The sequence below is a fragment of the Cupressus sempervirens genome, chromosome 9 (assembly GCF_028749045.1).
Source record: "Cupressus sempervirens isolate cs-2001-9-10 chromosome 9, ASM2874904v1, whole genome shotgun sequence".
Lineage (NCBI taxonomy): Eukaryota > Viridiplantae > Streptophyta > Pinopsida > Cupressales > Cupressaceae > Cupressus > Cupressus sempervirens.
The window spans coordinates 571,269,197-571,341,285 of record NC_143126.1 but is presented as its reverse complement, the minus strand read 5'-3'; the positions used below and the strand labels follow the sequence as shown (position 1 = coordinate 571,341,285).

Genomic DNA, 72,089 nt, shown 5'->3' with positions numbered 1-72,089 from the left:
TTCTGCATTCAAAATCTAGAATAGTTAAAACTCTTTAACAAATATTTTATGGTAGGTAGTGCCTTTTTTGTAGTAGTATTTTGCATAGAGAGACTAGCGACATTGTTTCACTTTTCAGAATTCGGAGAGTTAATTATCATTTTAAAGCAATCTCCGATTCCCATAAAGACCCATATCATCACATCTAGTGTATAATTAACAACTATAATTGTCTTTGATTTTTAATTATATAATATACTATGATGATTTGCCACATAAATTTTGAACTGCTTACTACTTCTAGAAAGCATTTTCTTGTTTAATGTTTAATTTTGCCAAATATTTTTAATTTTGTTATTTCAAATATGAGTTTGAAGGAGGCAAAGCTTGTGCCTGAGTCAATTCTCGAGAAGAGGAAAAGAAATGAAGAATGGGAGAATAAAAAGAAGTGGCAGTTGGATGTTGCAAAAGTAAAAAATACTACAAACCACATACTGATATTTAAGAAGGATGAGGAATATATTCAAAGGAGTATACAGAGTAGGTAATAAATTTTTTGATTTTAGAGTGTATGTATGGTATAGGAGCACCTAGGGGTAAAGAGGAAACATAAAACAATTTTAGTTTGTGAATGGTCTAACCAACCATTGAGGAAATAACACACAAGATTTTTTTAAAAAGTTAAATAACACCATGTTCAACACATACTAATTTGAATAAGTTATGGAAAGTTGACAAAGGATAAAAAGTGAGTTTCAGTTACATTTCATTTAGATGAAGAGTTGTCATTTCAACCATACTGCACGGGGTCAAAACACTCAAGTCAAGGTGTTATAGGAACACGAGTTCGAGTTGACTAAACCCTAGTTGGGTGATGACATCATGTTTTGAGGGTAATTAGGGTTCCTTAGTTCCTTGGGTGAATTAATATGTTCGATTGATTACATAAGGCACATAAGGTTTTGACATGATTCTATATATTCATTTTACAAGTTAAAAATATAGGTGTACTGAACTACATTTATAGGTTGTCCTAGCAATACCTTAACACTTTGTCCCAATTTGTAACTAATAATGTAGAATTTAATCATTACATTTAAATATTCATTATTACATTGATTTCTACATCCATTTACATTACAATAAAAAAAACTATACCACTACCACTTATAAAATGCGACCCTTCAATACATTATAAATCTACCATGCATCTTGATACTATATCTAGAGATTTATTACTCAAGGAAACTTTAATGTTTTCACTAAATCAAATAAATGAGTAAATAAAAACTTCTATTATCAACCTTAATTAAACAATTATCCACTATACATCACTAAATGAATTACTTCAATCCTTAATACAATATAATACTAACCTACCCCCTTTTAAAACACTAATCAATTACCAACTCACTTAGAAACTAATTTCCCTAATAATCCAACTAATTATAATTAATAAAATTCTAAATCTTATTTTAAATTTACTAACTCACTAACTATATTAATATTACTAAACTAAATTAACTACTAATTAAATATTAACTAACTACTAAACAAATCCTAACTAACGACTAACACCTAACACTTCTTTTTAATATAATTAAATATTCAAAATAAAAAAGCAAACATTTTCAAACATACCTATTTACTAACACTAAATTCCATACAAAAAAAATAAAAAAAATAAAAAATCAATTACTAACTACAAACTAACTATTAACTAACTCATAACTAACCCTTACTCAACACCTACTAACCCCTACCCCCTACCCCTTAACTTGGGTGGTCCCCAAGACTTCCCACACTGCCCCAGGTAGCAATATTGTCCCCCCAACTTGCTGAATGCATAGAATGATGGGAGAATAAAGGAATAAATAAATAAAGGTTTAAACAACAAAAGTTCTAAACTTTATTTCCTGCAAATCCAATGCCAAGTCAAACATGCGAAACTACATGGGAAAAAGAGGACATGATGTCATTTGGTCTACCAACACCTCACTTGGGGTTTGAGGAAGGATAGGATGCGAGGGACCTAAGGTGAAGGCCCATTAAATGGCATCCCAACACATGTAAGGGAAAATGAAATGACAAGGTAAGCTGAGGCTAGATTTAAGAGATAAATATGTATTTATTAAAAATTGATTCAATGTTAACTTGCACATTTTTCAAAACTCCCTCTTGCAACATACATTGACATCAACAAGGAAATTCAAACGTAAAGGAGAGGGAGTTGGTGATAAGTTATGGGTAAAGTTTTATAGGTGGGGATTTTTGTGGGGAGGAGAAATTAAAATAGAAGACTTGCATTTATATTTATTTTCATTTTATTATTTCTCTTTTTAAAAAAAATTTAAATTCAATTTTCAAAAGAATTGAAGTGAGTATCTTTTCAAGAATATTCCCTATTTCCTTTTCTTTGGATGGATTAAATTTTGCTCCATGTATTCTCTAGAGAGCATTTTGGCTCTCTTAGATAGGTAAAATTTTAAGATTTCTTTCTCCTTCATAGCACTAGGTTTCCTATTAGAAATTTCTATAGTGACATAATGCATTAATGTTTGATCATTTTATTGAGTGAATGGTGGATATAATATTGATGTTAAATTTTGCATCTAATTAGGAGTGATTTTAGATGGTTTCTACAACATAAGGTAAATTCGTTGAATTAACACAATTTATATGAATTGAGGGTTCAATATGCAAGTAAGATAAATGTATCTAATTTGAACATTGATTTTAACACAAGATTCTAAGGATGAACTATTGCATCCATCAATTAAATAACTCATTTATCCATAATCTATAATAAGAGCTTTTGAATACAATGATTCAAATGAAGATTTCATAATATTCATAACATGAACTTGATTAACACTATTTTAAAATTTAATAATTTCAAAGCACTATGAAGTTTTCAAATGAAACTTATAAAAATTTCAACACAATTAAGGGTAAGATAAAAAAAAATCATGAAAGTTCTATCCATCACATACTTCCTTTAATACAATAATCCATATTTACATTGCTAGATTTAAAATGTTCAACAATTGATCTATTACATAGGAAATCATCAAATTATATACTTTCAAATTTTCAAATTTTACAATGTGTAGGGAGAAGATATAAAAGTGGAGAAGTCTCCATGACAACAAAACTCAAGGACACCAAGAAGACTCTGAATCCATTTTTGCTCCACTACAAGTTATACTCCAAGCAATCTGAAAATAAATAAAGGAAACCATAAAGAGCTCACCTACCAACCAAGGCCTCGATGTGAGGTCACAGCCCAAGCTTAGGAGAATTGATAATTGACCGAGTGACAATAAGAACAATCACAATGACACACTCAACAAGTAAATCCCTTCCAAGGTATGCATAATAGGTTCCATATTGAACCAAGACTAGGTAGAAGGTAGATTTTTCTAGGTAGGAGATGTCAATCATGAACACAAATCATATGCCTCTTCCAAGGCTAACAAAGCACAATGAACTTTCATTCTTTCTCTCCTTATCTTCCCAAAATAAAATTTGTTTGTATTGACAAGTAAGGTCCTATAACACCTTACTTTCTCCCTCTCCTCAACATGATGAGAGACTCTTCATTGACCTGGAGTCCAACTAAAGCCCTCCTTCATACATGGCCACTTCTACCCAATCCAATGGTGAGTAATGCCAACACACCCTTTATAGATTTACCAACAAAATTGAAAGGAAAACATGAAAGGAAAACAAATAGAACACTCACAAATACCCATCCCTCACATGTTACAACACAAATACAAAATACACATATGCAAGAGATTTACATAAGCAAGCAATGAACAATGCATGGAGAACATGGCCATGAAGAATCCTACCTTCATAAAGGTTATGACAATGGATTTTTGAGATGAGCTAAATCTTTATTCCTCCTCAATTTAAAGCTTGAATTTTTCTAAATGTAGAGAATGGGTGAACAACTTTCAACTCTCAAAATGGTCACTGAATAGGCTTCTAAACTTACCCACCCAAAATGACAATAACTCTAGACTTGACTTAAGCCTTCTATGGTCTTACCACTCATTCTTACCATCAAGGTAACCTTTTAAGAGAAGTGTAAACTTGACAAACCTCATGAAGATGTTCCATTTTCGCACAAAGGGAAAATTGAGATATTATAGGGGTTATAAATGCTATTAGAAAGTTCTTGAACGGTGGAAAAGGTCCCCAACCAATACACATACCCCTTAGGCACTTGGATTACATTAAATTTGGTCTTTAGGATCATTTTATGACCTAAATAAGTGACTTGAAGTTTTTAATGTGCAAAAAACCCTAAGGATGAACCTTTTTCACTAAACCCTAATTAGGGTAATTAACTTAGATTACTAACTTAATAAATCTTCAAGTAATGAGTTATATTGCTAGTCCTAATTAACATGCTAATACATATATATATGTATTATGAGTGTCAAGTGACACCATAAGATTGAGTGTTACATAACATTCAACACCTTACAAAATACAGAATGATATACACATTTAGATTATGATACAAATAAAATACTTGACAATGAGGTTTGCATCCTTTATTGGATTCAATCTTAGTCTTACAGTTTGCACATAGGGTCAATTACATATTCTTTGATAAATTCTATGGTTGATTATCTTGCACACTCAATTCAAATATCAATAGTTTGATAACATCACATTCATATATTTAAACCAAATTGCATAATCACATTGATCAAATAATTAAAAATTGATTTATATAACCTTTTTCTCATTTCTGCACACATATTTGATCATTATTAATTGGATAATTAAAGTATTTAACATATTCATAATCCTGAATCATTTACTGAATTACATCATCATAATGCATGTCTACACATAAACATCAAATAACCTATTTAAGCATTTTTAAAGTAAAGCATCACATGTTATAAAATAATATAAATAATGTCCATCAAATAATGTATTATCATATTGAGTCATAATGTGTCAAAATGAAATGTATCAGATGTGCTATGATGGGTCGGGGTGAGGCCTCACATCCTCCCCCACTAAACATACACACCCTCCTAGAGTTCATAAAAAAGGTATGGGTATTGAGATCTCATTAGTGCTGCACCATCCCATGAAGCTGTGACCTCATAAAAATCCCACTAGACCCTAACCTGGTCTAATTCTCGACCTCAAAGAGCTAGGGTCCATTGGAAAATAATATAAATAGGCTCTAGTGCTAGCTGTCTATCTGAATCCACCTACAAGGCATCCCAATCTATAATGTGAGACTCACAACATATATCCTCTAAGTACAAAAACATGGAACACATTGTGGATGCATGACAAGCTAGGTGGCAAAGATAGATAGTAGGCAACTGGTCCTATCCTCTCCAAGATCTCAAATGGTCCAATGATTCGTGGTGCCAACTTAGCACCTTTTCCAAATCAAATCGGACTCTTGTGCGGTCACATTCTCAAGAAGACTCTATCTCCAACCTTATACCCTCGATCAATCCTCTTCACACCAACACAATTCTTATGTCTATCCAGTTCCTCTCTAAGGCATTGTCGAATCAAAGTCACCTTTTTCTCCATCTCTTTGACTATCTAAGGACTAATAGATACTCTATCCTCGATCCTATCCTAACTCAAGGGTGTTCTACAAGGTCTTCCATACAAGGCCTGATAAGGTGGCATACCTATAGAGGAATGGTGCCCATTATTATAGGAAAACTTGACAAGATGCAAGTATTCCTCCCATTTGACCTGATGGTCCATTACGTACATGCACAAAATGTCATCCAAGACTTGATTCACTCTCTTAGTCTAATCGCCAGTCTGAGGATGGTACACTATACTAAAATTGATCCTAGTGCCCAATGCTACCTGTAGCTCTCTCCAAAAGGATAATGTGAATAGTGAGTCTCTATCCAAGATGATCTTATGGGAATGCCATGAAGTCTGATAATGTCTCACAAAAACACTTGAGCTATGTCTTGTGTTGTGTATGTAGTACACATGGGTGAGAAGTGGGAAACCTTGGTCAATGTATCAATTATCACGAAGATGGCATCATGGCAGTGAGAAGACATGGGAAGACCAACAATAAAATCCATAGACATAATATCTCACTTTCACTCTAGAATTTCATGAGGCTGAAGAAGCCCACTAGGATGATAGTGTTCTGCCTTCACCCTCTGACACTTAAGGCATCTCACAAAAATGCTAGTAATCTACACTCTCATGCTTGGTCAATGATATAACTACCTCATATTTTCATGTAGCTTCTTAACATTGGGGTATGCTACATAAGGTGCTCTATGAGCCTCAAGTACAATGAGCTTGCTCAAACCCCCAATGGAAGGTACATAAATATGTCCCCTATGATGCAATAGTCCATCAAAATCCAATGAATATGTTGAGTACTTACCTTCTAAGGGTCTCTTAGAATGCATCAACTAACTTTTGCATATAGCTCATCTTCTGGAAAATGATGTAGGATACGCTCTCTAAAATTGGTGCAAGTAGTCACAAATGAAAGCTCATGGTGCCTTCTACTCAAGGCATCTGAAACCAAATTCTCCTTTCCCTTGATGTAGTAAACATCAAAATCATACTCAAAAAGGAACTCCATCAACCTTCTTTTCCTAGCATTAAGGTTCGACTGTGTAAATATGTATTGCAAGCTCTGATGGTTGGAATGAAGCTTGAATCTATGACCTAGAAGTGAGTGTCGCCACTCACTAAAGCATGAACAACTGCTGCAAGCTCTAGGTCATGAGTAGGGCAACTGAGTTCATTAGTCTTAAACTTCCTAGATTCGTATAAAATAGGTCATCCATCTTGCATAAGGTTTGCCCCTATACCATCCAAATATGCATCTATGCACATGAAAAAATCCACAGAAGGATCTGGTAGTGCAAGGATTGGTGCACTCATGAGGGCTCTCTTGAGCTCTTAGAAATCTTTATCACACTTCTTTGTCTACTCAAACTTCTTCCCTTTTCTTTGGAGATATGTGATTGGGTGTGCCAATCTAGAGAATCTTGCAATGAAGCATCTATAATATCCTGCTAGTCCCATTAAACTCCTCACCTCTATGACACTTGTGGGTGCTGGCCAATTCACGATGGACCTAATCTTTGATGGATCAACTGAGACTCCATCACCTGATATAATATGACCCAAGTAATGTATCTCAGGTCTATAAAATGCACACTTCGACAAGCAACCATACAACTGCTTTTCTCTTAACTTCTACAATAATACTTTTCTCAGGTGCTCCTCATGTTCCTTCTCATCATGAGAATATATCAAAATATAATCCAAGAATATGACCAAAAACTTATCCAAAAAGGTAAAAAATACTCCATTCATGAGGCTCATGAATATAGTTGGAGCATTTGCAAGGCCAAAAGGTACCACTTTGAACTCATAGTGACCATACCTCGTACGAAATGCAATATTATGGATATCACTTTCCATAATCCTCGACTAATGATAACCTAACTTTAGGTCTATCTTTGAGAATACTTGTGCACTTTGTAACTAGTCGAAGAGATCATTAATCCTAGGAAGTTGGTATCATTTCTTAATGGTTACTTTTTTCAATTGCCAATAATTAATGCACAACCTAAGTGATCCATCCTTCTTCACGAAGATCATTGGTACACCCCAAGGTGACACACTAGGTCAAATATGCCCTTTCTCTAAGAGTTCCTCCAATTGAGTCTTTATTTCACCAAGCTCATGAGTAGTCATCCTATAAGGTGCTCTTGATACTAGCTTGACTCCTAGCACAAGATCTATGTGAAAATCTAGTGCTTTAGGTGGCGGCATACTGAGGAGCTCTGTAGGAAAAACATCTACAAACTCCTGAAGGATAGGAAAGTTGTTGAGGGATGGCTCTCCCTTTGAATCATCCTCTTTGTCACTAATGGTGATAGTGAAAAACTAACATCCCTTTTGAATGCACCATCTAAGTTGCATATCAGATATCATACGAAGAGATACTGGTCTCTTCACTTCGAAAATCACTCTAGAAATCCCAATTTCATCCACACACTTTACCCTCTTTTTTTGACAATCCATCTTGGCGCTATGGGGATAAAGACAATCGATGCCAAGAACAAGATCATAAGAAATTGTGGTCATGTCTCCAATTTGAATTTGACAATTCTATACCATGGAACTAACTGACACTCTATCTCTTGAGGCTAACTCTACCTGCCAACTGACATCATGTTTAACTTCCACTAGCTTGCAATGCTCCACTATTAATGGAGATATAAAGGATTCAGTAGCTCCATAATAAAATAAAATAGCAACCATAGTACCTTGTATTATACCTATGGCCTTGATAATTGTGGCCTAATCCTTAGCTTGACAGTTATTAAGCACTACAAACACTCTATGGGATCTACCCATATCACCAACTATAGGCTTTGAGGTAACCCTCTCTGACCATTGACTAACTGTCCTTGCAAACACTCTCTAACTAGGTGACCCATGCCACCACAAGTGTAGCATGGTCCTTAAGAATAAGCCTATACACCCTATGATCTAGACTTCTGTGGACCTCCATACCTGCTAGATCAACTGTATCCACCCCTAGAAGACTGCCAAGTCTTTGCTGACTGTGATTGTGGGGTCTATGCCTTCTGATCCTATTTAGGACCCTGTGACTACCACTACTTGGGCTTAGAGCCTTGATAAATCTATGATGGTTTCTTCCTAGAGACCTGTTGTGGTTTTTGTTGTTGGGACTGTTGGCTTTTAGACAACCTTGCTACATAGTTTTGGTTCCATTACCAAAGAAGTTTCTGTTGTCCTGATTGCTGGGTAGAGTTTTAGATTTGAAACTAATCTTGAGACTCCTGTCTACCCCAAATGTCCTCAGCAACTAGTGCTATCTAAACTACCTGTATGAAATTAGTAGGGAATGCCAAGCGAACTAAAACCTGGAGAGAGAAATTAAGGCCCAAGGTGAAATGGTGGATTTATAGTTTGTTCTCCTTCATGTATTCAATATAAGGTGCTCGAGAAACCAACTCTCATACTAGGCTACGGTGAGGCCCCTCTATCGTAGAGAATGGAACTCCTCTATCTACTTTTGTTTAAAGTGCTAAAAAATATACCTCTCTTGAAATCTAGCCAAAAAGTGTTTCCCATGTGAGGGTGTTAGTCCTCACTCCTATGGACTCTTCCTACTACCACCAGATGGAAGCATTCTCCTATAGTAAGGGGATTTCTAGTCATGCATTTACATTACTCCCATAAGGATGTAATCCAAAACACCATTACCGACTCTATAACCAAGCCTCCTCTGCTACTCCGTCAGTGGAACCTAGAAGCAATGGTGGCTGGAGTCGTATTAACTCCCTAATTTCATCTCCTAAATGTCTAGGAGGTCTATCGGGTGGTGGCCCTAACTGATGCACCAACTTACCCTCGTGATCACCCTATCCTCCAATCTACCTCGGTAGGGAACTCCTACTCCTCTCTCTATCATCTACCCTGCCTCCTCTGGGTACTTATTCTTCCCCTTCAAGAATCTACTACTTGGGTTGTACCATGGGTGGTATCCTTTATTGGACTACTCCAATTAGGGTTTGAAGGGCATCCAAAATATCCTAGTTAGGGTTCTATGGTGGTGGTGGTGGTCCATTATCTTGTTTTGTCCCAACACCTACAATTCTACGAGTTCTGCCTTGTTAGACATTTCGTGTGATGGGAGGTATCCTTAACAAAAATTAAAGTTTAAATAAGTTGAAACGTAATGGGTTTAGGTTCCTAGTGTTGAAATTGACACTCTGATACCAAGATGTCATCCCCAAAATATCGGGGCAAAAACATAAGGATTTTTTTAATTTTAAAAAGTCAAATAAGACCATTTTCAACACATAAGTCAAGGTGCTCTAGGAACACCGAGTTTGAGTTGACTAAACCCTAGTTGGGTGATGACATCATGTTTTGAGGGTAATTAGGGTTCCTTAGTTCCTTGGGTGAATTAATATGTTTGACTGATTACATAAGGCACATAAGGTTTTGACATGATTCTATATATTCATTTTACGAGATAAAGCTATAGGTGTACTAAACTGCATTTATAGGTTGTCCTAGCAATACCTTAACACTTTGTCCCAATTTATAACTAATCATGTAGAATTAAATCATTACATTTAAATATTCATTATTAAATCAATTTTGACATCCATTTACATTACAATAAAAAAAATATACAACTAGCACTTATAAAATGCGACCCTTCAATACATTACTAATCTACCATGTATCTTAATACTTTACCTAGAGATTTATTATTCAAGAAAACTTTAATGTTTTCACTAAATAAAATAAATGAGTAAATAAAAAATTCTATTTTCAACCTTAATTAAGCAATTATCCACTATACATCACTAAAAGAATTACTTCAATCCCTAATACAATATAATACTAACCTACCCCTTTTTAAACACTAATCACTTACCAACTCACTTAGCAACTAATTTCCCTAATAATCCAAATAATTCTAATTAGTAGAACTTTAAATCTTATTTTAAATTTACTAACTCACTAACTATATTAATATTACTTGAATAACTTAAATATTGATTAAATATTAACTAACTACTAAACAAATCCTAACTAACTACTAACACCTAACATCACATTTGAATATAATTAAATATTTGAAAAAGTAAACATTTTCAAACACACCTATTTACTGACACTAAATTCCATACACAAAACTTATAAAACAAAAATTAAAATAAATTGCTAACTACAAACTAACTATTAGCTAACTCCTAACTAAGCCTTACCCAACACCTAATAACCACTACCCCTTAACCCTTAACTTGGGAGGTCCCCAAGACTTCCCATGCTACCCAAGGTCAAATTTTTGCTGCCCAAGGTAGTAGTCTTGTCTCCTCAACTTGTTGAATGCATGGAATGATGGGAGAATAAAGGAAGAAATAAATAAAGGTTTGAAAAACAAAAGTTCTAAAATTTATCTCCTGCAAATCCAATGCCAAGTCAAAAACACTAAAACTCATGGTAAAAATAGGACATGTCATCATCTAGTCTATCAACACCTCACATGGGGTTTGAGGAAGGATAGGATGTGTGTGACCTAAGGTGTAGGTCCATTAAATGGCATCCCAACGCATGTGAAGGAAGATGAAACAACAAGGTAAGTTGAGGTTAGATTTAAAAGGAAAATCCACATTTATTTAAAATTGATTCAAAGTTGACTTGCACCTTTTTTCCAAACTCCCTCTTGCAATGTACATTGACATCAGTGAGGAAATTCAAACATAAGGGAGAGGAAGTTGGTGATAAGTTATGGGTAAAGTTTTATAGGTGGGGATTTTTGTGGGGAGGAGAAATTAAAATAGAAGACTTGCATTTATATTTATTTTCAATTTATTATTATTATTTTTTTTAATAAAAAATTTAAATTGGAATTTCAAAAGAATTAAATGTAGCATCTTTTCAAGAATATTATCTGGTACCTTTTCTTTGGATGAATTAAATTTTTCTCCATGTATTTTCCAAAGAGCATTTTGGTTCTCTTAAATAGGTGAAATTTTAAGATTTCTTTCTCCTTCATAGCATTAGGTTTCCTATTAGAAATTTCTATAGTGACATAATGCATTAATGTTTGATCATTTTATTGAGTGAATGGTAATGTAATATTGATGTTAAATTTTGCATCTAATTAGGAGTGATTTTAGATGGTTTCTACAACATAAGGTAAATTTGTTGAATTAACACAATTTATATGAACCAAGGTTTCAATATGCAAATAAGATAAATGTATCTAATTCAAACATTGATTTTAATACAAGATTCTAAGGATGAACTATTGCATCCATCAATTAAATAATTCATTTATCCATATCTATAATAAGAGCATTCAAATACAATGATTCAAATGAAGATTTCATGATATTCATAACATGAACTTGATTTACGTTGGTTTTAAATCTAATGATTTCAAAGAACTATGAAATTTTTGAATGAAGCTTATATAAATTTCAATACACTTAAGGGAAGATAAAGTTTAAAAAATAACTCATGAAAGTTCTATCCATGACATACTTCATTTAATACGATAACTCATATTTACATTGTCAAACTTAAAATGTTCAACAATTGATCTATTACATAGGAAATCATCAAATTACATACTTTCTAATTTTCAAATTTTACAATTTGCAAGGAGAAGATATCAAAGTGGAGAAATCTCCATGAAAACAAAACCTAAGGACACCAAGAAGACTCTGAATCTAGTTTTTCTCCACTACAAATTATACTCCAAGCAATCTGCAAATAAACAAAGCTAACCATGGAGAGCTCACCTCCCAACCAAGGCCTTGATGTGAGGTCACACCCCAAGCTTAGGAGAACCAATAATTGATTGGGTGACAATTAGAACAATCAAAATGATACACTCAACAAATAAATCCCTTGCAAGGTATGCACAACAAACTCCATATTGAACAAAGACTAAGGAGAAGGTACATTTTTCTAGGTAGGAGATGTCAATCATGAAAAAAAATCATATACCTCTTCCAAGGCTAAAAAACCACAATGAACTTTCATTATTTCTTTCCTTATCTCCCCAAAAAAAATCAGTTTGTATTGACAAGTAAGGAATCATAACACCTTGCTTTCTCCCTCTTCTCAACATAAGCAGAGACTCTACAATGACCTGGAGTCCAAATAAAACCATCCTCCCAAATATGGCCTCTTTTTCCCTATCCGAGGGTGAGTAATGCCAACACACCCTTTATAGATTTCCCTACAAAACCAAAAAGAAAACAAGAAAGGAAAGAAAATAGAAACCCCACAAATACCCATCCCTTACATGTTACAACATGAAAAAAAAATACACATATGCAAGAGATTTACATAAGCAAGCAATGAACAATGCATGAAGAACATGGCCATGAAGAATCCCACCTTCACAAAGGTTATGACAATGGAGTTTTGAGATGAGATAAATCCTTCTTCCTCCTCAATTCTAAGCTTGACTTTCTCTAAATGTAGAGAATGGGTAAACAACATTCAACTCTCAAAATGGTCACTAAATAGACTTCTAAACTCACCCACCCAAAATGATAATAGTTCTAGACTTGAATTAATCCTTCTATGGTCTTCACACTTGTTCCTACCATCAAGACAACCTTTTAGGAGAAGTATAAACTTGACAAATCTCATTGAGATGTTCTATTTTCGCATAAAGGGAAAATTGAGATATTTTAGGGGTCATAAATGCTATTAGGAAGTTCTAGAAGGGTGGAAAAGGTCCCCAACCCATACACATACCCCTTAGGCACTTGGATTATATTAAATTTGGCATCTAGGATCATTTTATGACCTACACAAGTGGCTTGAATTATTTTATCTCCAAAAAAATCTAAGGATGAATCCTTTCCACTAAACCCTAATTAGGGTAATTAACTTAGATTACTAAATTAATTTTAGGGTAATAGGTTATATTTCTAGTCCTAATTAACATGCTAATACACATATACATATTTTGAGTGTCAAGTGACACTATAAGATTCACTATTACATAACATTCAACACGTTGCAAAATACATAATGATACACATATTCAGATTACAATACAAATAAAACACTTGACAATGAGGTTCAAATCACTTTATTGGATTCAACCTTAGTCTTACAGTTTGCACATAGTGCAATTACCAATTCTCTAATAAATTCCATGGTTAATTATCCTGCACACTCAGTTCAAATATTAGTAGTTTGATAAAATCACATTCATATATTTAAACCAATTTGCATAATCACATTGATCAAAATATTAAACATTCATTTAAATAACCTTTTCTCATTTTTGCACACATATTTGATCATTACTAATTACCTAATTAAATTATTTAACATATTCATAATCCTGAATCATTTACTAAATTACATCATCATAGTGCATGTCTACGCATAAAAATAAAATAACCTATTTAAGCATTTTTAAAGTAAAGAATCACATGACTTAAAATGATATAAATAATGTCCATCAGATAATGTCTTAGCATATCGAGTCATAATGTGTCAAAATGAAATGTATCAGATGTGCTATGATGGGTTGGGACGAGGCCTAACAACAACGAAGATAACTAATTTGAAGGAATTAAAGTCAGAGTCAAGTATATCAACCAAAATGCCATAGCATAAATTTTTAGATTCTCAAGGATGTAAGTCATTTCTAGATGAAATATTGGTCAGATGGAAGATTGCACTTATCCCAGAATCACAAGTTCTCTTTGTGTCATCAAAATATTTGATGCAAAATTTATAACTGTTGCATAACATAACCTTGTGGTGTTTCACCTACAATAATGTTAATGAAGACATAGATTTCCATTTTAATTAATGACTAGAATGTTGACATCATTCAATCCATAGCGTCATCCAATATTGATTATTTGCAATAAACAAATGTATTACATCCCACTCTTTAGAAAATGTATAGAAGTAAATAGATGACTTACAAAAAATTTATTTTGAAGATTAAGATTTAATTAACTATAATAATATCTCATAATTTATTACCTTTCACTTTTCTAAATCTACTGTTCCCCACCAAGTACTCCCTTCAAATTTTTTAATGGATTCGAGATTCCAAATGCAATATATATGGGTCTTTGCTACAAGATTAGAAAAATATTGAGTAATGTACACCATCATCTATTATACCATATATCCCTAATCATATAAACCTCAAGATGTTTTCTTTGTTGAACCAAACCCTTCAAAAATTTCAAGTGTCTCTTAACCATCCACATTGACCTAGGTTGTATAGGTCCACACAATTCAATCTCCTCAACTTGGTATATTAGGTAGCGTTCTTGTGCATTGAAAAAAGTTGAAGGTAAACACTTTGCAGTTCACACATTAGTAGATGAATTCTTTTCTTCCAATATTTTCTATCTTCTTTATGGATTTCTTTAGATGACAACCACATGCAAAGGATTCAAAAAACAAAAAACATATAAATACAAGACTTGACAACATATTACTACCATCACTTCATGAAGGATTTCTCATGAGTAGCTCATCCCATCACTTCTCTTTAGCGAAAAGGGAAGAAGTATGTTTAGTTAGACCAATGCAAAGCCACATTTAATGCTCTTCAAGAGTGTTTGAGTAGTGCACTAGTCCTTGTAGTACGTAATCCTATAGGTGATTTCATGGTTTGCACATATGCTTCGTTGGAAGGCATGGTTGCGGTGTTGATGCAGGATGGTTGCATAATGCATATGAGTCCAAGAGACTCAAGGACCATGAGCTTAACTATCCCACCCATGATTTGGAACTCACAACCATAGTGCATGCTCTTGTCCATTGGAGGCATTTTCTTTTGGGACATAGGTTTGATTTGCATAGTGATCATAGGAGCTTGTAGTATATTTTTACTCAGCCAAAATTGAATGCACGATAGTGTCATTGGATGGAGTTCTTATGTGAGTATGACTTTGATGTTCATTACATTAAAGGGAAGGAGAATGCCATTAAGGATTCCTTGAGTAGGAGGTGACATGAGGCATCAATTATGTCATTGGGAGTGGATTTTCAAGGCTGATGTAGGAGCATCTTAGGTTTGCTTGGTGACTACTTTGAAGGGTGCTTGGATTGGTACTCAACATGCTCTAGGAGCTTGACATGCTTTGGGAGCTCAGCATGGTATTGGAGCTCAGCATGGTCTATGGATCTTGGCATGGTCTATAGAGCTTGGCATAGCCTTTGGTCTCTCGACATGGTTTATGGTTGCTCGACATGGTCTGGGAACTTGACATGGTCTTTGGTTGCTTGGCATGGTTTGGTTAACTTGCTTCTGGGAGTATGTTTTTTGGTGCCTATTGTAGGCCGTGTAACTAATTTTATAAAATGATCTAGAGGATGAAAATTTTGGAGATTGAAGAGGGTCTAGATTAATAACTATGGTTCAAAAGGTGAGTTCTAATTCAATCAAAGCTAGGAGATATCATTATTTTACTTAGATATCAATTTTGGGCATTTAATTGCTTTTGCAGGCCAACTTGTGGCATTTAATTTATGTATTTGTATTTAATTTGTGTTTTGGGATGACTTGTGGCTTAGATTGGTATAATTAGGGTTTTTGAGGAAGTCTTTTGTGATTATTCATCCATTGTGGAGAAGATGAGGTGGTAGAGGAGTGAATTTGGAGAAGAGCTAGTAGTTGCAGTTTGGAAAACAAGGAGATTGCTTGGTGGGCTTGCGAGCACAAGTTGAGATCTTCCTTGGGGGTTTCTACCAGAGTGTGGATGTGGAATAGCTAGAGTTTGATTTGGATCTTGAGGGATCTTTCATAACTATTACTTTCTTTGCATTTGGCCATAACTGGGAAGGCCTTACAATCTGACACATTGCATGTAATCAATTATATTTTATGAATATATTATTGTGAGTTTGGTATCAGATCTTGCATTATTGTTTCTTGCTATTGTGTTTTTGCTATCTAATTGTATAGTTGGGGGCTAGGAAATCTCCTTTGGGGATTCTCCTACCTTGCACTTCATCATATGGTATTAGAGCACAATTTTTCTTGAGCATATAGACAGATCACTGAAGTTGTAGTAGTTTGCACTAAGACTTGGGTTGGAGAAGTAGATCTAAGTTGATCTTGATCTGGTGGTGGAATTTTCTTTTGAGTCCTAAATCTCTTGGTTGTGAGGTGGAAAATCATAGTTCTAACTTGAAATTGTAGAGGGCTTGCAGATGGATCGATGGATGCAAAGATGGAAGACTGATCTATTTGAGGCATGATTGTAGAGAGTTTGTGGATTGCAGATCCATGGTCCTAGACTTGTGATGTAGTTCCTAATTGTTTATGCAAGGTGGTAGGTTGTGATCTGACTTGCAAAAAATTTAGTTTTTTCATAAGGTGCATGGGAAGGATTTGTTGCATAAGGTTTCTAAAGATCTCAAGAGATGGCTCTGAGAGGATTAAACCTCAAGATGATTGCAAATCTCCATGATGTGGTTGAGAGGATTTTTTCTAAGATTTCTGCTTGATTTGAAGCTAGTTTGGCTAATTGAACTAAGAAGGTGGTTGCTCAATTTGAAACTAGTTTGTATGATCGAGATAAGAATAGGAAGAGGAAGGCATTCCATAGATGTTTGTGGAGCTAGAGTCTACCGATCCAGAAGAGAGTTGTTTGGTTGGTTAAGAGACTTGTTTGTGAGAGAAGATGGCATAGAAAGGTTGAATTTGGTTTTGTTGATAAGATTTTGGAGTCTGATACAAAACATGTAGAGCAGTTGGAGGTTGTTGCTAAAGATATTCCTATCCTTGTTGATGCTAGGATAGAGGTTGGTTTTCATGATCAGTTGGCCGAGTCTGACGTGGAAATTGCAAACTGCTCAGTCGTGGACAATTTGGTTGCTGTTGGTGTTGAGTTATGTATTGCAGAGCATCTTGTTGTGAGCAATGTGATTGATGGTGTTGTGAGTTTGGCATGTGTTGATGGAGATCTACATGTTTCTGCTAATGTGGAGTTTGTTATTGTTGATGTGGGCTTTTTTGCTAATGGATTCACTAATTGCTAATGTGGATGAAGGTTTTTTGTTGAAGCATTATGTTTAGTTAGTTCTTGGGTGTGAGCATGTTGATCAGATGGTTGAGATTCTGGTGTTTAATAGAATGATCCAAGTGTGGATGATGTGCAAATTGGTTTTCTTGTCCATGTTGGAGTAGAAGACTTTGGTAAAGATGAATTTGGTTGTTGATTTTTCTTTGGGCATCAAAGTGTGGGACACACCTTTTTATTTAGCTAGGGAGTCTGACGTAGGAGCATCTTGGGTTTGCTTGGTGACTACTTTGAAGGGTGCTTGGACTGGTGCTTGGCATGCCTTAGGAGCTCAAAATGGTCTATGTATCTTGGCATGGCCTTAGGTTTATCGACATGGTCTATGGTTGCTTCGCATGGTTTGGGAACTTGGCATGGTCTTTGGTTGCTCGGCATGGTCTGGTTACCTTGCTTGTAGAGATATGTTTTATGGTGCCTATTGTAGGCCATGTAACTAATTTTTCACAATGATTTAGAGGATAAAAATTTCAACTATTTTAGAGGGCCTAGAATACTAACAATGGTTCAAAGCATGAGTTCTAATTCAATCGAAGCTAGGAGATATCCTAATTTTACTCAGATATCAATTTTGGGCATTTAATTGCTATTACAGGCCAACTTGTGGCATTTAATTTATGTATTTTTATTTAATTTTTGTTATAGGAAAACTTGTGGCTTAGATTCATATAATTAGGGGTTGTGGGGAAGTCTTTTTTGATTATTCATCCATCGGGGAGAAGAGGAGATGGTAGAGGAGTGAACTTGGAGAAGAGCTAGTAGCTATAGCTTGGAAAACAAGGAGATTGCTTGGTGGGCTTGTGAGCACAAGTTGAGATCTTATTTGGGGGTTTCTACTAGAGTGTGGATGTGGACTAGCTAGGGTTTGATTTGGATCTTGAGGGATCTTGCAAAATTTTACTTTCGTTGTATTTGGTCGTAATAAGGAAGGCCTTACATCTTGACACATTGCATGTAAGCAGTTATATTTTATGAATATATTATTGTGAGTTTGGTATGAGATCTTGCATTATCATTTCTTGCTATTGTGTTTCCACTATGTGGTTGTATAGTTGGGGGCCAGGACATCTCCTTTGGGGATTCTCCTACCTTGTGCTGCATCAGAGGCTGTATCTTGGAGGCCTTACCTAGTGACACTTGGTATCATGAGGTGAGGGTTGAGATTGAGTCTTGGCGTACCCTTGAGGGGAGATTTTTAGGTTATATGCTTGAGTCTGATGGATTACTATGACACTTGGGGCATATCTATGTACCCATGTTGGGAGATCTCTGTACCTCATTTTTTTCAAAAGTGCATCGTACACCATATTCTGCACATCTTAGTATCAAGAAGATGCATGCTAATCTCAAACAACTCTACTTTGTGGTAGGGATGAAGTGCGATGTTTCTGATTTTGTTTCTAGATGTCTTGAGTGCTAGAGAATGAAGACAAAGCATCAACATCCGATGGGTCTTTTGCAGCTGCATACCATTCTAGAGTGGAAGTGGGATAAGATATCCATTGATTTTATCATAGGGTTGCTAATTTCATCATGAAGACATGATTTTATCATGGTGATAGTTGACATATAGTCCAAGGTAGCACATTTTTCACCCATGAGAGCATTATAGACAATTTCTTTTGTAGCCCATATTTTCTTGGAGGATATTTTTCGTTTGCATGGGATTTCTCATCAGATTATTTCAGATAGAGATCTAGTGTTTACTTTTTCACTGTGGACATCTCTCAAGTATGCTTTGGGCACGTAGCTCAATTTTAGTTTGGCTTATCACCTAGAGACCGATGGTCAAATTGAGGGAGTGAATTAGGTTGTAGAGGATATGCTTCACATGTATTTTATGGACAGATAGGTAAAGGGGGTAGACTACTTGTACCTTGTTGAGTTTGTATACAACAACGGGTATCATAGTTCTCTTGGCATGTCACCTTTTCAAGCCTTGTATGGTAGACCATGCCATACAAATTTGAGTTGGAATTGCTTAAAGGATTGAGTTCTTTTGGGTCCAAAGATGCTTTAGGATATGGATCAAGGGGTTGTTCACATTATGGAGCATTTGGTTACTACTCATAAAAGAAAAAAGAAGTATGTAATGCCCATAGGTTGGATCATCACTTTTCTATTGGTGACAGGTTGTTTTTGAGAGTGCATCCAAGAAAGAGCCCCATCCATTATGGGAAAGGCCCTAAGTTGGTGCCATGTTTTGTTAGACCTTTTGAGATCCTCAAGAGGATTGGTCTTGTTGCTTATCGACTAGTGTTGCCACCTAGCCTATCATGCATCCACAATGTCTTTCACATTTCTATTTTGAGGCAATATATTATGGATGTGACCCATATTCTTGATTGGGATTCTTTACAGGTAGTAGATGGGTAGCATACTTTGGAGTCCATTTGTATCCTATAATGGTGGAAGCTGACCTTATTAGGTCAAGACATAGAGCATGAAAGGGTCCAATGGGACTCGAGTGATGAGACCTCTATGACTTGGGAGGATGCTACATGATTGAGGGGATTGTACCCCTATATTTTTTTTGGCTTCCAGGAGTAAGCCTATGCTAGTGGGGAAGGATGTAGTGCCTCTCATGTTTGTAGTCTGTACCTTGTCTATTTTGATTTGAGAGATACATGATACTCTTATTTTGTGTACTTAAAGATGACTTAAGGGTCAAATGTTATAATTTGATTTAGTACTATAAATTCTTTACTATTATGTTGTTCAGTTTATCATATTTGCATGTTGATGCAATTTTGAGATGACAGTAGATCTATGATGATATATAATTTTTTGGTAGTTGGACATATTTTTGATTATGTTATGTGATGGTTTCTATGCTATGGTGATTTACGTCATTCTTGTCTCTTTATGCTTTATGTGAACGTGAGTGATGTAAATGGATTAATTAGGTATTTAATGCATTATTTCTTCAACTATGATATTATTATGCAATTTCACTTGATCATGAGTTTTAGTGTGCAGTAATTATATCCCTGGCAGTGACACATGGAGTTAGTGATTCAACCATTCATATTTTACCAATGTTGTCCCTATATGGTCAACATATCCTTATTTAATTGTTTTAAATTAAAACCTTTCAGTGATTAGTAAATTTGAACTCATATGCATTATGTGATTAGACCAGTGAGCATGTCCGTGCATTTAGAGGTTCGCATTGTCACAAAAGTTGTTTAGTGATTTGATGTGATTTTGGGGTCGAGCTTTAAATCTTCTCAAATTTTTTATTCTTGGAAGCTTTGCCTTAGGTGAATTCTCGTTATGAGAAATAACCTATTTTTTTTGGGGTTGATTCAGAATCTAGCTACTCTAGTTGGCTATTTTCCCTAATCAGCTATTCACTTGAAAAGTGAATAAGAATTGAAAAAGTGATTTATTATTGACTTGTCACTTTTGGAAAATAGAAATTTGGAGAGGTTTTCTAAAATCCTCTTATGAAGGATTTGGTTTTTTGTTCGTTTTGGGAGTTGTGAGCATGGGCTTTTCATGAGATCAATCTTGTTGGATCTGACTCAAGTAGACCTTGCTTTGCTATGATTTTTAATAGATTTGGCGATCATTTTATTTTAATGTGCGGGTTTCAATTTTTTCCCTTTTGCTATCAGGTAGGGCTTTCTCATTTTATTGTTTCTACTTTGTTTTAGGTTCTATTTTTAGTAGCTATTTGGCTGGAGACTGAGAACTAGTGTTCCCCTCCGAAACTGTTTGCTGGTACTTCCTGGTTGGTCAGGTATGAACATTTTCCTTGTTTTTGTGATGGGGGTTTGGGGTTTTGCACTGTTATGCTGGCTATTTTTGCATACGATGTCTGAACTTAATTATTATTGAATTTTTAGGGTTTTTGTACCCAAGGCCAAATGGGTTTTAATTTCAAAGTTTTCCAAATTTTGGGGGATTTTACCTCATTTTGTGTGCTGCTCTGTTTTCTCAGATTTTCTTGGCATGAGTTGATCGTGGGCCTGGATGATCCATTTGGATATTAGTTGGATCTTTATTGCATTTTTATGTTGTATTAGGATACGTGTCATATCTATCCTCCTAAGTCTATTTTTGATTGAGTGACTTTCTACTTTGTGTTCTCATCTAGTCCTTGTGTTATGATCTTCATGATGGTGGTGTGCCACACATGAGTATGTGCACATATATTTGTCGGGTGACTTGTGAGGCCCAATATTTGATGGTACTTCCAAAATTTATGATCATTAGGGTTGGGTTGGGAATTTTCATGCCTACGGGCACTCATTATTGGATGAGCATGGGTAAGGCAGGGTAGCATATGGAGGGGGCTTCTTTTCTACAACCTGATGCCTATTTCCTGAGGGTTGACATGCAAAAGTTTTAATTAGGTGATAACTAAAGAAAACATTGGGTGGTAATAAAACTTAAGATAATAAAATGTGTGTCTAGGGCCCTCCATTGAGGAGTTGAAATGCACAATCCGAGCTTGGGCTTGTCGATGCCAAGCGACTCTCCATGATGTCAATCCCTACTTAGTAGCCCATTGAGTGTCTGACCAGGACTTGTAGTTTATGCATTGTCTATGTCTTGAATTCAGTGACCATACTGTCTAGTGTGTGTGTTAGCCATAAACGTTTGCTTGTGTGTGTTTGTGGTTGGATCATTATCTCCATCAACACGGTGGGAGTGGACCTATGACTACCACATGGTTGGGAGGCATAGCTACCCATACCACTACTAGGGACTAATGTACAGAGTCAATCTTTTTCCCTAGTGCGACCATTGTTGGATGTTTTCACTTGGAACTTTGTGTTTCGAAGTACACTTTCTTGTGATTTATGCTTTCATTAGGATGCCTATATATTATGTTTAGATGATGTTAGTTATTGACACATGTCCTTATTATGATGATTAGCATATGATAGATTGTGTTATTTGGATTTGTACGATTATTTTATGCTTTACTCCTAGTATGTTAGATTTCTTTATGCTTATGTTGTAGCATGTTTTAGTGGTGACATCCCTATATGATAGTACCGATGATTTGATTAGTAGCTTGGGATGTTACGCATGGGGGATGTCTAGGGTCTACGATGGCCTTATGATGCTATTATGGTTGGGAGGAACCATGTACTTAGTTTGGTTGCGATGTTATTTCTATTATTGCAATGTTGCTTTAGTACATTGCAATGCTACATTCTGTACTTTCCCTTTTTAGTTGTTAGATGGTTAGATGTTGTTTCTATCTTTTAGTGTTGTGTTTGAGTGTTTATGCCTTGAAATGTGGATCCGATACTCCCTGGTGTGGAGGAAATTCATCCCTTAGCTTTTTACCCTTTTTTGGTTTGGGCATTCTATTTTGGGATTCCGCTTGAAATCATGCATCCTCATGTGAGGATGCAAGATCTTGTGTGGTGTGTTGGATTTCTTCGTGCAACTTTGCACTTCCTCACGCAAAACCCAACACTAGTTTATGCTATTGGGCCAAGTACTTTCTCATGCCAATCAGTGCACTTTCTCATGTGGATGGTAGTTTCTCATGGGGTTTTTTGCACTTCCTCGCATGAGAATCTATCTCTATTGGTCTCGCGTGAAAAATAGGGGGTATCTAGGCTTGTCTAAGAAAAGTTCAAAAGTTGGTTTTAGACAAACCTCCCTAGTTCAAATTTTTTTTCCTAAGGGGTTTAAAATATATCTTTTAAGGAAAAGGGTTCCTTATACTTGAGATATATTTTAATATATGTGACTAGTCTTTTGAGATAGGTTTTGGACCTCTATGAGCTAAGATAAAGATTCTAGGAAATTTCAGGGCTTCAAAAATTCAGACTTAGCCAAATTTCAGGGCTTCAAGTTTTTAGACTTAGCCAATTTTTAGGAGTCAACTTTTGTCTTTTAGCTTGGTTCATCTCTTATGTTTTCTTGTTTATGTTTTTTTTAGTGGTGATGCTTGGAGATCTTTGGTAGTTGGTTAGTCTTCCGTTGCGATCTTTATGATCCACACATGATGGTTGTCTTGTGCTTTCATACTTGTTAATTTTTTTTTAATCTCAACTTATATTTAACCTTGTTCCAAGGATCTCTGGGCGGGGTATTGCACCTTCAATGTGACCATTCTCCCTACAATGTCTCTTAGCTATTTTGATTTTGATTCTTCTTTTCTTTAAGCCGTTACAACTCTTGCAAGGACATTAACTTTTGTCATCACCTTCTCTTTGAAAGTTAGACAACATCTAGCATTTGTCTCCCTATTTTGACTGAATTCCCTTGCATTATCTTACACGATCCTTCTTCATGGGAATAACTTATTCTTGTACCCTTATTGAGTTGGTTGTACTTGATGTTTATATCTGCGCATATGACTTCAAAAGAAAAATTTGGTGTAATTAATGTGTATATCTTCAAAAATATTAGACATGTTGTACTTAATGTTTATATTTGCACATATGGTTTTGAAAGAAAAATTTAATGTAATTAATATGCATATTTTCAAAAATATTGGACATGTTGTACTTAATGTTTATATCTGCACATATGATTTTGAAACAAAAATTTGGTGGAATTAATGTGTATATCTGCAAAAATATTGGACATGTATTTAATGTTTATATTTGCACATATGGTTTTGAAAGAAAATTTGGTGTAATTAATGTGTATATCTGCAAAAGTATTGAACATGTTTTGCTTAATGATTATATCTGCACATATGTTTTTGAAAGAAAAATTTGGTCACCTTGCTCAAATTCACCATTATTTCTTTTCAATATCCCACCTTTGCATTTCATCCCTATTCATCACATTTCTCACCCAATGATTGAGCCATCTCACCCCTATAAATATGCTCCATTTATATCTCCATCTATCGCATCAACACAACTCCTATTTCATATTGATTACTTATTTGGACTATCTTTCTCCCATTGATAAGTTTTGATAGTGGCAGAGAACTAATTATCTTAATTGTTGATGAGATCCACTAGAAATTAGTGTCTATCTTAGGGACATAATGAGAAGATATGGGTGCAATGAAGGAAATGTCATAATTTGTGTTTCATTTATGCTTCTTTATGCTAATAGAAAACAACAATCTATTTTCTAAGAGTTTACAGTTGTTCAACAAAATTAATGTTTTACAAGAAAATACACCTAAAGAACTTTAAGCTCATAAGCAAGAACATGGTGTTGATTTCCCTCATTAGGTCCAATGTAGATGCCATGAAAATGATCTCATCTTTTAACGGCTTGCCATATTAAAATATTGGGCATCCTACACAATTTTTTTACGCTTTGCATCTTCAATTGCTTTATTAAAAAATTCATGAAAAAGGAAAATGACACGTATCATTTCTCTCATTAGGTTTGATGTAGATGCCATGAAAATGTTCTCATATTTTATTGGTCTACCATATTAAAATATTGGGTATCCTACACAACTTTTGTATACTCTACATCTTCAATTGCTTTATTAAAACATTCATGAAAAAGGCCAATTAAATCCACCTGTGTGCATGCCACAAGAATCTTGTCTCTCCTCTCATTGAAATCATACGACCCAAGATATACAATACAATATATAATATATGCTAATCTTATGGGTATAGAAACAAAAAATTAGTTAGGGTTTCTATTTTATACAGGCTTTGTATTGGTAGATCTAGATAAATTAATTCTTCAATTGGGTTTTTTTAATGCTTCAATTGGTTTTCTTGGGTTTGAATCCAAAAAATATATAATAGGTAAGATATATGATTCATACTTGGATTTTAGCCTAAGACAGTGGAGCTAACAAATACATTTGTTTATATATATTAGGGTTTTTTGCATTTTGTCAGCATTTGACACAGTTTGTCCAATGCCAACAAGAAGGATAACATGTGCCACCAAACATGGTCAATGACTATCCAAATCAGTCAATGTTTTTGGCAATTAAAATTGAAAGTCAAAAGTGAGCATCAAAGATTTCCCATATGTTCAAAACTCAAACCAAATGGATGTTGGTAGTTTCGTACTAACAAACATGAGCAATTCAATTTCATTTACACACATCTTGTTAGTTAAAAATGGATATAGGTGTTTGTATCCAATTAACATTCTCACAACCTTTTAAATTGATTTTATTGTCTAAAAACCCATTTTCCTCCCTTTGTTGAATTGCCTTGAATATGATTAAAGAATAACCCACACACATATAAATGTACAATCCTATACCACCTAATGATGTCTTGCACCTGTAAAGAGTTGCATTACACATGTTAGATTTGCCATCATAGCAAATGAATTGTAATGGGCACTCACATGTATTCCAATGCATATATTGCCTTATATGCACAATTGGTCAATGTTGTACCTTATAGAAGATACAATTTTATATGTACAATTACTCAATCTTGTGCTACACTAGATAAGATGTTCTCTATTATGCATAATGTTTAGCATTTCCATTGCTTATAATGGTCAAAAAGATGTTTAACCCTAACTACATTTTTTCATAGTCATTGTCATTAAGAGCACTACCTCCATGTTATTAGAAAATATCTCAGAATAAAACATAATCAACAAGCTCATGATATAGACAAGGATGGAGAAAATGAAACCCATGTTATAATCAATGAAAAGTTGTTTGCTTACAATGATCTTTGTTAATATCCTCCTTTATGTCACTTCATTCTTAATTCTTCTTGAAGATATAAATTCTTAAATATTTTTCATTTCACTGGTTTTTGAACTTCAGCTCTAAAACACCTAATGAAGACTATGTTTTACCTACCAAATATTATAACCTGGCAATGGATTTAATTATGCTTCCCAACCATAGAATCCTACCAGACAAAAAATTTAAATGTGTTTTGTACAACCCTAGACAACATGACACATGGTTGGTGAGACTAAGGAAATCAGCTTGAAATGTGATATTAGGGATCCACAAGGAGGCATAGATATTGGGACAAATTAACATCCCTTGCCCCAGACAAAGATTGAACCATTAACTATGTTCATAAGTAAACAAAAATAGGAAAAAAAAAAAATTCACTTGCCCATTTAGTTAATCTTATTTAGTTGCATCTAGTCTATATCACAAGTGAGGTTTGTGTCATTTTATGTTAAATCATGGTCATATCATTAAGTAGTAATTTGTTAAAAAAAACCCAAACCAATAATAACTTGGTATTTTGCAATGAACAAAGGGGACAAGACATAACTATAAATTCAACATCCTGCACACAAAAATGTGAGCGAAGATTAACATCACCGAATTATGTTTCCTAGGTGTTTTCAAGGATACATGTGAAGATTAACATCATTGGATTATGTTGCCCTAGTGATTTCAAGGATAAATGTTTAGAAGGAAAAGAAAAGAACATTTACCTAGGTACCTCTTCTCCCCTTGAAGAAAATCACAAAGATCATAAGGGCACGACACAACAATGAAATCGTAGAGAAAGGGCACGATAACAAAAAGTAGAGATCACAAGGGCACGGTGACAAAATGCACCAATCGCAAAGGCAAGACAACATTCAGAGCTCTCCACCCACATTTGAAGCTCTCCACCTCTTTCACACGCAACTCCACAATCGATCAAAATAAATGGGGAATGATATCTTGTTTTTTTTTTTGGTTTATAATTACATCTACATCATAATTCGATGCCAACATTGGTATTACAATGATGTCGGGGACAACTGCAAAAAACCATGTAAATCATCCAAAAATTAAATCATCATCACAAATTTCTGTCACAATTTGACCCCAAATGTTTTAGTGTACATAACACAAAATGAGTCATTTTGCTGAATATATCAATAACTACAAACACCATGTCCACACCACTGGAAGTTTTAAGCTACCCTAATACAAAGTCCCTACTAATGCTTGTTGGAAATCTAATAGGGAAAGTAAGATATTGAGGGGGTGGGGTTTGAATTAGGATCTATAAATATTTTAACACTTCAATCATGAAACATATATGATGTCTTCACATAAACCCTTATTTGAACATTAACCTCATATCAATGCAATCATATACTTCAACATAGCATCATATCTAACTTCTAATTGCATGAATGAAAGTCACAAACACATAAGACCTTAACACAAAGGTTTGGTAACACATAAAACCTCCAAGGTGAAGGTAAAACTATGGTGGGGATGATACCCACAAAATGTTCACTATCGTAGCAATAAAGTTGTGCCTATTAAAGTTACAATGTTTGATCACTTCTGATGATCTACCTTGTGAGGGGCTTTCCCTTTTAAAGGATTACAATATTGTTAAGTCCTACCTATTAGCATGAATGCTGATGATACTACTTTGGGGATTGGTGACTATTGACATGTTGCATTCATGAATGTGTTTTTCATTGATGTCAACATAGTAGTAAGTCTATGAAGAGTGACAGTAGCAGACATAGATCTTAGTTGTACAGAAAATGTTTAGATTGCTTGGTGATTAAGGTTCATGGACATGTTTAGTAGAATTTCCTAATGTGAAGGTTCAATGCGCAACACGTAAGTTGAAGATGTATGAAAGTTGTACCTGATTTACAGAGAGTAGTATAGAGACAAAGTACCTAAGAAGTGGTTTTGATGTTTGCATTATATCTTTTGGTAGTGATATAATCTATTGATGTGCGGTCAACCAATGACTGATGATAGTTTGATGATGATGTTAGTGGATGTGCAAGCCTTAGTGTCTCACGTGTGAGACATTTTATAGACTCTAAGCTGAAACTGCTATTGTAATTATAAATCAATTAATTATCTTATTATAATTAATTGGGAAAGCCTAAAGGCTGACTCAAGGAATTATTTTGAAGATATGGTATAAAGGAAAGATCTTTTCCTTATCTATAAAGAGAGTATGCATGTTCTGATTGTTGTATTGAATGCAGAGTGTAAAAAGGAGAAAAGTGCTTATTGAATGTGAGTAAGCGATCCAAGGGATTATTGGATGCAAGATTTGTGATTTGGTTACAAGATCAGAAGTAGCAGAAGTCCAGTTCACAGGACAAAGAAAGAGGAAGGGGAAGTATTATTCATTTCTATTATTCTACAAGGAATAATACAGAGAACATTTGGATAGTGGGTTCATTGATCTTTTCCTTGAAGTAGTTTGGGTAATGGGTCCAATTATCTTCCACAACTCCTAACGGGGTTGGCACAACTCCTAATAGGGTTGGAATCTCCTAACAAGGATTCAAAGTCTCCTAACAAGTACTAGTATGTAATGAATGTTGTTATTGACTCCTAATAGGTTCCATCCTCTAACAAGGAATATTTATATTAGTACATCATCTTGTGGGTATTGTTAACCAAAAATGTCTTCCTATCAAAATTTGATACAAAGGTCTAAGTGTACCCTAACGTTCATATATTTGAAAATTCAAATATTAGGGCATGCAAAAATACTTTGGTTATACTAGCTATATCCTAAGTCCCAAGGTTAATTCATATTTTAATATTTCTCTGGGGCTGCAACTTTCCCCACCATTAGATCTTCCTAGATCTATGACTGTCGCCTTGTTTCCTTGTGGAGTTATAAAGGTTTCATGGAAGGTGACAAATTAAAAAATAGACACATAACAGGGTGGACCCTCTTCCTTTGTTCTGATGGAGTGCATCATACATCTTCCCAGCCATTGATCTTCCCAGGATCAATGGTCCTCACTATGTCATTATAGAAAGTTGTGAGTATTTTAATTCATGTGACATAGTGAGCACTTGCCACATGGATCTAGTGATGTTATTCCCTTGGCAGGCCACAAAAGTAAATCTTTCTCAGACAGGTTGGCATATGAATCAGTTCTAATTGGTTTGGATTCTGGCATGGTGAATAAATTGGTTACATGTTTCTAGGCCGTCAGATGAAGGTAGATCAACATCTCTCATTATGTCACTATGGAAAACTGATCAATCTTTAGTTATAGCGACATAGAGAGGTCTTGATGCGTGTCCCCGATAGGCCCCCTTTTCTTCAGATTCTGAAAGGTGAAAGGTTAGGGCTACGATAATATGACTATGTTCCCATGTCTTACAATCTAGCGTAAGATTGTAAAGTTAACTAATAGAGTTGCCAATGTTATGATATTTAGTTATTGTAACATTGTAAAAGTGTATGGTCATGGGAGGTGGTAGGAAGGATTACGATCTTATGGTATGTGGTTGTTGTAAGATCACAAGTGCAGTTGAAGAGGTCTTTCAAAGGCACAAAGACAAAAGATTTGTCGTAGCATCATGATGACCATAAGATCATAAAGAAACTTCAAAGGGAGCCCGATGTTAAGATAGGTTGACAATCCTAGAATAGTAGAACCTTGGTTGACCATGGTAAAGATGTTTCACTTGTCCAAGTTGGAAAAGAAAAGGGTCTTTGACCAATAGAATTGTAGGAAAGGTACATGAATGAATGTTGAATATGATTGACCTACTAATACATTCAACTTGGTGTGTTGATAGTGAGGAAAAAATGACTCTTCAATGGTGAATCGTATCTTTTGATCATCTGTAGATTGCTTTTAGCATTCCCCATGCCTAGTAAATCCAAAGGAGCACACACTCATCACCTAGTTATCCATCTACCTAGTTGTGCATTAATGATCGCCACTTCTGTCTTCTCAGAATCATTCTTTTGGAAAAATATTGGATCTTCTTGCATTTGGTTTTGTTCCAAGATAAGATTTTTTGGATCTTTATGATTATCCCCTATAAATCTTAATGGTATTAGTCATGCTTTTGGCTTCCAGGAGAAGTTTCTTAGTTGTTCTTGAACTATAAAAGTAAGTTTGGTACCCTTTCAAAGGGTTGGTTGATCTTTCTCTGATTCTCTAGCATTGCTTCTCATGCATACTATTGTAATTTCCTTGTGCCTCTAAGCTATTGTAATTCTTTGTTGTATCTCTTTCAGCCATTAACACACTGTGCAAGATCCTTTTACCTTTTTAAAACATTTCTTGTTTATATTATGCAATTTTCATGATTGTATCTATTTGGCATTTGAATGATATTAAGTGAAGTTCCTTCCTATAGCATTCTTTTGTTGTCTGATCTATATGTGATTGTTGGATTAAACAAAGTCTGAACCTGTATTCTTTGAGATTATAACTGGTTAATTGTACATTTATGGGTAGAGGTAAGATCAATCACTCTATTTTGGTGCATCACCTCCTTAGATTAGATTAGATTAGGCAATTTTATTCTATGCATTCCTTCTCCCTTTTCCTCTCTAAGAGTAGTTAGGTGCATCCTAATAGCAAAGGAAGCTGACCTTCTTTGGAGACTCAACCTCATAGTTCCAGTTCCACAACTTGGAGGTTGTTTCCATGTTTCACAAGGTTGTCCTTAGGTAAAAAATTTGGACAAGGGTACAAAATTTTGTGACAACAATTTTTAGCATGCCCAGTGGGATTATATTCAGAATATTTCAACTCCTACTAGTGTCAAAAGAGACAAATTTTTAAGTTGATGCTGAGAAGATAGTGTTTCTCTCAGTATTCTAGGCCTTTGAGAGGCTCATTTATATAAAGCACTTGGTGACTCTACACTCTACACCCTTCATATTTGGTTTCAGATGAAGTTGTAGTGATTTATGCCCAAAGCTGAAACAAGGGCATCTTCTAGAGGTAATTTTTAGTACCAAGAGCTTTCATTTGTAAATCCTCGAACAAGAAAGACTATATTGTCTCTATCACCAGTTAGGAGTATAGAGGAAATACATACCCCTGCAAGATCAATCTCCACTCCTCCTATTGGCAGATCTCAACCTAGAATACCCTTTACTCATATCAATAGGTCACATTCTTATATGGCTAAAGCTCATGCTTTTGCCATCTTTAATCGTGGAAGTCCTCATTTTCTAGCCCAAAGACATGACATACTAGTAGTTGCACTTAAAAGTATACTTGAATTTACTAGTGAAACTTCTATCTCTCCCCTAGAGAAAATTGAAGAGGTTGTGAATGTCTGTAATATCCACAGTATTACAAAAGATGATGTGGTCGTTAGACTCCTAGCTTCATCTTTAAAAGGTAAAGCCCTACAATGGTAGAGGGGTCTACCACATGGTTCTATAATAGATTGGGATGGGTTAAGAGTAGGACTATGTAAACATTTTGAGAACAAAATTGACTATTTGTCACTTTCAGAGCATCTAACTACCATAAAAAGAGCTCCCCATGAATGTATGATTGATTTCAACTATAGATTTTAGAAGACATGGGACAAAATACCTACTTGAGTGAAGCCTACCCCTAGTAATTCTTTCTTACATTACCTTAGGGATTTTAACACTGATATCTCCACTACAATCCAAACTATGGGAGGAGATACATTACCTAATGCTTATGAAAAAGCAATAAAGGTAGAAAATATCGTAATACAAGGAGGAAAGTTAGCTTCAAGGCCTCATATGCCTTTCTTCCTTGATATCCCAAATCACCAACCAACAATAGCTCCTATTCACACAACTTCCACATCACAAACCCTTGCTCTAACCCCTCAAGCTTCCACGTCTTCAAATAGAATAGATGAAATCAAGGAGATGATGCAGTCTATGATGTTGAACGTAGATAAAAGATTGCAATGTCAAGAAAATAAATTAGAAGATAACTTCTCTGTAATGCAGAAAGTGAGCAACAAAGTGTTGACTTTGGAGAAACAACAAGCTCAAAGTAATAAGGCTCCTCAATCGCAATATCAAACTCTAAATAATGGTAGGCCTCCAAATCATAATTATGGGAATATACTTCTTTTGATTAGAGCAGGCAGAATAGTCATGCCTCTATTTCAAGTGCAAATCAAAGTAGGGCCATAGTCCCTCAAAAAAATATGGCTCAAGACCAAGATTTTTTATCCTCCTGCAATTACTCTTATGCCTATTGTATGTGTCAAAAGGTTGAATCTTATTTGGCTTTGACAACCTACGGACGTACAACATGACAGTCATATGATGAAAGCCAACCCAAAGATGCCTCACATATGCAAAGATAGGGTGATTGCTCCTTCATGAATCATTAGGTGGAGGAACATTGTAATGTAAACTAGGACTCCATTGCTCATAATACTAGGAGCAAAAGAAGAGCTATTGAAGATTCTACTCCTCCTCCTAATCAGGCTTCAACATCAAATGTAGTACCTCATGTACAAGCAACAAATGATTAACCCAATGCTCCTCAATAACAAAGAAAAAATAGTAATAAAGGGGATGTGAATGGCCCCCAAGTGATTCCAATTTAACCCCCTACACATGCAGCTCCCAAGGCTTTTACTAGAGCACCTAATGCCTCATTTAGTGTGGTAGAGAAAATGAAGACAAAAAATGTGAATATTTCCATGTGGGATGTTGTTGCTACTATACCCATGCAAAAGAGGTTGTTGGAGCAAGAATTAGAAATTATTGAACCAAAGGATCAGCTATCAAGAGAAGAAAGTACCACAAGTTTGGTACAACCATCAAGGGAGGTAGAAATAAGTAAAAAGGTTATACCTCCTCCATTTTATGTTTCTTTGATTATAGGGGATAAACTAGTCCACAATTGCATGATTGATTCAAGGGCTAGTAGTTCGGTGATGCCTAAGTGTGTTGTTGATGCTCTAGAAATGAAATATGAGCCCATTGTTAGGGATGTGTTATAGTTGGATGGTAGTATTATTAAAAACTATAGGGATTGTTAGGAATTTTGAAATGGCCCTACATGCATGCCTTGGTTGTATTGTAGTTTAGGATATATCAGTTGCCAAGGTCAAGCCATACTTTTCCATTTGTCTTTCAAGAAACTTCACTGCACAAATATGTGGTTACATATCCTCTAATTGGTCATATATGTTTTTTAGAACAAGATATGGAGCCAATTCTTGAATCAAAGTAGAGCCTTTAGCCCTCCATCATATTGAGCCCCATACCACTAATCTCATCAATATGAATTGCACTATCCTAGAAATGGATGAGAATGAAATAGAAAATGAACCTACCAGTTCCCTAACAGAGATACCTAATTTTCTCTTAGATGAATAGGCTAATGCATATTAGTTTGATCCCATATTAGAAAACCTTGAGACAGGCCTTGATACATACTATATATCAGAAAAGGATGCTCTTGTCCCTAACCTTAAGAAGACAAAAGAAGATATGAGTGGGATATGGAGTATGTACTTTGATGGATCAAGGAATAAGAATGGATGAAGGGTAGGTGTGATGTTGATTTCTCTTGCACAAGTAAGGTACTACTTCTCCTTTAGGCTCCAATTTAGTTGTACCAATAATGTGGCCGAATATGAATCCTTGATTCAAGGTCTTCTACTTGCTTAAAAAAGAGGGATTCAAGCATTAAGTGTATATGGGGATAGTGAAATGGTGGTTAATCAGGTAAGAAATTAGAATATCAATAATAATGGTTTACTCAAGTCTTATAAACATAAAGTATGAGATTTACTTGAAAGTTTTAATGCATTTAATATTTAGAGCATCCATAGAAAAGAGAATAGACATGTTGATAGACTTGCAGTAGTAGGTGCATCTTATGATATGCTAGTGAATCTTGAGGAGGAGAAGAAGCAACAAATCAGAGTGGTAGTTAGACCTATAGTTCTTGACAACAACACCAATTGGAAAGTCTTTGAATCTGATGCACAAATTGTAAGTTTCTTGCAAAATGAGGCAGAACTCTCAAATAGAAATCAGTCAAGGTTGCATGACTAGTATGGGGACTAGATCATCAGTCTCAATTCCAATAAATTGCCTAAGGGTCTCATTACCTTAGAGAGTTTCTTCAATCTTGATGACCAAGCAAGAGACAAAAACATGAACCTAGCTGTTGACAAAGATGATTATACACCAATTGTGGTTGTTGATGGAGAAACTTTAAACATGGCAAAGGTATGTTCTGAAATTGAGCAAGAAAGCTTTATTCATCAATTGCAAGAATTCAGTGATGTATTGCATGGATATATGATGATCTAAAGGGTTTTGACTGAAGCCTATTTCAACATACCATAAATCTAGTAGAAAATGTCAAACTTGTAAGGTAGAAATAGAGGCCACTGAACCCTAAGATTGAACCATTAATGAGGAAAGAGCTATCCAAGCTGATTGAGGCTAATATAATTTTCCCTATCAAGCACTCATAAATGGGTAGAAAACCTTGTCCCTATAAGGAAGAAGAATGGATAAATTAGATTATGTGTTGATTTTAGGGATCTTAATCAAGCTTCCCTTAAAGATCATCATTCTCTCCCTTCCATGGAACAAATATTGTCCAAGGTTAGTGGTTCAGAGAGGTTCTCTTTTCTTGATGGAATCTCTGGTTACAATCAAGTGCAGGTCAAAGAGGCTGACAAATATAAGACTGCATTCACAAGGAAGTCGGGCACCTAAGCTTATAGCAAAATTCCTTTTAGGCTAACAAATGTAGGTGCCACATTTGAAAAGGTGATGGAGATGGCCTTCAAAAACATGATTGAAAGGTTTGTGTTGATTTACCTTGATGATATCATAATGTATTCAAAGGATATATCAGATCATTTTGGTCATCTCAGGCAAGTATTCATAAGATGTAGAGAGTATGGACTATCTTTGAATCCAGCCAAGTCTATCTTTGCTACTAATCAAGGAAAATTGTTAGGACACATTGTATCTAGGGATGGCCTAAACATTGATCCAAAGAGAATGAAGGCAATTCTTGCTCTCTCTCTCTCTCTCTCTCTCTCTCTCTCTCTCTCTCTCTCTCTCTCTCTCTCTCTCTCTCTCTCTCTCTCTCTCTCTCTCTCTTCCTAGCCACAAGAAAGGTCTGCAAAGTTTTCTTGGTAGAATAAATTTTGTGAGGAGATTTATCCCTAATTTAGCTACCATGGTGAAACCCCTTACAACTATGCTTAAAAAGAATATGTTCTTTTCATGGACCAAGGAAGGGAAAGCAAGCTTTGAAGATATCAAGGCAACCATAGCCTTAGCCCCTACTCTCATAAATCCAAATTTTGAAAAGGATTTCATTCTTTATACCTTAGGTGGTGAATCAAGAATTTATGTTGTCGTGACCCAAACAAATGATAAGAATGAAGAACAACCTATTGCCTTCTTTAGTGAAGGGATTAAGGAATATGAAGAAAAATACTATTATGTAGAGAAGCAAGCCCTTGTAGTCATAAGAGCCTTGAAGAAATTCAGACACCTTCTATCTCATAACAAGATTTATTTTCTAGTGCCCCATGCCAGTGTGAAGGACTTTCTTTTGAGTAAAGATATTGCTAAGGAGAGAGTTGGATGGATCACTAAGATGATGGAGTATGATGTGGACATTTAGATTACCAAGTTGGTAAGGGGAAAAGGATTATGAAAATACATGATCTCATCTCAGGAATCAGATGAAGAAGTCACTATGGTATTGACACAACAACAACAAGCAAGAAATAATAACCCAAGGAATTGGATGGATGACATGATGACCTTCTTGTCCAGTACTGGATATCCTCAAGGATTGGATAGAACTAAAAAGAGATAGTGTAGGTTATAGTCAATTACCTATGCTATAGTTGATGGTACCCTATTTAGGAGGGACTTCAATGGAGCTTTGCTAAGATGTATTGATATAGATCAAGTTGATAGAGTGATCAAGGAGCTTCATGATGGTCCTGATGGTGGCCACTTTTTGGCATGGACAATTGCAATGAATATTATGAGAGCTAGTTACTATTGGCCATGCCTATTCCATGATTTTCATAGACATGTGAGGAAGTGTGAAAAATATGCTTTCTTTTCTGGTAAACAAAGACTTGCAGCTCTTCCTCTTCATCCTATTTAGGTAGACTAGCTTTTTGCTCAATGGGGATTGGAATTCATAGGTCCTATCAATCCACCTTCCAACTTTGGTCACAAATGGATCTTGGCTACTATGAATTACTTTACCAGATGGACAGATGCAATAGCATTGAAGGATGCCATATAATTTTTAGTTGTTGAATTCCTTGATGGAATTATAACCAAGTTTGGTGTCCCTTTGACCATCATTTTAGATAATGCAAAATCTTTTGTAGGAGCTTAGATTTTTGCATGGGAAGTTAATCACAATATCTACTTGAGAACATCCTTGAACTACTATCCTCAGGGAAATGTATTGGCTGAGTTATATAACAAGAACCTAATCACAATTATGAAAAAGACTATAGAGGATAACCAAAAGTGTTGGCATCAAAAGTTGAAAAAAACACTATGGGCTAACAGAATAACACCTAAGAGAGCCATAAGAAGTTCTTCCTTCATGTTGGTATATTGAAGGGAATCTAGACTCCCTATCTCACTAGAATTTCTTGCTCTTGAGTTGGTTCATTAGTTGGAGCTAATGTTGGTATATTGAAGGGAATCTAGACTCCCTATCTCACTAGAATTTCTTGCTCTTGAGTTGGTTCATTAGTTGGAGCTAATGATGCTATGTCTATAAGAATGGCAGAACTAATGGATTTGGAAGAAAAAAGAAACCAGACCATGCATACCCTAGAAGCACATTAGCAATAGATAAAAAAGAGCTTTGATAAGAAGGCTAAGGTTAGAATTTTTAGAGAGGGTGACCTTGTGCTCAAGTGAGATGCAAATAGGGAAAAACTAGAGAGGTACTCACAATTTGATGCACTATAGAATGGTCCCTATGTGGTTATCAAATGCAAATAGGCCAATTCTTTTCAATCAAGCAGGCCTGATGGTGAAATTTTTCCTATTCTAGTTAATGGGGCATATCTCAAACCTTGTTTCTGAGAAAAAATTGATGTTTCCTGTATATAGTTAGAGTAGTTTGCTTTCAGTTTCATTCCTACTTTCCAAGGAGTGTCAAGCACATGTTTTGTTACAGAGAATTTTGAGATCACAGAGGGTCACAATATTTAGTATTATGGTTTTTGGCAAGGCAGATTTTCATGTTTTTTGACTCTATAGCCCAATGGATGCTTTAGGTCATTGGTCTTATGTATAGCGGGCTTGCATCCCCCCGGGTCGCTATAATTGTTAACCAAAAATGCCTTCCCGCCAAAATTTAATACAAAGGTCTAACCGCACCCTAATGTTCATATATTTGAAAATAAAAAATATTAGGGCACATAGAAATACTTTGGTTATATGAGTTATATCCTAAGTCCCAAGGTTAATTCATGTTTTGATATTTCTATGGGGTTGCAACTTTCTCCATTGTCAGATCTTCCTAGATCTACGATCATAGCCCTATCACCTTGTGGAGTTACAAAGGTTTTCTAGAAGATGACAAAGTGACAAAAAAACATGTAGTAGGGTGGACCCTCTTCCTCAGTTCTAACAGAGTGCATTGTACATCTTCTCAACCATCAATCTTCCCAGGATCAATACTCCTCGCTATATCATTATAGAAAGATGCAATTATTTTAATTCATGCAACATAGCAAGCACTTGCTGCATAGATCTGGTGATGTCATTGCCTTGGCCGATTACAAAAGTAAAAGTTTTTCAGACAGGTTGGCATACATATGGCTTCTAATTGGTTCAGATTCAGACATGGTTAGTAATTTGGTTACATGTTTCTGGGTCATTAGATAAAGACAGATCAATGTCTCTCATTATGTTGCTATGGAAAATTGATTGATCTTTAGTTATAGCAACATAGAGAGGTCTTGAGGCGTGTCCTCGGTGGGTCCCCCTTTTCTTCATATCGCAAAAGGTGAAAGGTCAGGGCTATGATAATATGACTATGTTCCTGTGTTACAATTTTATGATCCAACATAAGATCATGAAGTTAATTAATAGACCCACTGATGCTACAATATTCAGTTATCATAAAATCGTAAAAGCATATGGTCACAAGAGGTGGTAAGAAGGATGATGATCTTACAATATGTGGTTGTTGTAAGATCGTAAGTATAGTTGAAGAGGTCTTGCAAAGGCACGAAGAGAAAAGATTTTTTGTAGCATCATGGTGATCGTAAGATCATAAAGAAACTTCAAAGGGAGCCCAATGTTAAGATAGGTTGACGATCATAGGATCATAGAACCTTAGTTGACCATGGTAAAAATGTTTCACTTGTTCGAGTTGGAAAAGAAAGGGTCTCCAACCAATAGAATTGTAGGAAAGGTACATGAATAAACATTGAATATGATTGAACTATTGATACATCCAACTTGGCATGTTGATAATAGGGAAAAATGACTCTTTAATGGCAGATCATATTTTTTGATCATCTGTAGATTGCTTTTTGCATTCCCCATGCATAGTAAATGCAAAGGAATGCACACTCATCACCTGTTTTCCAAGATCAAATTTTCTCAATCTTTATGTTTATCCCTTGTAAATCTTAATGGTGCTAGTTGTGCTATTGGCTTCTAGGAGAAGTTTCTTAGTTGTGCTTGAACTATAAAAGCAAGTTTGTACCCTTTCAAAGGGTTGGTTGATCTTTCTTTGATTCTCTAGCATTGCTTCTCATGCATACTACTATAATTTACTTGTTCCTCTAACCTATTGTAGTTATTTCTTATATCTCTTTTAGCCATTAATACACTATGCAAGATCCTTTTGCCTCTAGTTAATGTTTCTTGTTTATATTATGAAATTTGCATGATTTTATCTATTTGGAATTTGAATGATATTAAGTAAAGTTTCTTTATATAGCATTCTTTTTTTGTCCAATCTATATATGATTGTTGGATTAAACAAATTTTGAATCTATATTCTTTGAGATTATAACTGGTTAACTATGCATTTATGGGTAGATGTAAGATCAATTACTCTATTTTGGTGCATCGCCTCATTATATTAGATTAGGTAGTTTTCTTCTATGCATTCCTTCTCCCTTTTCCTCTCTAAGAGTAGTTAGGTGCATCCTGATAGCAAAGGAAGCCGACCTTATCTGAAGACTCAACCTCATAGTTCAAGTCCCATAGCTTGGAGGTTGTTTCCATGTTTCACAATGTTGTCCTTAGGTAAAAAATTTGGACAAGGGTGCAAAATTTTGTGACAATAGGTACCATCCCCACCGAGGTTCTCCCTAGTTAACATATTTGGTGTAATTGTGCACGGGCATCTTTTTGTGGTTTCTGATTATATTGCTCATAAAGTTAAAGTTTAATAAGGTTGATAATTGTGATATTAGTTGGATAACTGATTCACCTTGTGCCCTTTTAATTATATTGGTGGACTATATATTCTAACACTACTTTGATTAAATGATTTTACATCATAGTTGAGTGAGTACTCTGTTAAGAGATTTGCAAAATCTTGTTAAAGCTACTCTATTAAGATATTTAAACCCAAATACACTTGTTAAAATGTAGCAGTACTTGATCCTTTGGTTTGCACTTCAATGCTGATATAAGATCTCTATGTAATGTGTTATCACCTCATTGTGATTGATATTAAATTGATCCATTCACAACTATTCACTGCACAACTTGATCACTCTACCTGATTCACCTTCTACTTCGCTTACAACTAAAATTTTGATCACATATGCAAACTAGGTCATAAGACCCTTCTTAAATAGTTTTTGGGTGAAGCATCTAGATCCCAATTAATAATCTAGATTAATTCCTTTTTCCACTTAGTCCTTGTAATTTTATGATTGGCTAATCTCTCTACATAGGGATTAATAATCCTCGATTGGATGCGTGATCAACTCCTTGATTAGCTCCTCGATCTGTAAAACATGCTTATAGCTCGACAAAAATGATTTACATATGATTCTATGCCATTTTAAATAATAATGTAAAAATTTCTTACTTGACACTTACATCTTATTGGTGCTCGGCTTAAACTGATTCATCATGTTGTCCCTTGGCCTTAACTATACTTGACATACACTACTTTGCTTGAACTCTATATCACTTGGCATTAATTTCTTTCTATGAAAAACTTTGCAATCACTGCAGTACTTGGAAAACTATGAATTTCTCAATAGTAACTACTACTTGACACTTAACTAAAATGTATACAAGTCTTTAGTACATGGGTTGGCCTATATAGGATGGTTTGGTCATAGTGATGATCGACCAATCTTGCCTTGTGAATGACGAAGTGTTTGAAACTAATAGAAATTTTTTCCTTAGGGGATAAAAAATTTCCCCCTTTAACATTAGTGGAATTTTTTTTTGTCATGATAAAAAACTATTCATTACTATATCATAAGTACTCCCTTTTAGGATGTAATCGATACCTTGAATTAGTAAACATTGTATATATGTTATGAATCTTCTCTTCGTATATACATGTTTAAAAATCAAAATTCCCCATGACATTATCTTCATCATATTTCCCCCTTTTTTTTGTCACTCATGGCTACTGGGGTGTAGGGGTCAAACCATACTTATCCAAAAATGGTTTGTAGACTTGGAAAATTGTACCTAATGTACTATCCCAATTTGTCCACATAAATTTAATAACATGAATCTCAATATACCTTGCTGCTAGATCCACCAAAATATCTACAACTGAAAGATTTGAATCTTGCTAGACTAACTCTTTTGCACTCTTCAAATGTATTTGCATAACCTATAAATGAGGTTTCATAATAACTTGAATTGATATAAGTTTAGATCTTATTTTGTAGATTTGAGAATCATTGTAGAACTTTTTTGTCTTGCCTCCTTTGTTCCCTCAATGGGAGGTCCCAAGGCTTGTTGCATTTCTTTACCAATAGTAGATTTCTCTATTTAAACATTTCGACCCTCATCATTTAATTTTCCTTCAAAATTTGTTGCAACAATGCCCTCTATGACTTCATCTTTTTATGTGATCTCTCTTGTAATGAATGACACGCTCTTTTTCATGACAACACTAACATGTACATCACCATGGTTGATGTCTTGGCTTGGTATAACAACAAGGGTAGATGCAAGTTCAACCAATTGAGTTTCTACTCATGTCTCAATCTTTGGACAATATTTTATTTATACTGATATAGGGTTAGAGTCCAACAACTTTTTATGGACTGGTAACTACAAAGACTCGGTCTAAAATTGGCTTATAGTTTGTTGTACTAACTTGGTCATTGCTTTAACATGAATGGTTTCAGGTTCATCACCAATGGTTACAATATTTTTTATCCCTTCACTCACTACAACAATTAGGGTCCAATTGCAATGATAATTTGTGATGATGGTATAATTTGTGGTCGATTTCATGTTTGTTTTTGCAATTGTCCCCGACGTCATTGTAATACTGACATTACCGTCATAATTGTGATGCCCGCATGAGTGTAAAAAGAAAAGAAAAATAAATAATGACATAAATCATTCCCCATTTGTTTTGATTATGGAGAGTTGCATGTGAAAGAGGTGGAGAGCTCCGAATGAGGGTGGAGAGTTGTGAACATTGTCATTCCCTTGTAATCGGTGCATTTCATTGTTGTGCTCTTGTGATATTTGTATTTCATTGTTGTGCCCATGCAGCTATGTGATTTCATTGTTGTGTTGTGCCCTTGTGATCTATGTGCCCTTGCTCTACAATTTTCTTCAAGGGAAAGAAGAGCAACCTATGTAAATGTTCTTTTCTTTTCTTTCTAAACATGTATGTCTTTATATTTCCTTCTAAAAATGTATCTCTTTATATATTTAGAGAGATCTTTTTAAAAGTGCTTATTACATATTAGCTCACAACAAAAAAATTGATCCAACTAAATACATATTCCAGAATCCAAATAATGAAACAATAAAACTCACTCAACCTATACAAAGTGACTTAGTTCAAGATCCTACACAAAAATAATGCAAACCATGAAAAATGGGTAGAGTTCGAAAGAAATTTTTGAAAAACATATCATAGCAGATATTTTTAGAAAGAAACAAACCATAACCTAGTCTTTACATATATAGAGAGATCTTTTTGAAGGTGCTTATTACATATTAGCACAATAGAAAAATTGATCCAATTGCATACATATTCTACAATTCAAATAATAAAACAATACAACTCACTCAACCCATGCTAAGTGACTTAGCTCAAGATCCTATACAAAAATAATGTAGACCACGAAAAATGGGTAGAGTTTGCAAGAAATTTAAAAAAAACATATCATAGAAAATATTTTTAGAAAGAAACAACCCATAACCTAGTCTTTATATATACAAAGAGATCTTTTTGAAAAGGTCATATTACATATTAGCACAATAGAAAAATTGATCCAACTACATACATATTCCATAATCCAAATAATGAAACAATAAAACTCACTCAACACATGCTAAGTGACTTAGCTTAAGATCCTATACAAAAATAGTGCAGACCATGAAAAATGGGCAGAGTTTGTAAGAAATTTTACAAAAACATATCATAGCAGATATTAAAAAAAAAAAAAACAAGCCATAACCTAGTTAAATTGGTCTAGTTGCTGATTAGTTGGGTTGATTACAAATTCTTGTAGAATTGTCATCAGATTAGGTATAATAAAATGAAAAATCAGTTGTTCCCAGCTAGTAGGATCAAATATAGTTTTTCAAGGTGATAAAATTGCATATGCAGATGCATCACTTGCATTCTAGGCATGAAGTGAATTCCCCAACTTATAATTAATGGTTGGATATAAAGGCTCTATACACTGGTCCAACAATGGAAGCCAAGGATGTAACCATGCATGTATTGGCACACTCTTCTTGCGAGGATCCCAAGTATCTATTGTTCCTGTTAATTTGGGAATCCTATATGATCTAGAATGTTATGAAGTATTGAATCCAGTAGTAACTTCTCCCATCTCTCCAGAAAATGTAGCATAGGTTTAGGGTCCCTTGGCTCCTAGGAATTTGTAGCAACTATTCTCACTGCTGGAAGAATAATTTCAGTGAAGAGTTGAGTGAAAGGAGTTGTAGAAGCAAGTCATGCTTCTATGTAAATGCCATAATCACGAGGCTCATTCCTTTTCAAAAGACTCTGCCACAATGACATAACCTCTAAACCATGCAAAGGATGTTGAAGTGGTTCCCAACCTCGAAACACTCTTATAAGCAATGGCAAAGCAAATGTAGATGCAATGCATGACAAATTGCACAACTTGAAGTCTTTATATATATACAAAGAGATCTTTTTAAAGGTGCTTATTACATATTAGCACAATAGAAAAATTGATCCAACTACATACATATTCCAAAATCAAAATAATAAAACAATAAAACTCACCCAACCCATGTTAAGTGACTTAGTTCAAGATCTCACACAAAAATAATGCAGACCATGAAAAATGGGCAGAGTTCGTAAGAAATTTTACAAACACATATTATAGAAGATATTTTTAGAAAGATACAAGCCATAAATTAGTTAAATTGGTCTATTTTTTGATTAGCTAGGTTGATTACAAATTCCTGTAGAATTTTTGTAAGATTAGGTACAATAAAACAAACATTTAGTTGTTCCCAGCTAGCAGGATCAAATACAATTTTTCAAGGTGATAAAATTGCATATGTAGATGCATCACTTGCATGTTAGGCATGAAATGCATTCCCCAACTTATTAAAAATGGTTAAATATAAAGGCTCCATACACTGGCCCAACAATGGAAGTCAAGGATGTAACCATGCATGTATTGGCACACTCTCCCTGTGAGGATCCCAATTATCTATTGCTGCTATTAATTTGGGCATCCTATATGATCCAAAATGTTATGATGTACTGAATCTAGTAGTAACTTTTCCCATGTCTCTAGAAAATGTAGCATAGGTTCATTGTCCCTTGTCTCCCAGGAATTTGTAGTAGCTATTCTCACTGCTAGAAGAATAACTTCAATGACGAGTTGAGTGAAAGGAGTTGAAGAAGCAAGTTATGCTTTTGTGTAAATGCCATAATCACAAGGATCATTCCCTTGCATAAGCCTCTACCACAATTACATTACCTCTAAAGGATTTTGAAGTGGTTCTCAACCTTGAAACACTCTTATAAACAATGGCAAAGTAAATGCAAATGCAATACATGACAAATTCCAAGGTGAGCAGATGTTATTTCCAAGGTGATCATGATAAATCCTAACTTCTTAATATCTTAAATGAAATAAATTAGAGGGTAAGAATCTTGTGAGAAGTGTGTTTTCTTTGAAGATCCCATGCTAAATCCAGGAAAGAGAATTGTTTGACTGCAAATAATTAGAGAACAAATAAAAGCTCAAAAATTTCAAGAGAGTACGTTGACAATTAGTATGAATGAAAGTAGTGGTCAACTATAGAAGCAACTCATATAGTTGAGTTACTATACCCTCCAATTTATTGCATTTGAGATATTAGGATATGTTGGTTTAAGAAAATGTAGATGTTATTTCCAAGGTGATCATGACACAACAAGAAATAATGTAATTCTTGCTATAGATTGATCAAACAAAGATGAAGTTTTGACACAATAATGATTCATGTTTAAAACCATTCACTTGCACATGGATAAACCAATAGATGGATAAGTTTAAGGAAAAAAAGAATTCCATTGAAATATGAACTAATGAAAGATGTAGAAGAACCAAACGAGGAATCATTCGAACAACTCCCTTAATGTTTAAGAAAAAAAGAAGGCCAAAACAAGAAGAAGAATGGACAGAGTGATACAAAATTACAAACAAGAGGAATGAAGAGGAAGGGGATAGAGGACAAGGGGCCACCTCAAAAGAAGCCAAGGTCACCCTTATGTCCAAGTAAGCAAGAGATGGATTCTCCCTATAATGAAAGTAAAGAGAAACATATTGAGAGACATTTTGTGGTCAACTTTGAGGCCCTTTCAAATGATGATCAAATAGGGCCTTAAGGCGCAAATATCTTGGACATTAATTTGAGAAACCAAGATCTTGATTAAGGAATTCAAAGTCATGAGGATGAACTAGGTGAGATCACCTCCCTAACATGGATATCAAAGTGAATGTGATGGAAACAAATAATAATAGCCCAACCCATTAGGAGTTAGCAAGGTAGATCTAATATTTACCTTTGGATTTGGTTTTCTTTATGCAATCTTATTTACCACAACACTTTCTTGGATTGTATCTAGTGCTCCCATAATATCCTTTGTGTTGTCTAGTTATTGATTGTGTCGTGCAGTCTCTTTTTGAAGTCGCTCCTTCTCCTTTTGGTATATTGCTACATACTCTCTCTCCCCCCTTAAATTTTGGTCAAAACTCTGAATATCTACCTCTATCATATCTAAAATAAACTTCACATTGTGTTATAACTCTGGCATAGTTGTTTGGTCCTTGATAGCTTTCATTTCAGTATTCAAGTTTTCAAGATTTGTCAAAACCCTCACTTGCGAACCTCTCATGTCAAACACTTTTTGTACTATTTGAACACCATGTTCTTGCTTCTAAGGTAATAGTTCTTCAGGTGCATTTTCTTGTAAAAAATTAATTTTGTTGAACAATTGTAAACTCTTGGAAAATGCATTTTTCTTTACTATTACCATTGACAGGCTTCCCTTGAACAAAATCAAAATGAAGAGGCATAAATACACCAAATTTTTCTTTCAAAACCATACGTGAAAATATAACCGTTAAGTACAACATGTCCAATAATTTTACAGATATACATATTAATTATACAAAAAAATTCTTTGAAAACCATATGTGTAGTTATAAACATTAAGTACATGTCCAATATTTGTGCAGACATACACATTAATTACACCAAATTTTTCTTTCAAAACCATATGTGCAAATATAAACATTAAGTACAACATGTCTAATATTTTTATAGATATACACAACCAAGTCAATAAAGGTACAAGAATAAGTTATTTCCATGAAGAAGGATCATGTCAGATAATACAAGGGAATTTGATTAAAATAGGGAGACAATCACTAGATTATTGTCTCAGTTTCAAAGAGAAGGTGATGAAAAATGTTATTGTCCTTACAAGAGTTTTAGTGACTTAAAGAAAAGAAGAATCAAAATCAAAATAAATAAGAGACATTGTAGGAAGAATGGTCACACTGAAGGGGGGTTTGATTATTATCCATTGGTAAGTTGTATGTTATAATGTTTTCACAATTAATATACATATGAACCACAGAATGCGGGTTTGATTATCATCATTTTTTATATAAGTTGATCTCCCTAGGGTAGTACGTGATATGGACCAACACATCTAAGAGGAACATGGAGGTGTGGATATGGAGGTGTGAGTATTGAAGGAGAAGATCATGATCCCATGGAAGATGATGATCATGTGCCAGAAAACATAGTTGAAGATGATGGTACAAATTCATTGATCCATGACACATTTGGTACTAGTGGTGGTGTTGTTGTTGATAATGATGATGATTATGATGAGGATGACATTGAGGCTTTTCATGATATAACTCTACTTGAGAAGGCAAACACGACCCTTTACGAAGGATCCCAATCAAATCTTCTCTCTCTTGTATTATTTTTGGTGAATTTGAAGGTTATGAATGGTTTATCCAACATAACAATGTCACGTATGCTAAGGTTTGTGATATACATCACTATAGTACATAAAAGGTGAAATATATACCATTATGATTGTTTATAGTAACAACTTATATTTATTTTAGTAGATTGTTAGGTGACTATTTGTTACGACCGTCAAATGTTCTCCCTCGCTTGTATTGAGAATTATGTGCCAGTATGAAACATATTAGAATGGAGTATGAATTAATAGATGTGTGTCCTAAAGATCAAGTAATTTATCATAAAGAACACGAAAATGCAACAAAATTCCCCGAATGGTATATGAGCATCTATCGAGATGATCAAGTGATAAAAAAGGTGCCTCACAAGGTTTTTCATTGCATCCTCATTATTCCATGTCTTAAATGATTATTCAGGTGTAGTAGCTTGACACAATTTATGGATTATCATGCATGCAATAAAAGTCAAGATGACATTATTTGAATGCCTGTGGATGGTTCAACATTTATGGACATAGAGGAAAAGTGGTCACGCTTTAAAGAAGAACCTCAAAATCTTAGGCTTTCTCTAGCAACTGACAGTGTCAATCCATTTGGAGAGATGAGATCCATTTACTTGATGTGGCCTATTTTTGTTATCAACAATAACCTTCTTCCATGGATGTCAATAAAGAGGTAGCACATTATGTTGACAATGATTGTTCCAAGTATTTTATTATTGTATTGTTACCAACATATAATTATAAGTCTTGGAGTGAAATGACCATAAAATTAATTGATGTTGTTCATTCAACTAAGTAAGTACCAATTGAAATAAATAAGTGTATATATTGCATCTCTTATTGATGAGTTGCTAGTGTTACAGAATGGTTTCACTATGTATGATATCTCTAGACCAATTGGACAAAAATAATTTCAATTGCATGCAATGCTTGTGTGGACAATTTATGATGCCCCAAGGTTCACACATTTCTATGGTATGTTATGTTGAAATCTAGTTGTACATGATAATACTAATTCAAAAAATGAACATATTTAATCCAATTGTATCATTATCTTGTTGGTCTTCAAACAAAGGGAGAATTTGCATGTCCAATGTGTGGTCCAAAGATTGAAATCTCGTCATTCCAAAAGTTTAAGAAAGCATGTGTTTGATGAGAATAAACACTTCCTCCACATAGATCATAAGTATTGAAGTGCCAAAAAACATCTTTTCAATGGGAAAGAAGAAACTTCATCAAAGCCACGAAGAATGACACCTCACCTATGGCAATTGGAAAATAATAGAATTTTAGGTCGTCAAGGCACCAATACTGACCACCTTCCAAAGGGACTAAAATGTTATCCCAAAGAATTTAGTAGGATACCCTACTACAAGAAGCTACAAATTGTGCATTTGTTTGATACTATGCATATTGGAAAGAATGTAACACAAACACTGTGGAAAATATTAGATGGAAGGTGTGACAAAGAAAAACTTGCCAAAATTTATAGTCACATTCATGATTCCAATCATGCAATGCAATATATAATTGAATCAAATAGCAATGGAGACCAGATTAATGCAAGTGCACTTCCTTGGTTATTAACAGAGCATAAAAGTAATGCCATAAAAGAAGTCATACGAAAAATTTGATTTCCTACATGATTTGCTACTAATATAAGCAATATCATATCAAAGAAAAGTGAATTTGGCCCAAGTTTGAAAACACATGATTGGCATAGCTTCGTCAAGGTAAGTCACATGCTTTTGTATTTACAATATATTTTTGCAACTGCATTCAATTCTCATTGTATTACATTAGAAAAGAATGAAATGATCAGTTGACAATTATTGTAGTATGTGCTACCCCTATCGCTCCTAAACAACTTTGACAATAATATCAAACAATTGATATATGAGCTTGGAATATACATGAGGTAAGAAGTAATATTTATTCAATATATCAAACAAGTAATATATTGTAAAATCTCATATTTATATGTTTTTGTGTCTTGAATCCCTCGTATGTGGTTGTCATCTAAAGAAATCCTTAAAGAAGATATAAAATATTGGAAGAAAAGAATTCGTCTGCTAATGTGTGAAATGCAAAAGTGTTTACCTTAAAAAAATTTAATGTACAAGAACATTACCTCATACACCTAGTTGAGGAGATTGAATTGTGTGGACCTGTATAGCCTAGGTCAATGTGGATGGTTGAGAGACACTTGAAAATTTTCAAGGGTTTGGTTCAACAAAGAGCACATCTTGAGGGTTCTATGGTTAAGGGATATATGGTATACTAGATGATGGTGTACATTACTCAATATCTTCCTAATCTTGCAGCAAAGACACATATAGATTGCAGTGGAATATCAACTCCATTAAATTTTTTGAAGGAGGCACTTGGTGGGGAACAAAAGATTTAGGAAAGTGAAAGGTAATAAATTATGAGATGTTATTATAGTTAATTAATTCTTAATCTTCAAAATAAATCTATTGTAAGTCACCTATTTACTTTTGTACAACTGCTAAATAGTTGGATGCAATACATTTATTTATTGCAAACAATCAAAGATTGGATGATGGTATGGATTGAACGATGTCAAAATTCCAGTCATTGATTAAAATGTGAATCTGTGTCTTCATTGGTTAAACAAGATCACTGTAATGGAGATCCCAATGTTACACAAAAGGAAATAGATTTAGCATATGGCTTAAGAGATCTCTAGGTACTTATAAGTTTGTTAATCAACTAATTTATACATGTTTGACATTATTGTAGGTGAAACACCAGAAGTCTATGTTATACAATGGTTATAAATTTTGCATCAAATATTCATATGAAATGAAGAGAACTTGTGATTTTGGGATAAGTGCAGTCTTCTAGATGCCCAATATTTCATCTAGAAATGATTTACATCCTTAAGAATCTCAAAATTGATACTATGGTAGTTTGGTTGACATACTTGATTATGACTTTAATTCCTTCAAATTAGTTCTCTTCATCATCAAATGGTATAGACTACAACTCAATCAAAATGATCCTACTAGAACTGTTAGTAAGCATGAGAATGAATTTCCAATGATTAATACAAGGTTGTTTGAGCCAGTTGGAGATGAGCCCTATGTTCTTCCAAGCCAATGTGAGAAAGTATTTTACTGAGAGGTTCCACATAAATTGGGTTGGTCATTTTTTGTTAGACATGATCCAAAAAGGTTGATAAAGTATAGTGCGATGGAAGAAGAGGATATTGAGGAAGAGGAAGAAGTGGTTCATGAACCCGAGTTAGTAGATGATGCTCTTGATGCAAATGATGTTGCTACTGATCATGATGATGATGCTTCTATTGATCACGATGGGGAGGATGATGATGATGATGACGATAGTGGTGGTGACAATGTCAATGATGACAATGATGATGATGATGATCCTGATGATGAGATGGATGAAGAATAACATCTTCCTATTGCAGTTGCAGGAGATGAAAAGATTGTTCCTAATGAGTGTGTTGAGGTCTAAGATAGAGGGAAAGATGATGTGGTTGGACAAGGAGTGCTACAATGTTCTTTAAAATATTTAATGTCTCAACTTTTTAAAATTTAACCCTTTTATTTATTATTGCAGAGGACCCACCTTTGCAAAGGATAACAAGTGCACGTCCTGTTAGACTGTGGTGATTGATTAGGGAAGTACTATACATACTCCATAATTCCTTGTTGGGGTTTAGGGCTAGGCCAAGCCCTAAGTGGGGGTTTGGGGGCGGTAGCCCCCAATACAACTAGGGTCAACAAGTGATGGTTGTCTAGGGGTTTGGGGCAGAGCCCTCAATTTTTTTTTTTGGGGCCCTATTTTATGAAGAATGCTAAAGCTATCATCATGCCTTTACTTGGTCATTTGAAGTTGACTAAGGAGATGTATCCCAAGAAACAAGAAGAGGAGGATAAGAAGGTACCCTATGCTTCAGCTGTAGGAAGCCTTATGTATGCCATGGTATGTACTAGGCCAGATATTGTACATGCAATGGGAGTTGTTAGCAGGTATATGACTCATCCAGGAACTGAGCATTGGAATGCAGTCAAACGGATTCTCAGATATTTGAGAAAAAAATCCAATAAGTGTTTACACTTTGGGGGCTCTACTACTAATTTACAAGGCTATGTTGACTTAGATTTAGTAGGGGATATTGATACCAGGTGGAGTACTACAGGTTATGCCTTTACTATTGGTGGGGCAGTCGTGAGCTGGGTTTCTAGGTTACAGAAAATTAATGCTCTATCCACTACAAAGGCAGAGTATGTTGCTACTATAGAGGCAACCAAGGAGATGATATGGCTTTAGTTCTTAGAAGAATTGGGACATCCTCAAAAGGATAATTATTTGTTTACATATAGTCAAAGTGCCATTCATCTTGCCAAGAATTCAGCTTTGCATTCAAAGACCAAACACATACATTTCATTTGGTTAGTTTTGGAGGATGGACAATTAAAGCTAGAAAAGATACATACAGATGACAATCCAACAGATATGTTGACAAAGGTAGTAACAAGGGAGAAGCTAAACTCCTCTTCAACTTCAATTGGTATTCTAGACAGAACATGAATAAAAGAACAGTAGGGGCCAGGGTGGTTTGATCCAGTGGAAATCTCATGGAGTAGCGGCATAGCTATAGGATCAGTCTCCAAGTGGGAGATTGTTGTTTAGTGTGGAGCCTAATCAGTCCCCAAGTGGGAAATTGTTAAACTATGGTGACTAATCAGGGAAGTGCTATACATTATCCATAATTCCTCAAATTTTTTAGGCCCTATTTTATTGGGATTTTGGGCTGACATGTAATTATTAATTGCAACCCTAAAGTGGTAAAAATACTTGTATAAAAGGGCTTAGAGTTAGGGATTATTTCATAGTTGTGATGCAAAAATTGGTTCTTACAGTGATATTGAGCTGTAAGGGATTACAGATTGTAATCAGGTTGCAATTATTGGATCGTAATAATAATGGACTTGTTGTTTGGTGGATGTAGCGCAGGGATTGGGTGAACCACGCTAAATCTTGGTGTCTTGTGTTCTTTTCTATGTGATATATTATATTTTGATATTGGTTATATTTGGATGTATTTGTTATTTTTGTTCATGGTTTAATCCTACCATGTCCACGGGTGAGAAGAAATATTGATGACGACATAGATATGCCTCTGTGCACAACAATATAGGGAAGGACAAAAAAACAAAAAAACAAATGATTCATGTGAACTTATGTAACTTATTTGATAAGGATTGATGTTTATGTCTAGATGTTTTATTTATGTTCTATTGAATGTTCTAATGAATCTTATGTTTTAATGTTAATGTGAATGTTCTAATGAAACTTATGTGTTAATGAATGTTATCATGTGATAATTCATGAATGTTACATTTTATTAATACAATGAATGAAGTTTAGATGTTAATAGGGAATTTATATGTTAGGGGGGGTGTGCTTCCACCTTCATGTGGTTGGCCCTAATTGGTAGAGACTATTAAACTATTCTTGAAACCAAGTGAAGCTCAACATTAACCTATGATTGCATGACAACTAACTGTGTGAATCTCTTGGTTTCAGGCAACACAAAAGGACGCTATAGTCAAACTCATTGATTTATGAAATTTAGTTACAGTGTATGAAGTATTTGAAAGGATGGCTTTCTATGGGATTGCCTCAAATTATTCCTCTCTACAATATTCTATTGTTTCTATTTATCTGCTATCATTTTTGATTGCATTGTTATTTTTGCATCAACGCGTTGGATCACATTATATGATTCATCATATAAATAAGAGAAAGATATTAGAAAGCATGATCCAATGTAAATAACATAATTAAAGTATTTAGTTTGATTTTTTTTTTTTTGCTTGCATAATTGATAGTAGTGTTGAGGAGATTGAAATGTTTTCAACATATAGAAAGCTCATGTTCATAGCTTCTCTTGAAATGCCATTAAGGAAGAGGTTGGTAATAGATGAGGTTTTAATTAGTCATTGTGCTTCAAAGGTAGAATTTTTTTCTTGTATATTCATATCGAATGGAGCTATTTTTCTAATGGAAAGAAAATTAAATGATCTTGTCCTTTCTTATTTTGATGCAGGGGAAGGTTCCTCTTATATCACAAGATGGACTCCATCAACTACATATCCTCATTTTTGTATTGGTAGTTTCTCATGACTTGTCTTGCATTGTAATTATGACACTAGGATGGGCAAAGGTAAGAGTCACTAGGCTTTCCTCCTCTTATTGTTATATTTTCTTTTTTCTCGTTGAATGTTTGCATTTGATAACTTTTGTTGTAAATTAGGAGACATGAAGAAGAATTTGAATAGTGGAAACAAATGATATTAAATCATTCTAAAATATACATTGATTCAAGATATATTTTTTAATATTTTAAATGAATCTTGTCATACAAATTGACTTGATATGTTGGGAGGTAGTAGACTTAAAAGGCAAAACAAATCTTCTAGGGTATATGAATACACGATAATTCATGTGCTTGTGCATTCTATTGTTTCATAGTGTCCTCATGAACTATTCTCATTATTTCTTTTGAGTGTGGTGATATGTTGAATAATATTACAGGGAACCTTTTAAATTTTTAGCTTTTCCATGTAACCTTTTTCATTTATTATCACTTTCAAATGACAACTGAAGTGTAATTATGTCCTGTAGATACAGATTTTTTTTCCATAATGGAGCAATATATAGTTACATGCTTAATCTCTCATTTTATTTTATGTAGTAGTGTGTATGGGTAGTTTATCTTCCTTTGAAGGTGACAAAGCTCATAGAGAAACATACTAGCATACTAGTTTATTACTTAACAGTTTCCTTAAATTTCTACTTGGTTCATTGTCGTACATGGTTAGATTCCAGAAAATAGGTCAATCACCATTAGATAGTTTCCTCAATTGCCATTTTTTGTCTCAATAGTCCTGACATTTACATATTTGATGTGAATCAACTGTTTAAATAGTTTTGGAAAGTTGACTGGATGATATAGTATAGTAAGTATGACATGTTTTAACATGGGTACAATCAGAAAAGTATGGCATGTTTTAACATGGATACAATCAGAAAAGTAATCAAGGTCCACTAGATAGTTTTTCCTTGATTGCTTAATGAAAATATCACACATTTAGTATCCATGATCAGGGTAAACTTTAAGAAACCCCCTTCCAGATAAGATATAAATTATTGGTAAATTTTTCATTATTTTGAAAAACCAAATTATTTTTATCAACGAATATCTTAATTTTTTTATTTTAAATATTATTTACATGGGTGATTATTTTGGAATCATAATTTTTGACTAGAAAACATTGACAAATCTCAATAATAATAGGAAGTTCACTAATAGTCATGGAATATTACAAATCAAAATTGAACATGTTTTATCTCATGGAAATTATGAGGATAATTAAATTATATTTTAAATCAATAGTGAAAACTAAATATTAGTAGTATATCACTAAAGTAACTAATAATTATGATAATTATTAGTGAATTAATTTTAATTTCTTCGATGATATATAGCATTTAGGTGAATCAAATCTAATCATGTATCAAATATTGTGGCGAATCTTTGAGTTTAATTTTTTTAATAAAATAAATTATTGAGCAATTTTAAATATTTAAGAACTAAATTTAATAAAAATGTGGCAATTTAGGTTGCATTAATTCTTAAAATTATTAGCCAATTTACTAGCAATTTTTTTTCTAAAATTCACAAAATTATGAATATTCACCACCCAAAAACACCCTATCCATGATATTTACATATTTGACATGCAATCAAATACAAAAATATTGTTGGAAAGGTGACTAATTGATATAATATTGTAAAAATGACATGTTTTGGTATGGCTACAGTTGGAAACTAATCAAGGATCATTAGATAGTTTTTCCTTTATTACTTTGTATCAATATCATACATTCTTCTATATGATATTTACATGCTCAACATGCAATCAAATGCATAAATATAGTTTGAAAGGTGATGAAAAGATATTATTTTATAAATATGCTCATATTTATTTTCCAGGTTCCTTATCCCCCATTTGAATGCATCCTCATCCCTTTCTCCTATCCTTGATCCTTGTTATTTCTATTTTAAAATATTGTTCCCATAATTTTTATGGTACTTCAAAAAATCCCCTTCAAACATTCTTACATTTCTTGAATTTTCCCAATAGGGGAATGTGGATGTGGTAGGATCATACTTTATTTCACTATCATTCTAATATATGTATCACCTATGAATCCACGATTCTATCTCCAGTGGATGTTTGATTTTGAACAAATTAATATTTAACTATTCATGCTTGTACTATTGAAGTAAATTAGTTTTTCTAATTTTGGGATTATGAATTTTTCTTTGTACAATAATTGTGAAAGCTAGCAGTGGGCCAAGATATGTTGTTGGGTGCCAGAATAAGGTAGATATAGATAAGCTCATTGCAAGCACACATGTTGTTCTCGACATGACAACACTTGCAATAATGAGGGCTCTTCCTTGTGAGGTACCTATCATTAGAATCTCACACAAGCAAGTTGATAAGCACAAATTATATCAGAATCTTTGAAGGGATTTTCTGGAAAAAGGCTAATCATTTTGTTTGTGTATATTGGATGTAGGTGGACCTTGTTGTTTATAATATGCTACATGAGCAGGAGCTGAGAGAGTCTATTGAACTTCCTTTAATGAATCCTAAACTCTTTCTTAGGGTTGGAATCAAACCTCCTAAGGTAAAATTTGTATGGGGTGCAAATTAATCATGATAATTACTTGTTTATGTAAAGTTCAACTGGCATGTTTTTATTTATTCTTGTTGGAATTATTTCATAGAGGTTGATTCTTTTTTCTCCAATTTTAGGAAGTGCTTCTATATGGCCCTCCTGGAACAGGAAAAACATTATTAGCAAGAGCTATTGCTAGTAACATTGGTGTTAATTCCCTTAAGGTTGTAGCTTAGATTTTTTAATATCCATCTTACTTTTATGTAATTCGACTTTCTTATTTCTTGTACCTGAGGTTTGATTTATGTCTTCTTTTTGTAATACTATTTTTCAAGTGGTTTCAAGTGCTATAATAGATAAATATATTGGCAAATGCAAGGTTGATCAAGGAAATGTTTGGTTATGCACGAGATCACCAGGTATGAATTCTTATTCATTTGAACATCAAAAGACTAATTTTTGGTATTTTTAATATAATTACAAATGTTAATATTTTTTTATATATATAATAATAGTTTTTTTTATTTCAAAACATTGTGTATGTTGAATTATTAGCTCATCACATCTAAGAATTTGAAGGTATTGACACTAAAAAGTATTTCTCTATATGCGTACAACCCTATTCCTCTTAGTAATTGCATTTCAATCTACTAACAAGTATTCTAATTAATACAAATGAAATGCTTAATGTTATAGTGGGGTTTTGTTGCATCCATGCATCATATTTATGGATGAAATTGATGCAATCGATGGACACTGTTTTAGTGAAGGAACAAGTGTTGATCGAGAAATTCAAAGAACTTTAATGGAATTGCTTAACCAATTAGATGGTTTTGATCAATTAGGAAAGGTATTGTATTTTAAGGTGCTCAAGCTGCTGTAATTGTCAATAACTGCATTAAACAAGAAACTATGTTATTTAACTTATTTAAGATTCTTCAAGGTAGTGTATTTTTCATTGTGACCTAAAAATCTTGTTAATTTTAACATTAAATGTACATAAAAATGATCATGGCAACAAATCATCCTGATGTTCTAGACCCAACCCTATATAGACCTGGTCATTTGGATAGAAAGATTGAGATTTCTCTTCCAAATGAACAAGCAAGAATGGACATACATAAAATACATGCTATAGGGATTGCAAAACATGGAGACATAGATTATGAAGCTATTGTAAAGCTTTCCAAGGTCTTGTTCTATTTCTTTAATAATTTGAAATTTATCCAAAATATTTGAGTTTTTATCCTATACTACACTGGTATGTTCTGGAGTTGGTAATTTTTGTTTGATTAATTACTGTATGGTTGAGATTATTTCAACTTTTATCAGGGCTCCAATGGAGCAGATCTTCATAAAATTTGTACAGAAGCTGCTATGGTCGCCATCCATGCAGGGCATGATTACATAATCCAGGAAGAATTTATGAAGGTGAATTTTATTTCCCTTTTTGTCTAGCATTTTATAAAGTTGGAGCTACTTGTGCTCTCTGGCCTATAATTTGTACTTATCTTTGCCATTCAGGTTGTTCGCAAGTTGAATGAAGCAAAGAAACTGGAGTAAAGTTGTTCAAGAGTTGATCTAAGTATTAAATATATGTTGTTTAATTCAAAAAAGACATACAAAAGTTATGTTTGGCCTTATTTGAGTAATCTTGTATGTTGAAGTGGTAGACAATGTGATCCAAACGATGTGATCATTGCACCAGTGTGGTCCTTATTTTTCTTAAGACTTAAGTCACAAATTTCTTTTTAAAATTTTGATGTAATTTTGTTAGGCATTGTTTGCACCTCCAATCTAATACATATTGTTTCACTGACTTCAATCATGGTTTAAAAGCTATTAAAATGTTCATTCAAGGCTTGTCCTCTAGCCCACAAGTCGGAACAAGATTTAGGGTGTGTCTGGATGCCCATGCCTCTAGAGTTCTTTTCCATGGTATGAACTAACAATAGAATACCAAAACTACCAATTTTTAAAAAATAATGCAGCATGTCATTGCAATTGTGACGTCTTTCCCGATGGGAAGCCATCACTTTCACAAAATTGTCATCACACATCATCACATCTGTATCGGTAACATCCATCATCTGTTGGATGGTCGTCGCTCGAAAAAAATTGTCATCGCATGTCATCATCGTTGTGATGTCTAATTTGATCGATGCCTATTAGGCTTGCAGCAACTTTGTTGCAAGTGAGATGGTAGACTAAAATTGTCAATCATCGTAATTGCAACAGTAGGCCATCCACATTACGATGATGTGAAGAGATACTCTTCTCCTCTCTTTTTTCCAAATTGTGATAGCATTAGGCATCCCAATTGCAATGGACTAGCTTTCCATCACAATTTGTGACAACAAAATTTTGATGCTCATCTGAAGGGGAACAATTCTTGCTATCGTTGGTTGAGCGATGACTGGCCATCGCAATTCGGGCCCAAATGTACTAGTGACTCAATTGTACTAGGTTATTGAAGGTATCACCTAGATTTACTTGTTCATAAAAATATTTTGTAGTGTCAAGCTCAACTTGACCAACCTCTTTCTCATCCTCTTCCTTGTCATCCTCATCATTTGGCACTAGGCCATATACTTTCTTCCATAAAAAAATTCCCTACTATACCACTTCCTCTACTTACTATACCACTTCTTCTACTTTATTCTTTAGTAATAAGTAGGCTCTCCTCCTGGATACGAAATTAATTGTATATTCTCTTAAGGATAAACAAATCTAACTTTTGTTGAATTTAGGCACAGTCTGAGCCAATGTGGCTTCCCTTAATTTCCTTTCAGTAGTTAGAGCATGCTTCCATTTACTATCAATCTTATTGTAAAAATATTTTGTAAATAACTTTCCTAGTTCTATAGGTGTATATTTGAAATGCACCATCATATCTATGACAACCTCTTCTACTTTCATCTTATCTTCCTTACTCAATTTTTCATACTTAATAAGATGAAATCCTGATAAACTTGTAGTATTTCTAAGATTATCACATACCTTGTCAATATTTTTAGATTTCTTATGTATTGCAACTTTGAACTGACTCAAGTCATCAGACTCGGTCCTCTCTACTTATTCTCCATCATCCTTCTTCAAGATGAGCTTTGTCCTCGATTTCTTCATTAGTTTTCTTGGCTCTACTTCCTAAGAAGTGGAATTTCTCTTTGATGCACTTGTCATTGGTACGGGCTTGGTGATCTTCACAAACCCTTTCTTTAGTTGCTCAGAAACTATAGTGCTTGTTTCCTTGGATCTTTGTATTATGACCCTTGATGGTGTGGTTGTAGACTTGGTAACCATCTTCTTCAAATATTTCTTCACCTTGGGGTCTATCATAAATATTTTATTTCCCTTGGTTTCCTTGGGCTCGAAAACTACCAACTCTTTGCCTTTTCCTTCATCATCATCACCTTCATCCTTGTCCTCATCCTCACTACTAATATTGTCTCCTTTTCCCTCAGAAATCATCAATGGGGCTTCACCAAATGTGCCTTCCAATTTTTATATCATTTCCTTTATTTTTCTATACAAATTTGGAACCTTTTTCTGCATCAACATCTTGATCTTTGCAATCTCATAAGTGCCAAAAGGTTTAACATTTTTATCAATCTCCTTAGCCAATAATGGAGAAATAGATGTTGACACTTCATCAATGCTCACCTCATAGTGAAGAGGTCTCAACCATGCAATTCTTGGTATGATAGGTTGGGCATAGGTATAATAAAAATCCACAAAGAAATATATATCATCATAATACCGATTTACTACAGACTTAGGGATCCTGAACCTACTTTTCATCTTTTCCTTTAAATATTCAAAATACTTTTCCATAACTACCTCAAAATTCTTGCCCATTTGACTAATAAACTCGTTAATTTGCTCAATAACGTGTTCCTTCTTATCCCAAAACCACATCTCCTATTCTAGGGAATGAATTCTATACATAAAAGAATATGCAAACAATGAGAGAACCAAACTTACATGAATTGTTCTTGGCCTTCCTTATGGCTCCTAGGTTCTCTACTAATTGGGTGGGTTGTAGCTTGGCTAGACCATAACTATGATCTTTCTTAGAAATCTTATAACCTATATCCACAACAACACATAATATGATGTTAAGTTGACTTGATTGGTATAATTTATGTGCTATGAATCTAACATTAAATTCAATCTTTGGATCCTCAATGGCTGATATTGGTATACCTCTATCGTTCCATTTGGCCAAAGTGTTGGCTTCAACCACATATTTTACTTGGAAGTGAATGGTCTTTACACTATCCAAAATAGGATCACATGTGACATGATGTATGATGGGATTTGTAATCCTCACTGGTCCATTCTTCAACTAGATTTTTATGTCATAGATTCAACTTAGTACAATTTTGATGCATTCCAACTTGAAAATATTCAAGAAGTTTAGGGAAAGTGTTAACCCTTTCTCGGCTACCACCTTTTGTTTATCCTTCAATTTTTCATTCTCACATAGTTTTTCATATACGTTTATTAACTCAAAATCTCCAATCTCTCCAATCTTACACACGTAACAAATCTGACATCGTGAACCATAATGACTCTTGGTGTAGTTGTTGATAATGCTCCATCAGAATCACTAGTTAATGTAATATTGGGGTATGCCCTAAATTTTGGTGGGGACATGCTTCATTTCAAACTAATTGAGTAGTACCAACCTTCAATGCACCCTTCTTTAGATTAGGGTTTGATTTGCATGCTTCTTTACAACTTGGTCTTGAATCAACTGTACACAACTTGCTTTAGATGTTTATGACACACACTAGATCTTTCACAACCTTGAACAAAAATTCTTTGCAATTGCCTTCTCAATTTGCTCTTGTAAATTCTTGAAAGCCTGATGAGTAAAATGAACTTTCAAATTTTCTATATAAGGTTAAAGGGTCGAATTAGGTCTCCATAAATGCTTTGTACATGTATTAGGTGCTCAACAACTATCTCAACTAACTTAGCGAAACTTGATAAAAAAAAAAAATTGCAACTTCACTTGGTCAATAGCATACTCAATTCATAGTGACACTTGATCTTGACTAGACTCAAATACTAGCATTCAATCTTTACTGGATTTTCAATCGGCACAAAAAATCAAAACATTAAATTTGTCCTTGTACATCTACTATCATGCTGATTTGGACTACATGCATATAATATTAGGAAATGATGTATGATTTATCAATTTGAAAAATAGTTCCATACACACCTTCTTTAGTTTGAGGTTAGGGAATAACCTAATCCATTGGATTCGACGATCAAAACTTCACCATTTGCACTACTACCTCCATCAATTTTTTTCTTCCAAGTTTGATTCATCTGGGTTCTCGCTTCCTCTTTATTGACTTTTTCCTTTCAAATGCTCTCTTCATCATTATGTGATGGTGCTTGGTTCCTACATTCTTTACTTATATGACTGACCTTCTGACAATGAAAATATATTACACTAAAGCTTTTACAATTCTTACCTCTAAAATGTACCTTTACACAATTTGATGTAGTATGTCCATTCTTTCCACATAAGTAACAAGTGACCCAAGTTTTGTAATCCCAACCTATGGTATTTCCTTGTCGAGGTGCATTTCCTTGATTCTTAGGTTTCTAATTAGGTTTTGCATTTGATTTGCAATCTTGTGCCTTGTGATCATACTTTTGACAAGTGTGATAGAAACCTTCAAATCTGGATCCCTTTTTGACCTTCGATCTACACTCATGTGCTCGGTGTCCATGCTTGTTGCAATTAAATAAATTTCTATTGAATTTGGGTTTAGGATTTGACTTAACAATTTTTCTTCTGTAGACATTTGTTGTATAGCCTAGTTTTCCAAAGTGATATCATGTAGGATGCTTAGTTTTTGGTTTTGCAGACACATTCCTTTGTTCTCCTTTCTTTGATGACTCTCCTTGCTCAACACTAGATAGGAACTCGACATAGCCTAGTCCAGAAGTGTCATGAGGTCTCCTTGGTGCATTCATTTTTCTATTAAGTAATCTCATGGCCTCTTTAGGTTTGTTCAAATTCTCAATGAATTCCTTCTTAGATTTCATATTTACAATCTCTAGCTCCTTTCTTTCAATCTCATGATTTACACTTAGTAACTGATTAACCATGTCAAAATTATTATGGGTCAATCTTTGTACTTCATTGATCCTTTCATCAAGTCTTGTAGACATTTGTCTCTTGTCTCCATCTGCCATTGCTTTGTCATCTTCAACTTTCTTCTTTCGTTCCATGAATTTACATAGCCTTATTGAATGCATCTCATACTCTCTTTTCAGTGCTCTCCAAAAAATATGTTATTTCTATATCAAATTCATCGGAACTACCTTCATCAAATAGTTCTTAAATGATTTCTTCCTTGTATTACATGTCACCCTATTGAATTTCTATCTCTTTCCTTCTCTTCAAGGATTTCTCAATGTCTCCTTTGCACTATTTACTTATACAAATGCAAGTTGAATATCAAGTTTCTGATTCTCAATGATCTTTTCCAGTTTATAGAATTCCATCCCCAAGATCTTGATTCCCATGTGGTCATACCTTTGCTAACAGAAAAGAGCTCTGATACCAATTGTTGGAAATCTAATAGGGAAACTAAGATACTAAAAGTTGGGGTGGGGGATGGGGGGTGGTGAATTAGGACCTATAAAACTTTTAACACTTCAATCATGAAACATATTTGATGTCTTCACATAAATATTTATTTGAACATTTAACCTCGTACCAATGCAAGCATATACTTCAACATAACATCATATCTAACTTTTAATTGCATGAATAAAAATCACAAACACATAACACATTAACACAAAGATTTGGTAACGTGGCAACCCTCCAAAGTGAAGGTAAAACTACGTTGGGAATGACACCCACAAAATCTGTTGATATATGATTTAAAAGATCATTTGAGTAGAAATATTGTTGAAGAACATTGTGTGTTTCATTCATTGTTTTTTCACTGATGTCAAACCTACTACATGCTAATAAGACAATTGCTTATATGTTTCAAGGACTATCACTTAGTTGATTGATAAGGAGGATTTGATCAACAAGATGTAACAAAAGTACCTAGAGGAAAGGTTGAGTTATGATTATGTATTGAAGTGCAAGAATCAATTAAGACAATGATAACATAATGTATTGATGATCTACTTGAGGTTAAAAAATGACTGGCTACAATTAGAAAGTTCAGAAGAATAAGGTTGAATTAAGTTCATTTGCCAAGCTTGACCAAGTTGATAGTAAGTGCCGAGCAAAGTCAGTACAAGTCAAGCAAAAAGTTAGTTGGAGCTGAGTGAAAGAAAATTCTAGTGGATGTCAAGCAAGTTAGTTGGGGCTAAGTAAAATTCAGTTGATGCCAAGCACCAGTAAAATTCAATTGATGCTGAGTGATTTTACAGTAGATGCCAAGTAACACTATATGTGTCGAGCATCAATAAATTGATAATGCTGAGCTGCTACATTATGAAAAAAATTGAACATTCACCAAATAAAAGTTGACAAGTTTGTTTTCTTGGAACTTGTGAATCAAGAGGAAGATAAGATTGATGAGCTGAAGGCACAAAATCTTATGTAAATCATTTTGGAGATGAATTCAAATGGATGCTAAGAGAAGTTTCTAGAGAAGACAAGATATGGGGTAGATACATTGTATCCTACCTAATCCATCAAAAACCCTAATTTTGGTGATAGATAATGACCAGAAAAAGTGTTCTAATTTAATATATGTAGGGATGTCTGGTCATGAAGCAAAGAGGTTAGAGAGTTTGGATACAAAAAATTTGACAAAGAGAAGGAAAGGGGTTTTTTTCATCAAGTGACCCAAGAGAAGAAGTCTACAATGGCATACTAAGAAAGAAGGCTTAAAGAGAATGAATGCTTGAAGGGTGAACAAGCTGTCAGAGCTACAAAGATTGGAAGCCAAGCATAGTTGAGGATTGAATAGTGATATGTAATCTGCAAGTAAGGTTGTAAGCTATATCAGATCAAAGCTCTACTATTACTTTCTAACAATTGTATCAACCTAGGGTAAATTCTTTGGAGTAAGGTTGACTTAACAATCATTGGAAAATCTTTTAACAGGGTGGTATTCCAAGTGAATGGCCTATAGTCCTCTAACAAGGCCTAATTTTGATAGGGTGATTGGAATCCCTTAATTGGGTCACATTTAAAAGTGTGTATTGTAACCTTTTAAAGGTTGGCCTTTAATAGAGCATCACTTCAGAAGAGTGAAAAATGAGTAGCATGTTACTGATGGTTTTTCCCAAATTGGGTTTCCATGTTAAATCATTGTGTCAAATGTGATGATGGACATGTTGTGTTTTATGTCTTACATTTCTACAAGTTGATTTAACAGTAACATATTAATTTTGGTTAACACACAATGAATGCATGCATGGTTGAGACTGTTTTATGGGTTCACTAAATTGTGAAAAGTTTTATTTGTACATCCGGACCTTGAATAATTGATTCACCCCCCCCTCAGTTATTCTAAAAGAATTCCAACAATTGGTATTAGAGCTATCTACTTAAGAGGATTAGTTTTAAGGTACTAGAAGCATAAAGATCAAGATGTCAAAAAGAGAGGTACCCAAGCTCAACAGAGATAACTTTTTTGCATGGAAAAGTTTGATGAAGCTACACCTTGGAGGACTTGGAGATTATGCACAATCTTGCATGTCAGTAGAACATGTTGATCTAGTAGAAGCCCTAACTACTAAAGGTCTAAAGAAAAAGAAAGAACACAATCATGCAATGTTGGAGATTGACTTTTCCCTAAGCTATGTTGAATTTTATGATATCAAAGGCCTTAAGAATGCAAAGTAGATGTGGGATGCCCTAGACACTATCCATGGAGGAGACAAAAATATTCAAAGAGCCAAGTCAGAGAGCCTTAGAGGTAAGTTTGATGACATGAGAATGGAAGAAGGTGAGAGTATTGCTCAATATGTTTCTAGAATAAAAGAAGTTGTTAATGCAATAAAAGGTGCTACTGGTAAAATAGATGATGATACTGTGCTAAGTAAAGTCTTGAGAACACTATTGCCTATGTATGCCATTAGAGTGTTTGCAATCCAAGAGCTAAGATGTATACCAGGAAATGATCTAACCCTTGAAGGTCTAGTAGGAAGACTTACTACTTTTGAGCTATCTAATTTTGACAATTACAGACCAGAGATTATTGAATCAACTTTCAAAGAAAAATTGTTACTAAAGGATTCTAAGGAGGTAAAGTAGAAGAAGAAGAAGAAGAAGAAGAAGAAGAAGAAAAGAAAGATAAAGTATGCATCCAGTGATAATAGTACAGATGAGGAAGACATTGAACAATTTGAAGCATTGTTGGCAAGAAGATTTCATAGAGGAAAAGGTAAATTCAAAGGTAAGTTGCCTATCATTTGTTTTAATTGCAATGAAGTTAGTCATATTTCAGCAAGATGTACACAGAAGAAGAACTTCAAGGAAGGGAACAAGCACAAAAAAAAAAGAGAAGATGATGGAAGAGACTACAGAGATAAAGGCAAGAAGTCATGCTACATTGCTGATGAACATGACTCTAATGAAAATGATGACGAAGTGGTATATGTTGCAATGAAGGACAAATCTGATGAGGATGAGGCAACTGTACTTATGACTTGTGTGAACAAGAATGACAAATGGATAATTGACAATGGATGCTCACACCACATGACTGGAGACAAAAGTAAGTTCATTACCTTAACCTGTTATGATGGAAATAGTGTAAGATTTGGTAATGATGCACCATGTTTAATAAAAGGAAAAGGGTCTATCAAACTCATAGACAAGATTTCATGTGACAATGCTTATTATGTTGAGGGATTGAATTAAAACTTGTTAAGTGTGTCACAATTGAATAATTTGGCCGGGTGCAAAGTTGAGTTTGAAAATAAATCAATGAAGATATATGATACAAATGGAAAATTGATTGGAAAAGGTGATCAAACTAGAAGTAATCTATTCTATTTGGATATAGAAGATGCTAAATGTCTTATTGCAAAATTTGATGATGTATGCCTTTAAAACAAGATGCTATGTCATGTTAACTTTGATAATCTGATTAGTATCATTAACATGAAAAGAGTTAGAGGTTTTCCTAGGTTGAAGAAACCAAAATATATAATGTGCAAACAATGTTAGCTAAGAAAGATGACAAAATCAAGCTTTAAAAGTAAAGCTTATAACTCTAAAGAAATACTTGAAATTATTCATACTGACTTGTGTGGACCTATTGAAGTGAAAAGCTACAAAGGAGATAAGTATATAATGTTGTTTGTAGATGATTACTCTAGGATGATGATAGTCATGTTTCTAAAACAAAAATAAAATATTTTTCAAATGTTTAAATGGTACTTGGCAAGAGTGGAAAAGGAAACAGGTAAGAGTTTGAAATGCTTGAGATCAGATAGAGGAGGCGAATTCACTTCACATGAGTTTGAGATGTTCTATAATGACAAAAGAATCAAAAGACATACAATTTCACCTAGGACCCCTCCACAAAATGGAATTGCTGAAAGAAGAAACAAGTCAATAATGGACTGTGCCAAAACACTCATGATGGAGAAGAATGTTGCTCTAAAGCACTAGAGAGAAGCTGTAAGTATTGTTTTATACACCTTGAACTGTGTGCAAGTCAATAATGGTACTCACTCAACACCTTTTGAACAATGGTATGGTCATCCACCTAATGTGAAATATTTTAAGTTATTTGGAAGTAAATGTTATATTCTCAAAGATGTTAGGAGTGAAAATTTTGATGCAAAGAGCAAAAAAGATATATTCCTTGGTTACTCCACAAGAAGTAAAGCTTACAAGTGTTTAAATACTAAAACTAACAAAATTGTGGAAAGTGAAAATGTGAATTTTGATGAATTTACAAAAGCACATGAGGCTAAATCTACAAAAGAACTAGAAGAATACAAGTCATTTGTATACTATTGTGAAGGAATGTCTAATGAGGAAGATGCCACAAATCATGTAGCAAACCAACAACAAGTCTCAACAACTATTGAGTCACATCCTGTGAATGCCGAGTTGCATTCAAATGTTGAGTTGTAGAATGAGGAGAATGCACAATCTGACTTTGAGATTAGCACACATGAAAGAGATACTGAAACACCTGATAGAGATGTACACAATGATACTGAAGCCGAGAGACAAAATGTAGCTACAAGAACTAAGCCTAGACTGTCCAAATATGTCAAAAGGCACCACCCTAGAGATCAAATCATTGGAGACAAAGATGAAAGGCCAATGACAAGAAATAGGTTGAGAAGTGAACCATGTTTGTTAAGCATGAAGGAACCTAAGACAGTGAGAGATGCATTGGAAGATGATGACTGGTACAAAGATATGGAAGAAGAAATTCAACAGATAGAAGAGAACAAGACTTGGAGTCTAGTTCCTAGACTAGAAGACAAGAATGTGATAGGCACAAAATGAGTATTTAGAAACAAGTTAGATGAGAATGGTGAAGTGACAAGAAACAAAGCAAGACTAGTTTGCAAAGGGTATGCACAAGAAGAAAGAATTGAATACGGTGAAACATTTGTCCTTGTTGCAAGAATGGAAGGAATGAGAATTCTACTTGCTTATATTGCTTATAAAAGTTTCAAAGTTTATTAGATGGATGCCAAGTATGCATTTTTGAATGGCATATTAGAAGAAGAAATCTACGTAGAATAGCCATAAGGTTTTGTTGATAAAAATAATAAGAACATGGTATGTAGACTGCACAAAGCCCTATATGGATTGAAACAAGCACCAAGAGCATGGTATGAGAGACTTCATACTTATCTTGTTAAAATTGGATTTGAAAGGACAGATGCTAACAAAAATTTGTACATGAAGACAGATAAAGAAAAAGGTATACTATTATCTAAAATATTTGTTGATGACATCATATTTGGAGGACAAGATGCTTTGTGTAAAGATTTTGCAAATCAGATGAAGCAAGAGTTTGAAATGTGAATGTTTGGCGAGATCAAATTCTTTGTGAGATTACAAGTCTATCAAATGAAATATGGTGTATATATCACTTAGTCAAAATATGTCAAAGAGATATTGAAGACATTTGGACTTGAGGATTCAAAACTAGTAAGTACACCTATGGTGACAACACTCAAGCTATCAAAGAATGATGATTTAGCTGAAGTCAATCAGACATTATATAGATCCATGATTGGAAAATTGCAATATGTAGTACACAATAGACCTGATATTGCATTAGCTATGGGGATAGTTGCAATATTTTCTACTAATCCTAGAGAGAATTAGTTGATGGTCATAAAAAGAATAATGAGATACTTGAAAGGAACAAAAGAGTATGGTTTATATTATAAGAAGAATGAAAAGTTTGAACTAAAAGCCTACATTGATGTTTATTGGGCTAGAAATATTGATGACAAAAAGAGCACCAATGGAGGAGCATTCTTCTTAGGCAAAAGACTTGTTACATGGAGTAGTAAGAAGTAGAGTTGTACTTCCCAATCTACTGTTGAAGCAGAGTATGTTGCTATTGTTATTAACTACACAAACATTGTATAGATCAAATAGCTACTTAAGGGAATGAAGGAAGAAATCATTGAGCTAGTGACACTTTATTGTGATAATACAATTGCTATCAATATATCAAAGAATCATGTAATGCACACAAAGACAAAGCAAATTGCAATAAAGTATCATTATGTAAGGGAATCGGTTCAAGACAAAGAGGTGAAGATGGAATATATTAACACAAAGAAGAAAATTGCTGATATCTTCACTAAAGCATTACCTAAGGGTGCTTATGAGTATCTGAAAGGTAAACTAGGGGTGATAACCCTATCAAAGGCTATGTAAAAGATAGAGGGAGTACCCTGCATCAAACAAGCTGACATTCATTTCATATAAATTGATGTGGTGGATCTTACTTTAGGAATTGCCTAGAGTAATTACAGAGCTAAAATTACAAATTAGTCACAAGAAAGGATAGAGGGAGAAAATTGAAGAGCTTGCAAAAGCCTATGTCTGCATATGTCAAAAATACCAAATGTTGAGTATATGTCTTTGGCATTGTTGTCAAAGAGGGAGAAAGTACATTAAACTAATCAAGGGAGAAAGTACATTACTGAGTGGTTTGGTAAGAAAGAAAGAGGGAGAAAGTAGAAAGCAATCAGAGGAAGGATTAGAACAAAAATAGGGAGATAAGCAATCAGAGGAAAGATCAGAACAAAAAGAGGGAGATATTCTAATATTCTACTGATCCATGACAGAATAGAATCAAAAAAGAAGAAACTAAGAGGGAGTTATATTTTGTAACCTAATGAAAAGAGGGAGTTACTGATAAAGGGAGAAATTTTAATCACAAGCTTTCTTTTTGGTATTGCCTTACTATTTTAACCAAGTTAGTTTGTTGGAACAAGATGTCTATCATTTGTTTGATTGGTTGATCAGTTTGGTTTGCCATCAATGCCAAAGAGGGAGATTTTTGATATATGATTGAAAAGATCATTTAAGTAGAAAGATTGTTGAAGAAGACTGTGTGTTTCAATCATTGTTTTTTCACTGATGTCAAACTTGTTACATGTTGGTAAGAGAATTACTTATATGTTTCAAGCACTATCACTTAGTTGATTGATGAGAGGGATTTGATCAACAAGATGTAACAAAAGTACCTAGAGGAAAGGTTGAGTTATGATTATGTATTGAAGTGAAAGAATTAGTTAAGATAGTGATAACATAATGTATTGATGATCTACCAGAGGTCACAAAATGACTAGATACACTTAGAAAGTTCAAAAGAATAAGGTTGAACAAAGTTCATTTTCCAAGCTTGACCAAGTTGATAGTAGGTGCCGAGCAAAGTCAATGCAAGCCGAGACAAAAGTCAGTTCATGCTGAGTTATTTTACAATAGATGTTGAGTAACATAGTATGTGTTGAGCATCAATAAATTGATAATGTCGAGCTACTACATTATGAAAAAAAATTGAAGATTCGTGAAATAAAAGTTGACAAGTTTGTTTTCTTAGAACTTGTGAATTAGGAGGAAGATAAGATTGATGACCTGGAGGTACATAATCTTATGTAAACCATTTTGGAGGTGAATTCAAATGGATTCTAAGAGAAGTTTCTAGAGAAGACAAGATATGGGATAGATACGTTGTATCCTAGCTAATCCATCGAAAACCCTAATTTTGGTGATAGATAATGAGCAGGAAAAGTGTTCTAATTTCCTATATGTAGGGATGTTTGGTCATAAAGTAAAGAGGTTAGAGAGTTTGGATGTGAAAAATCTAACAAAGAGAAGGAAAGGGGTTTGCTTCATCAATTGACCCAAGAGAAGAAGTTTGTAATGACGTACTAAGCAAGAAGGCTTAAAGAGAATGAATGCTTGAAGGGTGAACAAGTTTTCAGAGCTGCAAAGATTGGAAGCCAAGAAAAGTTTAGGATTGAATAGTGATCTATAATCTACAAGTAAGGTTGTAAGTTGTATTAAATCAAAGCTCTACTATTACTTTCTAACAATTGTATCAACCTAGGGTAAATCCTTTGGAGTAAGGTTGACTTAACAATCATTGGAAAATCCTTTAACAGGGTGGCATTCCAAGTGAATGGCCTAAAGTCCTTTAACAAGGCTCACTTTTGATAGGGTGATTGAAATCCCTTAACTGAGTCACATTTAACAATGTGTATTGTAACCTTTTATAGGATTGGCCTTTAACAGGGCATCACTTCATAAGAGTGAAAAATGAGTAGCATGTTACCGGTGGTTTTTCCCAAATTAGGTTTCCACGTTAAATCATTGTGTCAAATGTGATGATGGATATGTTGTGTTTTATGTCTTACATTTCTGCAAGTTGATTTAATAGTAACATATCAATTTTGGTTAACACACAATGAATACATGCATGGTTGAGAATGTTTTATGGGTTCACTAAATTGTGAAAAGTTATATTTGCACATTTAGACCTTGAATAACTGATTCATGCCCCCCTCTCAGTTTTTCTAAAAGAATTCCAACAAAATCTTCACTACTACAACAATAGAGTTGTGCCTATTAAGGCTACAATATTTGATCACTTCTGATGATGTACCTCGTGAAGGGCTTGCCCAATTAAAGGATTACAAGATTGTTAATTGCTACCTTGATTCAATGGTTTTACATCAACTAAGTGAGTATTATGTTAAGATATTTACAAAATCATGTTAAAGCTATTCTATAAGAGATTTAAACCTTGAAGCACTTGTTAAAATATATCAGTACCTAATCCTTCAGTTTGCACTTCAATGCTGATATAAGATCTCCTCTATGCAATGTGTTATCACCTCACTATGATTGATATTTAATACTTTGTTCACAACTATTCACTATACTCCTTATTCACTCTTCCTAATTCACCTTCTACTTTGCATACAACTAGACTCTTGATCACATATGCTCCACACAGGCGAACTAGGTCATAAAACCCTTCTTAAATAGTTGTTTGGGTGAAACTTCTAGATCTCAAAAAATGATCTAGATTCATTCCTTTTGCCTCTTAGTCCTTGAAATTTTCTGATTGGATAATCTCTCTTCATAGGGATTTATGATCCTCTATTGGATGTGTAATCAACTCCTTGATTAGCTCCTCGATTTGTAAAACATGCTTCTAGCTTGAAAAAAATGGTTTGCATAGGATTTTGTGTCATTCCAACCAATGATGTAAAACTATCTTACTCAACACTTATACCATGCTAGCGCTTGACCCAAACTAATTCATCATGTTTTCCCTTGGCCTTAACTATACTCAACATGCACTACTTTCTTCGACCTCTATATTACTCGACTTCAATTGCTTTCTCTAAAAAAACTCAACAATCACTGGATTACTTGGCGACTTGTGACTTTCTCAATAGTTCTACTACTTGACACTTAATTGAAATATATACAAGTCTTTAGTAAATGGTTTGGCCTATATAGAATGGTTCAATCATAGTGATGACCAACCAATCCTTCCTTGTGAATGGCTAAGTGTTTGAAACTAATAGACAACTTTGCCTTAGGGATCAACAATCGTATCCCATGGGTTTCTTGGGATTGCGAGGGCTCAATACATACCTAAGTTTGATGCAACTCCTCTATCCCTCTAACATATCACACAAATTTCCAGATACCTTCTCATGTCCTTTTATAATCTTATTCAATAGTAAAATATTGCAACTTTTTCAAGGGTTCTATATGCTCCAAAATGTCCTCCAAGTGGGCTCTTTGACTATGTTCTCTCTCATGGATGACTTTGGAACACAAAATCCACTTCTTTTGAGTATATGTCTCTTGTGCAATAACAAATCAGAGAACTCACTATGTAAATTATTAGAAAGGTTAGAGAAAAAATTATGATATAGATACTTAATCTAATCCAAACCCACACT

General features: G+C 34.3%; 1 pseudogene; it reads left to right on the top strand.

Annotated features, from left to right (window-relative positions):
* The first annotated feature begins 34,375 nt into the window (after positions 1–34,375).
* On the top strand, positions 34,376–57,218 carry LOC149539951 (26S proteasome regulatory subunit S10B homolog B-like; annotated as a pseudogene).
* Positions 57,219–72,089: the final 14,871 nt, after the last annotated feature.